General features: G+C 41.1%; 1 protein-coding gene across 1 annotated transcript; it reads right to left on the bottom strand.

The window, feature by feature from the left end:
- Window positions 1-33,590: 33,590 nt before the first annotated feature.
- LOC121593108 (cytochrome P450 307a1) lies at window positions 33,591-43,245 on the bottom strand. Its single transcript, XM_041915186.1, has 2 exons — window positions 41,974-43,245; window positions 33,591-36,016 (listed from the first exon to the last, which is right to left on the bottom strand). The coding sequence occupies exons 1-2, from the start codon at window positions 42,419-42,421 to the stop codon at window positions 34,758-34,760; spliced, it is 1,707 nt and encodes a 568-aa protein (XP_041771120.1). The 5' UTR covers window positions 42,422-43,245; the 3' UTR covers window positions 33,591-34,757.
- Between the last annotated feature and the right edge of the window lie 28,844 nt (window positions 43,246-72,089).

Below are 72,089 nucleotides of genomic sequence, written 5' to 3'. Positions count from 1 at the left end.
TGAAACTGAACCAAGCGCTCCAATGCTTGCAAATGGATTTGCAAGCCTACATCGAGCTGCACCGGCTGGGAATGTACTGTCCGCACGGATAGTATTTTCAAAAATTCGAGGCTGTCTCTATCCCAGTTGATGGAGATAACCTTCGAGTGGTCTCGGAATACGACGCGGACGGTGGCGGAAGCTGAATGTGCAGCCGGTAATTTATTTTAGTTTTTTTTTCTATTATTCGGTTAGATTAATTTTTTATTTGTTTTATTTTTATCTCATTGTAGGTAAGACAGCCATTCTAAAATGGTTCAAAATGCTCCGTGAAATAAGCGCTGAATATGTGGAAACCCACCGACAACAGATCGGAGGCGAAGGGCTCACAGTGGAGATCGACGAGTCCGTCATTACCAAACGGAAGTACCACAGAGGACGGATCGCGGACAACAACCTGGTTTGGCTGGTCGGTGGTATTTGTCGAGAGACAAAGGAGATTTTTCTGGAGCTGGTTCGGAAACGCAACGCTGGCAACTTGCAGGGCATCATTATGAACAATGTGGCCCCCGGAACGACAATTGTGACGGATGGTTGGCGTGCCTACATCGGATAAGACGGCAAAGGATACGAGCACGAGATGATCAACTATTCCGAATTTTGTCGACCCAAGCGATCCATTAATACACACACAGACCATCGAGAATTTATGGCGCTGGGTCAAGCCCTTTTTAAGATCTAAAGGCACAAACCGGGGAGCATTAATAGAATATATACGCGAGTATCAGCTTAAGCGAGCTCAGCCCAACAATTTCCTTACCATCTTGCGTGCCATCCAATCAGTTCAGGAGTTTGAGTAAGTATTAACATATTGTTCTTCGTATTTTTAAACACTTTAAATTCATCGAGCTCTTTCCAGCTGGCTAGCTAATGCCAGGAAGCGGATGTATTATTATGCAACCGCTATCTTGGAACTCCGAATCCTACCTCATCGTGGTGCTAGCTGGAATGCGACGTCAATTGCTGACGATCGTATACTAACAGAATCGGGGGACTATGTTTTATTTTTATTTGTTTATTTGTTATATTTTTTCTCTCTATATATTTAGCCTTAACCTTTTATTATCATTGACAAACATACGTATTTTACACGAACGTATTTTAAACAATAATTACCTGACACAATGAACAAACTCTTAAAACTATCATCAGGACATGCTAGTACTAACCACTCCCCTTCGATCAGTCCTTTCCTATTCAGTTGGGCTCTTGTTCGTAAAACACTGACCTTCCGCAACAGTGCTTAATGCCCGCTGTGGCCTGCAAGCTTTAAAATCTGCAATCGGTTTCTGATTGCTTTGGCTTCTTTCATATCGGATGCATGGACGTTTACTACAATGTCTTCATCATTACTTTGCATTTACACAAACATATAAATCCTTTATTCCCTAATTATAAATTACTAGCACGGGCCCGTTAGTCCTATTTGCCTTAGCTCAGCCGCACGAATGAGAATACTCACTACATGTGCGCTGTAGGGTAGATCTCCCTATCTTTTGCATTTTGCATTCCCTATCTCTCTCTCAATCGTCTGGTTAGCGACCTGTAGGAGAACTGGGGGTAGTTTCGACACCTTAAGTGCGAAGTGTGCGTAAAGTGCGGAGTGCGCACGCACAGTGCGAAGTGTGCGTAAAGTGTGGAGTGTGCTCGCATTGTGCGAAAAGTGCGAGGTGCGCGCATTGTGAGAAGTGTGCTCGCACACTACAAAGTGTGCTGTGCAGTGCGCATAATGAGGTGTGCTGTGCGCACAGTGCGCTCTCGCGCACAATGCCAAACACTAATTGTAAGCAAGGTGGTATCGTTCGTGCGTTCCGTTTTTTTTTTAAACTAGGTTTGTCCGGCTGTTGCTTGATGCATGCAAGATAACTATTCTTTCTTTCTCGCACACAGTATGTGTTGCCTGAGCACTCTCACATGCGCACAGGAATATTCATCACACTGCATTTTGTAACATCTGTTATACTTTTTGATATAATTGAGCTTATTTTAGCTAAACAAATACCTATTATAAAATTTAAATCTGTACTCATATTGTAGAACGGGTTGGAAGTGGTGTATTATAATATGCGAGTATGAACAACGAAAAATAAAATGTATTTATTTTTTATGCCACGATATCCAGTTGATCTTGGCACTCGGCATGATTCCAATATTTGATCCTTCGATTCGAAGTATTCTGTTCCATTCGACAACCGTTTGAGTGCCGTGATAATGTAAACAATTTGTTTGAAAAAACTATTTGATTTAGATAGTAAGTGAAATTCACATAATTTGTCAGTCTCACATTAGTCAGTCAGTCTGGGCATTAAAGTTACTGATAGTCAAGCCTATTAGTGGTAAAGGAAGGCTTTGACCGAAAATGGTCGTCGCATCAAAAAAGTTTAAAAAAAGGCTAGATAATAAATGCATGCTTGATATTAGCACAGCTGGTACAGCTTACTGGGCATAGGTTGAACCCATCTATATTTGGTGTCAGATATGATTTCAGATTGAAGAAACGCCTTTTCATATCCTATAACAAGTAACAAAATCACCCCCCCCCCCGCCTTTCCTCCCTTAGATTGTAGTTTGACTTCTAAGCTCTGGGTCGGTTCTTTTGCACCCCAGGTTCACGTTCCGTTCTTTTTCCAAAATGAGCTAGTTCCGTTCCGCTCCTTTTTTTAACAGAATTCCCAACACTAGTTTACACCACAAGCCTATCCTTTTCTAGTTTTTTGGGTTTTTTTTCATTCGTACCGTTTTATCCTGTTTTTGGGTATATTGGGTGTGATATCCAAGGTATGGATCCAAAGCCTTTAGAAAATAAACATAAGCTCTCCATCCATACTGTAAAACGCCTATCGAAGTGCTTTATTTTAAAAAAAAAGGGAATAATTGACGGCCGGAGGGTCCGAGAAAGATTCAGTAGATCGGAAAGAGTCGTACGATATTATGTAACAGGCTCAACACCCAACACCGATTGACTTCTAATAATTGATATTAAACAATTTTAGTACCATTATGGCCAATGTTGGCAAGTGAAGTGGTCATTTTTTAATTTCATACATTTTCTTACCCTTATCAGTGGTTTTCATGAATTTTTAAAATATCGATATGATTGTTTGGTGGAACTTAGCATCGAAGAGTGAATTTTTTCTTCCATACGAATTCAAATACAATGTGAGATACAAAAGCGTTTCTTAAAGCAACTTTATTTTATTGTAGCTAAAAATGACTACAGTGCAAGAATGGCTTAATATCGTAACCCGCCATGATTGAGAATATTTATGCTATCGTAACTGCTCGATCCGATCTTTATCTGCAGATAGCCACACGAATTCACTTCGATAGTGCGCTCTTTCGGGATTGAACGAAAATGCCACTGTGCCATCGAATTGACCGTTAATATTTATTTTACTATTTAACAAATTCTTTGGTATTTTTTTTCACTAAACGGTCTAAAAATCTGTCCAGGGTGTCGCAAAGAGATTGGTGAAAAATTGGTGAAAATATGAGGCCGCGGGGCCACGGGGCTTTCTCAAGCTGAGAAAACATTCTCAAGCACTCATTTAAGTTTCACAAGCATTCAAAACTTGCTCTGAGACGCGAGCTCGTGGCCGTCGTCATTTTTTCTCACCTTGAGAAGCTGATAAAGTGACTCAAGCTTTATTTGGAGCTTTAAATAGAAAATAAGTTTTTGATCGCATGTTTTTTTTAACTTTTTCAATTATAAACATTGACTACATTTTCCAAAGTGATTACCGATAAACGAATAGCACAATTCCTCATAGTTCGGTTAGCCGATCGCTGCATCGTCAACATTCTCAAAGATTCTCAAACCGTTTTTTTTTGCCTATTCGACAAACGTTGAGAACGTAGGTTTCTCAAAAGCACTCATGAGTGCTTAAGAAAATAAGTGTTGAGAAACCCCATGGCTCCGCGGCCTAAGGCGACCGCCCCTGTATGATCCAGTATGCTTAACCGGCAAGAATCCCGATAGCGGCAAAAATACAACCCGGATTGCTTCCTGATCTTATTTTTCAAAATGCCCAATTACGATTCACTTTGCTTCCGCTTCAGTCATTTTCTCAATTTCCATATGCAATCCACTCAGGGCGTGGAACCATGGCGGACATGCTAATCGGCTCGCCTTAACCTTCCATTCTTATATTCAAACTTCTAGTAATCACAATACATAATCTTCACATTATCGCGTCAATTCACATTAAGGTACTGAAAAACTAATTCGCGATTTCCATTGTAACGTCCGGACCAAGGTGGAATGTATAATGAGGTGTAGTTATAGCGCTTTTGGCGATCCCCCCCCTGGGCTCCGATTTTGACAGAGCCCAACTTTGTTTTCCACTTGTACATGTATTGATGGATTGTTTACGTTTTGCATGGTCAATATTTGGTGGAGATCAATTTGCGTGAATATTTTAGTTTATTAGAACACAGCACGTGATTTAAAATGGAAATTTTCCTTCGAGAACTTGAAGCGTTCGCCAAACGCGGAAAACTAACTGTCAGTTTTCTTCGTCGATTCTTCTTCCACCTAGCTGTCAAAACGGGCTTATAACTTGACCTGATATCTTTACGGTCCTTGGTCCGGACTAATATTGCCCACTTGTGCACTCATCCCGAACCCCGAGCACAGCAGTATAAACGCCTTATACTCTAACCGATGGAGCACCCGTTATGCAAGATGAACTGTCATAGAATAAAGCTCTCTTCTTGGCGCGACATTGAACTGAACAGACGTAAGCCACTGACTTCTGTGTTATAATTATTTGTCTGCTCTTTCGAATTGCTCTAAATGTTATTAAAACGGCCAATTAACCTTCCGCCACCCGTAAAACGCTTGGTCGTTACATCTAAGAAGTGGGATTACCAACACAAATCGCCTACAAAGCCGCCTAACCAGCCTGTATCCGTGTGTATCTGTGTACGTGTGTGTATGACACAACGCCATTTTCCATCATGCCGAGCAAAAAGATCTTCGTCGGGCGCTTATCGAGGCCGGCGTCGACGTGCCGGATACCGCTACCGCCACACAACTCCGACAGCTTTATGCCCCTCGAGCCGGTCGCTCATTCTCCCCGTGCGGTGCCGACCACCACCTCTGCGAGGACACCGGCTCTCGCTTGTACAAACCACTAAGAGGCCGCCATTTTGTGCCTTATACATGATAATGGCGACGACGATATTGCCCATCATGAAAATATTGCCAATGCTACCGCTTCGATGAACAATACCACTGATGCCGTTTCCACCCTTCCTTCTGCCCACGGTGTGGCCGCCGCCCTTCCCCGCGGCCCTGACGACATCGGGACCCAATTTGAGAAGCTGCGACAGCAGCAGCAGCTTGCTGAATTACATCAAAAGGTGCACCAACTTGAAACGCAGCAGCCAGCCGCCCTTTGCGTAAAGGACTTTGAAGTTTTCATCGAGTCACTCGACGCCGATAAGAACCCCAATATCATCCGATGGTTCCGCGACTTGGAGCGTCACTTCGCACTTTACCGAGTGCGCGATGCAGATAAATTTTTCTTCACCCTTGGGCTCCTCACCGCTAACGTCGCAAAAGAACTTGTTGTCACCACTTAAGATGAGTTGAAGAAAGAGTTGATCGACAATCTTCACGTCGTTGCTACGCCCGAGTCCGTTTATCGCCAACTCCGTAACCGTGGATTGCGGCCCCAGGAATCCGCCCTGCACTACTTGTTTGACATGCAGCGCATCGCAGGCCAAGCCAGTATCGCCGATTCAGAACTGATCCCGATCGTCATCGACGGCTTGGGAAGCCCGTCAATTACGTCGAGTCTGCATTTCATGCCCCTTACGTTGAACGACTTCCGGAAGATATTGAAACTTTTCGAATCTTACCGTCACTTTTGCACCACCAGGCCCCCTTTCGCTGATGCCCGGGCCACAACGAACAGCCGTAGGGAACGGCCCCGTCCATCGCAGGAACCTATCCGCTGCTTCAACTGCTCCCGATTCGGACACCTTCAGAACGCGTGCCCACGGCGGAAGCGCCCACCCGGCGGATGTTTTCGTTGTTTCCAGACTGGACACGTCTACCGTAACTGCCCTGAACGTCGGGCCAACGCCACTGTCGAGGGCAATACTAGTTTGGACGAAGCTCTCGCCACAAATCAAGAGGTGAGTTTGACATTTTTTCACCCTTCTGCTAAGCGTATCACCCTTCCCTGCGTTCTATCCCTTGTCGACACAGGAAGTCCTGTGAGCTTCATTAGCGACACGATAGTTCCAGTTAGGATTCTAGGACCTCTTTCCGTTACCGAATACTGCACTATGATTAAGGGACCACTTCACTCTCGAGGAAAAATAGATTGTACTATCCGATTCAAGAGTCATTCCGTTCGTCACTCTTTTATTATCGCGATACCGCGATTTACTGAACTCACTTCATATTTTACTTACGTATTCATCTCTTACCACTTAATGTATTACTAAACCTCTATCGACGGAACTTAAAGAAGTAGACACGATTCTTCCAGAAAAATTAGACGATGCTATTAGGAGTATTTGTGCGCTCGATGTGGCTGAAGCTGATAATGAACTGGATTTAGGAAAAACACTGTCTTTAGAACAACGTTCAATAGTCAATTCTATTGTTGAAAATTCATACCTAGACTATACTTCAGGTGTTATACCGTTCAAACACCCTATGAAAATCAATCTTACTCATGATACACCAATATTTACTAAGCTGCGAAGACTCTCTTATGGTGAAAGACAGCAGGTTAAGCAAATTGTTGATAAACTGTTAGCAGAAAACATCATCTGGCCCAGTAATTCTCCTTATGCTTCTGCGCTTGTTCTCGTTAGGAAAAAGAGTGGCGAGGTTCTTATGTGTGTGGATTACCGGCCCCTCAACAAAATTACAGTTCGAGACAATTTCCCCGTACCCCTTATCGAAACTTGTTTGGAGCATCTGTGTGGAAAAAAAATCTTCAGTTTGCTGGATTTGAAAAGCGAATTCCATCAAGTCCCAATGAGTGCCGAATCTATCCTTTACACTTCTTTTGTGACCCCAGATGGTGAATTTGAATTCCTGCAAAAGACGAACCAACCCTTCCTCATCCGCGGTTAGCTTCTTCAGGTCACTAGAATTTTTTACTGCTGCAAATATATCCATGGTTAATGGTTTGTCCTGAAAATAAAACTTTCAAAAAGAGAGAATCTTTAATCTGTACACCACTTTGTTGATCAAAACATTCAACTACATACGGAGCAATATTTTCCCACGGGATCAACACTTCCACACATAACCGATTTTATCCATCAGTTAGTACAATACATATTAGCTCTCGAACTAGTCGCGTAGTGATATATTAATCACTTCCTCATAGGAATAAAAAATGCTTAAAACGCTGAGTTTCGCTTTGGGTGGAAACTTTATTGTATCGCGGTTTTTGTATACCTTTAAAAAGTTTTTCAACTATACTCGCTCGCTGTCGTGATGCTACTGTAGCAATCGCGATGGCGAGGAACCCGATTTCTGATCCTGAGGTCATTCGCCTTCCCTGTACCCGAACCCGTTACAGTGCCCTCTGTACGTGAGAGTGTGGAATCTCTCGCGATCGCAAGTGCTGAATGTTTTGCTGTCAGCCGCGGTGACAGTTCTCTATTTGTTTACGACTCGCAGCAACAATACATTTAAACTCACTCAACCGATATCGACGATTGATTGTGTGGTTTGTAAAGTAGTGATGTCCTGCTCGACCCGCACCAACCGGATTGGAGACATCCGGAAGCAATTCGGAGTCGTTCGAAATGACCCGTATGATGCAAGCAGGTTCAGTAGGTGCACCGATTCCGGAAATCCGGCAGATGCAAGAAAGCATTCTCGATTGGTCTAGTCGTTCGTCTTTTGCAGGAAGCGGAACCGCCAACGCAACAATGCAGCAAGTGCAAGAGACAAATGAAACTGAACCAAGCGCTCCAATGCTTGCAAATGGATTTGCAAGCCTACATCGAGCTGCACCGGCTGGGAATGTACTGTCCGCACGGATAGTATTTTCAAAAATTCGAGGCTGTCTCTATCCCAGTTGATGGAGATAACCTTCGAGTGGTCTCGGAATACGACGCGGACGGTGGCGGAAGCTGAATGTGCAGCCGGTAATTTATTTTAGTTTTTTTTTCTATTATTCGGTTAGATTAATTTTTTATTTGTTTTATTTTTATCTCATTGTAGGTAAGACAGCCATTCTAAAATGGTTCAAAATGCTCCGTGAAATAAGCGCTGAATATGTGGAAACCCACCGACAACAGATCGGAGGCGAAGGGCTCACAGTGGAGATCGACGAGTCCGTCATTACCAAACGGAAGTACCACAGAGGACGGATCGCGGACAACAACCTGGTTTGGCTGGTCGGTGGTATTTGTCGAGAGACAAAGGAGATTTTTCTGGAGCTGGTTCGGAAACGCAACGCTGGCAACTTGCAGGGCATCATTATGAACAATGTGGCCCCCGGAACGACAATTGTGACGGATGGTTGGCGTGCCTACATCGGATAAGACGGCAAAGGATACGAGCACGAGATGATCAACTATTCCGAATTTTGTCGACCAAAGCGATCCATTAATACACACACAGACCATCGAGAATTTATGGCGCTGGGTCAAGCCCTTTTTAAGATCTAAAGGCACAAACCGGGGAGCATTAATAGAATATATACGCGAGTATCAGCTTAAGCGAGCTCAGCCCAACAATTTCCTTACCATCTTGCGTGCCATCCAATCAGTTCAGGAGTTTGAGTAAGTATTAACATATTGTTCTTCGTATTTTTAAACACTTTAAATTCATCGAGCTCTTTCCAGCTGGCTAGCTAATGCCAGGAAGCGGATGTATTATTATGCAACCGCTATCTTGGAACTCCGAATCCTACCTCATCGTGGTGCTAGCTGGAATGCGACGTCAATTGCTGACGATCGTATACTAACAGAATCGGGGGACTATGTTTTATTTTTATTTGTTTATTTGTTATATTTTTTCTCTCTATATATTTAGCCTTAACCTTTTATTATCATTGACAAACATACGTATTTTACACGAACGTATTTTAAACAATAATTACCTGACACAATGAACAAACTCTTAAAACTATCATCAGGACATGCTAGTACTAACCACTCCCCTTCGATCAGTCCTTTCCTATTCAGTTGGGCTCTTGTTCGTAAAACACTGACCTTCCGCAACAGTGCTTAATGCCCGCTGTGGCCTGCAAGCTTTAAAATCTGCAATCGGTTTCTGATTGCTTTGGCTTCTTTCATATCGGATGCATGGACGTTTACTACAATGTCTTCATCATTACTTTGCATTTACACAAACATATAAATCCTTTATTCCCTAATTATAAATTACTAGCACGGGCCCGTTAGTCCTATTTGCCTTAGCTCAGCCGCACGAATGAGAATACTCACTACATGTGCGCTGTAGGGTAGATCTCCCTATCTTTTGCATTTTGCATTCCCTATCTCTCTCTCAATCGTCTGGTTAGCGACCTGTAGGAGAACTGGGGGTAGTTTCGACACCTTAAGGTTTTCCTCTGATTGCAATATTTTTGCCAATGTAAACTTACTAGTAAACATCGAAAAAGCTTTTTTGGTGTATTATGTACCATTTTACGAGAAACTACGGTTCCTGGATTGATTTTAGTAACATTTTGATAAAAATAAAAAAGTATGTTTTTGTTGCGTCACGACTGCAGTGCGGGTAAGTTCGACACCATGATGGGGTAAAATCGACACTTTGGGGGTGATTTCGACACATTGGTTTTAGCTTTTAAAATAACAAACTCTGATGGCCTGTAGTTTTCCTTGAAGTTCAACAAAGTATTTCGTACCAATTTTATGAAAAATTAACACAAAACATTATTGAAATATACGAAAAAAATGAAGTTACAAGCAAGAACAAAAATTTCATTACAAATAGCATCGGACCAGACTCCATATAGTAGAAGCTGCGGCGATAGCATCTGGTTTACGGAATGATTGGTTAAGATTCCTTTAAAAATTAACCTGGCAGCTATCTTCCAGTAATTTTTTTCTTTATTTATAAAATCGAAAAGTGTTCAATTTTATTTTTTTTGTCAACTCGAAAGCCAAAAGTCGAACATCGGTCAATGTGATTCCAAACCAGCGACTATTTTTTTCTTCAGTTAAGCCTACCCGGCCTAAAGTCAGCCTAAAATACGGTCAAAGCCATAACAATATTAATTTTCATAAGCCTAAACCATATACAAAGTACATATTTTGAGTCCGAGTTTGGCAAACGTTCTATGAGAGAATAATAGCTAAATTCCATAATTATAACTTCCTAATAATAATAATAAATTATAAATACAAATAAGCATTACACTACTACCAAGCGGGGTGTCGAATTTACCCCCATTGGCCCCACGAATTGGCACAAGTTTTAGTGACATTTTATATTATATAGTTTAATATAAAAATTACGCCCTGTGATACAAAACTAATCAATAGTATTTATAAAACAATACTATTAACACGGAAACTATAATTTTGTTGAAATAAGGCCACAATTCCTTAAGTCCCAGAAGTAAAAACTTACATCGGCTGTCAATCAGAACCACCATGTGTTTATTTTATTGTTTTTTGACAATTGACAGGTTTCTGATCAGTGAAATGTGACTCAAATATTCGAAACAGTTGACATAAATAATATGCATAAATTTTTTTTGTTTTCAAAAAGTTCTATAAATACAAAAACGGCAAGGTGTCGAACTTACCCGCAGTGTCGAACCAACCCCGACTTCCCCTAACTCACGCACATCCTTCCACGCACACATCATACGAAAGCCGTCGACTGTTATCGCTGAGTGGGACACCCAGATGGACAGAATGGCTAAGTTCGATCGGACCACAACAGCTTCTCTGTTCTTCAATGAAGGAACATAAGTTGATTGTTATGCACTAAACTAGTTTTCCAAACTACATGCTCGTCATGGGCTCAAGTCCCGTATGGACCGCCCCCCTCATACATAGGATTATCCTGATGTGGGTAATCAATAGCTTAATTACATTGATAAATCAATTAGTGGTACAGGCATACCATTAGTGACAACAGTTATGTCCAAAACGGAAAAAGAGAAGTAAAACACCTAACTATTTTGATTTTTTTTTCATGAAGCAGACTGACCAAACTTTTTTGCAAGCTAGTTTCATTTCTCACACAACAATTTTGGTAGATGATAGAACACCTTCTGTTAAGACGGGAGCACTCTTATCGTATCCATCCCGATAATGCAGCACTTTCTTTCTATTGGGCTTAACGACCTACGCCACCATGTCGACCTATACAGGCTTTCGAAACTGATTTAGTACCACGCAGCCGGATAGTTGATCCTTGCTATGGGGGGACGGTCCGTATGAGGTTTGAACCCATGACAGGCATGTTATTAGGTCGTACGAATTGATGACTGTATCACGGGATCGCACAGCGTTGCACTTTCTTTCTATTTATATCGTAACAAATAAATAATTGGTATGCTTTATTTCCGCTATAGCCGACATGCGTGGTTATGCTAACGTTATGTATAAATGTTTACAAGACTTATTCGTATCACCAAACCGGATAGTCAATCACTGGTTGGTGTGTGCTGCACGAGGGAATAGAACTACGTCTAACCTATATAGATATCAACTTTCTGCCATTAGGGCATACGGAATGATTAATATTTTTTCCTATTCCAAATTGCACCGTCATGTAGCTAGTTGAATATGTCATCTAAATAAATAGCCGAACAAATTATCCTACAATAACATATCATCAAAAGCAAAACATTAACTCTATCTTATCGTTACACCGAAGTGTGCATGGCAGCGCCGAAATAAATATAGCCATACCCTTCTACGCTCTCCTTTATACAGAACTGAGGCACCAAAGGTACCACGAGAGGCTGGTCACGGTCTTGATCATCATAATGCAAAACCCATCAATTGCACTCATTCAATACAAAGACGATCTATAGCTTAAAAATTATTTTGCCATATTTTATTGTTAATAATTGAAATAATAACAGATGTTGAACATGAAGAAAGTATAATAACATTTGAGTGAACACACAAATAACAATTATCATTACTTATCATTACACTTGCCTTTTTCATATTCAATTCAAATACCATACTTCTTATAAGAGATAGGGTTTAAAAAACTAAAAGGTACAGGTATCTTATAAACATACTTAGTGAGAACATAACGATAAATGGTACATGGTAGCAGCAGTTCCTATTTACTTTTTGTGCACGTGCAGCACAATCCAGGGATGGACGCAACATGTTTCAGCGGCATACGGCTGGCCAGATCTTTAAGAACAGTGGCGAGATCAGATGGGCCGCCGCATTCGTCATATCTGGCGGCATCTTAAACTGCAGCTTCGTGATATTATAGTACGATTCCTCATACGTGGTCGCCAAAAACGGGACCTTAACGCACAGCAGCTTGTACGCCAGCACGCCCAAATTCTATAGATCGACAGTTTTTATGTGCGGCTGACCATGCACCATCTCGGGCGATAAATAGTCGAGCGAAACGCACAGCGTCGTATCGGAACAAGATCGGCTCGTACACGGACCAACCGAAATCGGCAATCTTCAGATCACCACCGTGCCCCAGCTGCAAGTTTTCCGGATGATGTCACGATGTATCACGTTGCGCTCGTGCTGCGATGAATAGGTGTGTTACTTTATAGCATGCAAAGGACAGCGGCGAAACACGACGGCCGACGCATCCTCCGGATCATCTTAAGCGGTGCATTCGAGCATGAGGTGTGGATGCGAATGATCAACCACGAACTTACTGAAGCCGTATGGCGCGTCGGACATAGCTGTTAGCGATGGCTGGGACATGTTGTAAAGATGCCAGACTCGTGCCCCAACAGCAAGGTGTTCGAAAGCGGCACTCAGTTTGGTACTAGAAGCTAGGAAGCACAGCAAGTTCGATTGCTAGATCAGGTGAAGTAAAACCTCGAAGATCGAGTGCCTACATCGATGGGAAGCTGCAGCTAGCGACCAGGCATTCCTATCAAGAGAGAGATGGAAGGGAGAAAACCAAAATGAAACAATGTGTAGCGACCTCGGCCGCTACGATAAGAAAATATCGATCAGATAAGCTTCGTTTAGATGTAGATATCGACAAGATACGTGTAGACGCGTCTTAAGGTGGCCTTATCAAAATCGACGGCTACTGTGCGGGGTTCGTGGATCGGAGGTTCGGCGGAGCGATGGCGGTTGAGGAAGACGCGAACATTTTTCGTGGACTCATTCTCATTCTGGTGGTGGATTTAAGTGGATGTTAAATAAAGTGTTGCAGTAGGAATATTTAATTTATTTAATAATAGAAGTAGTGCTGTGCGTTTCCGAAAAAGTAGTTTAGTCGTTTCATCTGGCCATAAATGTAATGCTTAAAGTGTTCAACTGCCCAAACAATTGCTAGCAATTCCTTTTCTATTGGATGATACCGTTTTTCAGCCCCTATAAGGGATCTACTTGCACAGGCAATTGGACATTCTATCGTTTTTTCATTAGATAGCACCGCCCCAAGGGCGTAATCACTTGCGTCAGTAGTAATGACGAAAATATCTGTAAAATTTGGTCTCAATAACAAAGGTTCAGAAATGAGATATTGTTTAAGTGTCTTACAGGCTTCATCACACTTTTCATCCCATATAAAATTAATATTTTCTTTAAGAGTTCGTGCAACGGTTTACGAATATCAGAAACATTTGGAATGAATTTCTCATAAAAATTGATAGTTCCCAAAAATGAACGTAACTGTTTAAGTGTTTTGGGTGTTGGCATTTCTAATATTGCCTTGATATTTGCTCGGGTGGGTTTAATTCCGGATTCATTTACAGTGTGACCCAGATATGTTATTTCCTTATGCAGGAGTTTGCATTTTGAAGGTTCTATTTTGAGGTTATGTTGTTTCAATCCATCCAAAACTTTAATCAGGTTTTTAATATGTTCCTCTCTTGATTCACCAAACACCACTATGTCATCTAAATATACGAACGCTTTAACCGGTTGAATAGTATAAAGTACCGTATTCATGAGCTTTTGGAACGTGGAGGGACTGTTTTTGAGGCCCATCGGCATTCTTAAAAATTCGTAATGCCCCTTTGACGTAGAAAAAGCTGTTTTTGGCGCATCTTTAGGAGCAATTGGTATTTGAAAAAAATCCGGATTTTAAATCAATTGTTGAAAAGTATTTACTACCCAAATAGCCAGCTCGTACTTTATAGCTGATTTAGAGCTGTTTAACGAAAAATCGTTCCGATGTCGTACTTTGTGGCTGATTAAGAGATAGACGGTACTTTGCGGAACTAAGGAGCTTTTTAACAGGCACATCGTACTTTTTGGAACTTTGCGGCTGATTAGCACTATGTGTAGGGTTCATGGTGGAACTTGAAGGCTTGAAAGCGTACCGAACTTGGTGGAACTTTATAGCTTTTTAATGCATGACATCGGTACGAGATGGCTCTTGTCAAAGTGTCAAAGACGGACGCCGGCAATAATCTCATTGCTGCTGCACAAGTTAGATTCGGTTATTGAAGAATGAATATTGAGTGAAGTGATTGTGAATTATCAGTAAATTGTGTAAAATTTTGTGTAATTCATCAATACAAAAGATTAAAAAATATACATATGTGTTTAAACGAAACAAATCTTGTTGTTTATTTCATCGATGACGCTTGCTTGAAAATAAAACACAAAGAAAAATAATCCCTGGCATCGTGGCATAAGGAAGCTGCTTAGGCGCTGTTTGAAAGACCCACATAGAACTTTGATGCTGTTTATCTACTGCAAAAGGCGAATTAGAGCAGCGATCTTTAGCGTGCCAAAATGAGCTGCTTAAGCAATTCTGGCTATTTGGGTATTACCAATATCCATTATTATCCAGTTATCCATTATTTCCTCTATACGAGGTATTGGATATATAAAGGGTTTTGTTATCAGATTTAGTGCGCGAAAATCAACAACAATGCGATTTTTTTTCCCCATCAATATCCGATTTCTTCGGTATGCACATCACGGGCGCATTCCAAGGGCTTTTGCTTAGTCCTATGATATTTTGCTTTAACATTTCTTCAATATGTTCATACATAATATTATTTACTGCTACTGGAAATCGGTATTGCTTTTTATAAATCGGAATATTACAACTTGTTTCTATTTCGTGCATTGCTGCTTGGGTATAGGTTAAATGATCCCCAGGCAAGTAGAAAATATCGTTGTATTTACCAATTATTTGTTTAATACTGTTCTCCATTGAGATATTTAAATGATTTAAATTTATCCTTTTCATTAATTCTGCCAGTCGTTCTGATCCGACTAATTTCCCTCGTTTGATCGTATCGAATAAATCGCAATCCGCCTGTTGTTTTTCGACACATGGGAGCAATTCAAAATTTCCCTCTTGAATGTTACTGTCATTCTCCTTTTGATGACTAAGGCTGCGCTCTGGCACCAATCGAACACGACATCCGACTCGAACAAACCCATATAATCATATGGAGGTGCACTGTCAGACACAAACAAACAAACAAGACAAACATGTCAAATCCCATACATTTTTCATGTTCGATGTCGTGTTCGATTGGTGCTAGAGCGCCGGGTAACAGTATCTTGCAATATAATTTTTTTTCCATCCAATTCCTCCTTCTCTCCTTTTGTATATACTTGCTTCTTCAGAGTAATTGTCTGGAAGCCTTTCCCAATGATAATTGTGTACATTTTTAAAAATTCTGCCCCTTTTATACCAGGGACGCTAAGTGTTTCAATTATGTAAAATTTTGCGCGGTATAACGATTTTACAATTAATAAATCAACAAACATCGAACCCATAGTGTCGGATAAAGTTCCATTAAAGCTAAATAATTTTACCTTATCACTGTAATCTATCTGACCAAGCTGTTTTGCTGAATTAAAACTCAAAGCATTAAAACACGCTCCCGACTCAATTAGATATTCAATTGTTGTTGTATGCGAATGACGCGATAAAATTTTGACCATTAGTTTACCATCTTTTGTAGCCTCTATATCAAGAGTCTCGTGTTCTCCCTTGATGCTACTATTTGATGTTTGTTCTGTATGTTCCACAATTTTACAAGTTTGATCAAAGAAAAAAAATTATTTTGATCGTTGGGAACACTGGTATTTTTATTTTGATTAACCCGTGTTCCTTGCTCTAGTTTTTTGGACGCGTGTTTGCATTAAATGGTTGGTGGTTATATGTGTTAGCATGCAAGTTGTGTTGATCAGACCCGTGTGGAAAATTATGTGAATGTGTTGAATACTGTGTGTTATTGTGTCTATATGGTGTGAAATATCTTCTAGGACGTGAATTATTATGATTAAAGTTAGAAGAATTTGAATTGTATGTGGTGCTATTGTGTTGCGGTTGCTCAAAATTATTTACTCCTGAATGATTAATACTACTGTTAATAGTGTCACAGCGTAACCTACTATTATTGTTGAATTCTACATGGTTTCCAAATCCATTTTGCGTGGTTTGGCTATTTAAATTTGTATCATTATCGGTATTTGGGCATATATTTGTTAGTAAGGTATTGTTGGCATTTGTTTCAAAAATGTGCAAGCGGTTCAATCTTTGCTCAATCTTTCGGATATGTTCGAGTTGTATTACTTCCTCCTGGAGATATTTTAAAAGCTCATCAAAACCAAGATGTTTATTAGTTCTAACAAGCGTTTGTAATTCTGGATTTCTCAATGCTGCCAAAAAGTGTATTTTTAGATTTTTTTGAGCATAAGAATCTTCCGTATTTGCTGCATCATTGCTGATAATACACTCTTTTAGCTTGATTGCCCTTTCCTTGTAGTCCGAGAAAGGTTCATTGACCTCTTGCCGCAGCGTCTCGACTTGTTGGAAAATGGCTTCCAAGCTAAACTTTTCACTGAACACTTTTATCAGATTCGCTTTTATGTTGGCCCAATTGTCATCTTTAATACGGTTAAAGTAACTAGCCGCATTTCCTTCAACTTGAACATCACCGTTCGTATCAAATCTTCTTCCGATTCTCCTTCCGGAATGTGATTCGCAAAATACTCAGTTTGGTATAAGAAACCGTCCAGATCTTTTGCCGCTCCGTTATATTCCGGAATACATAGCATTGCCCTTTTGATCGGAAATTCATAAGCCATATTTGAATTCGTAGCGTTTAAAGCTCTTTCAATTTCGACACTTTGGTTTAATAACTCTGCTTTGAGGATCTGGAGGCGTTCCTTGTAGCTGTATTGGCGATTTATGCAAGATTCACTAACTGCTGTTGAGTTTAAGTTTTGTGTTGGTTCGAATACACAAATTTCCGACCTATTATCCGTATTAATTTGAACCGCTCTATTTCTTAGTGCCAACACCTTATTGTTCATCACCTTAAGTAATATATATGTATATAATGCTAAGATATAACGTATTGAAACAATATAATTTTACTATAATAATAAAACCAACTGTGTATATGTATATATATTATTGAACTTTTTTTCAAATAAACCACGAAAAGGGGTTTGAAAAGAACTTATGTGTATTATTAATTAATCACTAAATAGCACCATCACCACTTACCGAAACCATCACCACTTACCAAAAGAAAATTTCACTAACTAACCCAATTTTAATTCACCAGCCAGATTAGACGTTATGTGCGCAAAAATATTTGTGCTTTTCCGCTGTCACCAGATGAAACGACTAAACTACTTTTTCGGAAACGCACAGCACTACTTCTATTATTAAATAAATTAAATATTCCTACTGCAACACTTTATTTGACATCCACTTAAATCCACCACCAGAATGAGAATGAGTCCACGAAAAATGTTCGCGTCTTCCTCAACCGCCATCGCTCCGCCGAACCTCCGATCCACGAACCCCGCACAGTAGCCGTCGATTTTGATAAGGCCGCCTTAAGACGCGTCTACACGTATCTTGTCGATATCTACATCTAAACGAAGCTTATCTGATCGATATTTTCTTATCGTAGCGGCCGAGGTCGCTACAAATGTATAGGCAGTATTTTTACAACCAAATGAAAATGACCGGCCCATGAGAAGGAATTGAACATATCAATGCATTAAGGCGTTTTTTATACTTACGTTCGTCAAAAGTTTAAGACTGAAATGATTGACCATTGCTTGCAGAGGTTTGAGAAACCGATATAAACGGACTAACCGATTTAACAGGTTGGCTGATAAGTCCCCGGTCTAACAAAGAAAAACACATTTTTTTGTCAAAATTCGTTTTTATTATTCAACATAGTTCCCTTCAAGAGCGATACAACGATTATAACGACCTTCCAATTTTTTGATACCATTTTGGTAGTACTCCTTCTTTTATGTTGTTATTGTTGACTTATACTTTATTTTAACAAAACACATATATGTATATAAACGATCAAATGATAAAAGGAAAGGAATACGGTGCCGCGCGCTAGCCACGTCTATTGCTGGTGCAGATAAAATCCCGAATGTTCGTTACATCGCAGGATCCCCGATCGTAATGGATTATGCACGAGAGAGAGAGAGAGAGAGAGAAAGGGACGGCTATCTTCGCTACACATCGAATACTGTCAGTTCCCGGAAAGCATCGAGTGTGCGAAGAGGCCGCAGTCTCGGCCGACTGCAACATCTCCCCCGGCTAAAGGCTGCTTTTGATAGCATCGATCACAACATCCTTTTAGCCAAGATGAATAAGTTGGGACTTGGGCGAAATTTAATATGCTGGTTAGAATCGTACCCAAGTGCCACAAATCCACTAAACGACCACTAAACGGCTTCTAAACGCCTCAAATTCTCTACCTAAACGGAATATAGAAAGACTTCGTTTAGCAGACGGCAAACGACTCATGCATTCTAAAAATAGCAAAAAAGCTGGTGGCGCCATCTGTTTGTGGGATACCCAACCTGTGGAGCTTCCTCGCTTGGAGGAGAGCTTTCTCATTTCCTCTGTACTGTTGTATGGTTTCGCATTGAAGTTATGCATCGCTAGAACTAGAACGGCGATACGATTGTTTAAATACTAAACTCCAACGGAAACCACCAGTACTGAAGCAAGTGAGATTTGAGTAATGGTCGTTGGTGTTGATACCCACGTCCCAAATAGCCAGAATTGCTTAAGCAGCTCATTTTGGCACGCTAAAGATCGCTGCTCTAATTCGCCTTTTGCAGTAGATAAACAGCATCAAAGTTCTATGTGGGTCTTTAAAACAGCGCCTAAGCAGCTTCCTTATGCCACGATTCCAGGGATTATTTTTCTGTGTGTTTTATTTTCAAGCAAGCGTCATCGATGAAATAAACAACAAGATTTGTTTCGTTTAAACACATATGTATATTTTTTAATCTTTTGTATTGATGAATTACACAAAATTTTACACAATTTACTGATAATTCACAATCACTTCACTCAATATTCATTCTTCAATTAACGAATCTAACTTGTGCAGCAGCAATGAGATGATTGACGGCGTCTCTCTTTGACACTTTGACAAGATCCACCTTGTACCGATGCCATGCATTAAAAAGCTATAAAGTTCCACCAAGTTCGATACACACTCTTAACAAGCCTTAAAGTTATATCATGAACCCTACACATAGTGCTAATCAGCCGCAAAGTTCCAAAGAGTACCATGTGCCTGTTAAAAAGCTCCATAGTTCCGCAAAGTACCGTCTATCTCTTAATCAGCCACAAAGTACGACATCGGAACGATTTTTCGTTAAACAGCCCTAAATCAGCTATAAAGTACGAGCTGGCTATTTGGGGTATCTGACCACACGACCATTTGTATAGATTTTTGCTCAGAAAGTTAGAAGGCTATATAGGTCATTATAAGATGAAACTTGTCGAAACACATTGCAAGAAAAGGATAGCAATATAATGATGAGTTGTAATACGCCATCTATTGATCAAACCAATGAAGCTGTGAAGCTTTCATTTTTTTCCTATGGATATTCAATTTTCCAGTCGTTTAAGCTTAATCTGTGGCGCTTGGGTACCTTGTCAATCGATCGTATGCTGTATCTTTCCAACGGTGCCATTCAAGGTCTTTCATTGCATCATCTGGTGTGCCACAAGGTAGCAACCTGGGTCCACTACTGTTCGTACTGTTCATCAACGACCTATCGTATGTAGTACCAGCAGCGAATCATTTAATGTATGCAGATGACATTAAAATCCACATGACGATAAAAAATGACACAGACCACTCCGAGCTACAACAATACCTTCTCGATTTTCACCAATGGTGCAATCGAAACCGCCTGAGCCTCTGCATTGAAAAATGCCGAGTCATTTCATTCACACGAGCACGAGAAATTAGGAACACCAGCTACACAGTTAACGGTTTACCAATAGAACGCACTAATGCTATGAAGGATCTCGGAGTCATACTTGATTCAAAGCTGTCATTTGACCAGCAAACAGAGGAGGTGATTATCCGAGGTAATCAATTGCTTGGCATGTTGTTTCGGATAGCAAGAGATTTAAAAGACCCAGTCTGCATCAAAGCGTTATACTGTGGTATTATCCGCCCGGTACTCGAATACGCCTGTGTCGTCTGGCTGTATTTGTGGCTGGTTTACTGCAAAGTAACATCGACTGTCCATCCCTGCTCCAGCAGTTAAACTTTTACGCGCTTGCTGTTCAGCTTCGCTCTCTTCCGTTACTTGCCCTGAACCGTAGTTGAACTGGATATGGATCTAGAGACCCCCTCAACTCCATGATTAGGGTGTTCAACGAAGTTCGTCATTTGTTTGATCTTGGAACCTCAGTGCAATCCTTTAAAAATGCCTTAGAAGCGAATTATTCAGATGATCCTACTACTTATCATAAACTAATATTAGACTTAAGAACATTCACACGGATCCATTGTTATCCATTGAACGAGAGATAAACAATTAAACAATAAACAATAAATGAGCTGATAGGCTTCGAGCCGACGCGGAAGTCTTCTTACTCGAGAAGACCTGCGTGGCAAATCTATCAGGTGCTGGTCGGTCCTACCTCCGTGACGGTTGTCGAGGTCGGCAGGAGGTAGCGAGCTGGATGTCGTCAAAGGAACATCCATCGGGGTCGTCGCTGCTAGTGATGAATAAGCGGGCGATGACGGTGGAAGCACTGTTGGCTCGCTAACGATTGGTTCCAGCTCCGGCTGGGTTGGCTCTGGTCGAGAAGAAGAAGAAGACCATTCCTCTAACAGTACATCAAGCGACAGCTGATGTCCCTCAGGTGCACGGGCTACCGCACGACGCCTGATTTGGTTTAAGTGGCGCCGAAGTAAACGTCCATCACTCGCAATGACGTCATACATAACGCGTCCACAGCTACGAACGATCTTTCCCGGTATCCTCTTCCATGAGTTTCTATAGAAAGATTTTGTAGAAACGAGTTCGCCAGGTTGAAAACATCGTACTGAAATAAATGAGGAAGGAGATAGTGAGTGTGATGATGGGGGCCGCAACAGCTCCAGTGCTGTCCTGATGGGGCGGCCGAACATTTCCTCAGCTGGAGATTTCTGCTGGCTCAACTGCGCGTTTGGTGTCGATCGGTACGTCATGAGAAACAATTCCAGGGCCTCATCAAAAGACGTCTCGTGGCTCTGGATTTTCCGCAGTGCTCGTTTCAGCGTATCGACGAACCGCTCCGCCTGTCCATTTGATTGCGGATGGCACGGTGCTGTGGTGATGTGCTCGATCACGCTGCTGTTGCAAAACTCCGCAAACAAGGCGCTGGTAAATTGCGGACCGTTGTCGCTAACTAACGTTTCAGGCATACCGAAGCGAGCAAAAATGTTCCGTAACATGGAGATGGTGGCAATGTTGTTGTACTCGTAGTTTTGTAGATTTCAGGCCACTTGGAGAAAGCGTCAACCACCACTAAAAAGTAATACCCTTCCAGTGGCCCAGCATAGTCCACGTGTACTCTAAGCCAGGCGCCCGATGGTGTTGGTCATGTCGCTGGTGTTTCTCGAGGGGATGCTTTAGCGGCTGCCAAACAGGATCCACAAGATGCCACGTAGCTCACAATATCGTCGCCGATCATTGGCCAATACAGGTAGCTTCTCGCAACCGCCTTCATTTTCTGCATCCCCGGATGACCCTTGTGCAGCTGCAGCAAACAACGGGAACGCAGTTTCTCCGGGATGACCACTCTCTCCCCATAAAGTATACACCCCTCAACGGTTGAGAGCGATTCTTTCCTATTGTGGTACCGTGCCAAATCTGCTCCGAAGGAAACTACATACTCGATGTCCATGTCATACAGCTGAAGAGTAAGTGCAAACCTCTGCAGTCGGTTTGCTGTGTATGTCGGTATTCCTTTCTTACTGCCAAATATGCGTACCAATGGTCGGTGGTCGGTCTGCAGTGTGAAATGACGACCGTATATCATGCGATGAAATTTGGTTACAGCGAAAATTATTGCCAGTCCTTCTCTGTCGATTTGGCTATAACCAATCTCCACCTTGTTGAGTGCCGTAGATGCGTGTTGTATCACTTTTAGGGATCCGTCTGGGTACTTGTGGCATAGCGTTGCTCCTAAGCCAATTGATGATGCATCGGTGGACACAACTATGTCGCGCGTTGAATCGTAGTGTGTGAGCAAGAGCTACGTGGACAAGAGTGCTTTAAATTGGTCGAAAGCTTTCTGACATTCGGGTGTCCACTGGAACACACTTCCGGCTAGCAGCAACTTATCCAGTGGGTAGCGCAAGTTACGCATGTTGGGGATAAACTTGGCATAAAAATTTATCGCACCGATGAATGATCGAACGCCTGTGACATCTTTTGGAGCTGGCAAAATATTTGATGACGTCGATCTTTGCCGGGTCGGGTCGTAGGCCTCGGCTGTCGATGATATGCCCCAAGTAGCGTATTTCCGACTTGTTGAATGCGCACTTTTCACTCCGGATGGTAAACCCATAGTCCCTTATGCGCTTCAGCGTTTCTTCAAGAGCTGCATCATGCTCTTCCTGTGTTTTCCCTCCAACTATTACGTCATCCATGTAATCAGATACTCCATTTACCCCGGCTAGCATTTTATCCATTATCTACTGAAAGGCACCAGGGGCCACTTTTATGCCTGGAGGAAGCCTGTTGTAATGGTATAGACCACAATGCATATTGATTGTCAGCAGGGGTCGGCTCTTTGCTTCTATTTCTACCTGCAAAAATGCATCGGATAAATCAATTTGTGAAAATATTACGCAACGGGCTAGCTTAGAAAAAATGTCCTGGGGTAAAGGAAGCGGATATTCGTGCGGGTGTAATGCTGCATTGAGTACGGTGCTATAGTCTCCGCAAAGCCGTATTTTGCCGTTCGCTTTTCGAACCACTACGACCGGTGCTGCCCAATCCGAATAGTCGCAGGAACTGATGATGCCTAGATTCTCAAGCCGATCCAACTCTTTATTTACAGCATCTTCCATCGCGAATGCAACCGGACGTTTCGGCCGAAAAACTGGTCTGCTCCCTTGTTGCAGCTGTAGGTGAATTTGTGCCTTGGTGCACAGGCCCGTTCCACTAAAAAGCGAAGGAAATTCTTTCTCCCAGGATCGTGGTTCAGCTGTGCCTATGTGATTGCAATAGCTATCCATCGGGACGGTACCCAAGCCGAAAAGATGAATTAAATCCGCCCCGAACAATGACACATCCGCTTTTGACACGCGAATTGTCGCTTACTTGGTGGTATTATTAATCCTCACGTTCGCTTCAAACTCACCTTGAAGGCCGAAAACTTCACCAGTAGCTGCTTTCGATCTTACCTTGGGTGGGTTTAGATGAGGCTTACCCAACTGCTTCCATAGTTGCTGGTTAATGACAGTGATGTCCGATCTGGTGTCTAGTTGTAGTCGAGCTGGCTTCTCTCCGATGAGTATGCTGACAAATTTCCGCTTCTGCTGCACGCTGCATACGTTGACACGTACTACTCGCGATGACACTGCACGGCGATGATCGAATCGCGGTCGTCCTCTGCGCCGTTGTGACGAGTTGCAGAAACCCTCTCGATGTCCTGTACGTCCACAATCTCGGCTCTTGTTGGTTCTGTAGGTGCAGTCACGCAGTGGCGGATTTAACGGTAGGCGGACTAGGCGGTCGCCTGGAACCCCGCCAATTTAGGGGCCCCGTAGTATGCCTATAGTATGGAAAGAGAACTAGCAACAAGGGCCCCCGGAAGGATGGCCGTTGGGGCCCCAAGGCTGGCGAATCATTTTCACCCCCCCCCCCCCCCCCCGTCAGCAAAAATTTTAGAGCCTGTGACTGATGATCGAAGGGCCCCCCGACGACATTTCAAGTTTACTATTCAATCTTCCAACGGCACAACAACATTTACCATTTACAGGGGGCTCAACTTGCCTGTTCGCCTAGGGCCCCCGATACCCTTAATCCGCCACTGCAGTCACGGGTCCATTGCAGGGCACCACAAAGCCAGCACGGGGTGCGGGGTTTGGAGGCTTCGTTTCGGGGTGCTGATTTGGGGTAGCGCTCGTTGTTGGTGTTTCGTTGGCACTGGCGGTTGTTTCTGGCTTGCACTGCCTGTACTCGCTCACTAGTGTCCGTAGCGATCATAGCGCTATCAGCTTTTACACGCACTAAACGTTGACAATCTGCTGCTAGCTGCTCTAGGGTGGCGTTTTTCCTGTCTTCAATGGCGGCTAACAATTTCATTCGTATGTCCTGTACGCTTTCGTCCTTTGATCCGCATACGAGGATGAGGCACTTAAAATCTTCCTCCGTCATCGAAGAAAATTCTGCATCGACGCACGCTTTATTCACTCGACAGGTAAATGCTAGCAGATCCTCGGTGCGCGTTTTGGTAATATTAAGACACTTGAAGCGTTTGCTTAACACCGACTCCATTTTGCTCGGCATTACCGCGATCGAGATGGCGACCGGAACTGCGCCGTACCACAACTACCCGCAAACTGGTCACCGAATACTTGTAAAAAGAATTGTCCAAGCGTCCAACGGCGAGCGAGCTTTGTATGTTTTGTAACTATAGAAAAAAAACCAGTGGTTAAAAAAAAATAAACGCGAGGTGTTTTTGAGACCGTGCGGATTACGTTCATTACTTACTAACGTTCATTACAACTTACCTTGTTTTCCATGATCGAACATCGTTTAGTTGGATTGCCGGCATTCTTTCTTCCCTCTTTCGAACGTTCGCCGGCTCAACACGGTTGCACAACAGCTGCATAGAAAATACCGCTTTAATTGATTTAATATTACAATTATTGCCTAAGCTTTACTTACCCTAAACGGCTTTCAGGCGTGTGACGTCGATTCTACCACCATTTATAATTTTTCGGCTGTTTATTTTAGACATTACACACAAGCCGGTCTCGTAGTACAGTCGCCAACTCGTACGACTTAACAACATGCCCGTCATGGGTTCAAGCCCCAAATAGACCGTGCCGCCATACGTAGGACTGACTATCCTGCTATGGGGGGATCAATAAGTCACTGAAAGCCAAACCCACAAGTAGTGTGGTACAGGTAGGCCTTGACCGGCAACGGTTGTTGAGCCAAAAAAGAAGAAGAAGAAGACACACAACTTTCATCACCGATGTGATCTTTTTTAATCATTCGCCGTTGTGCATCGTGCGAGCTATCGTTCGGTTCAAAATGTTAACAAACTTTATTTTTTGAATATTTGATAGATTGCATGACCGATCAACCGCACACTATCTCGTTTTTCTTCTCAGGGCTGCTTTGATTGCCATAGGGGGGGCCTTAAAAAATCTTTTACTGAAACAAAATCCATATCAGCGTCACGTACTCAATTGTGATAATCAGAGGTGATACTCAGAACGATTGGTGTGACTAATACATGCTCGTGACATGTTTGCGACAATCGCTTGTTCAGTCACTATATCACGACTTTTTTTGCTGTGATCAATTTTGCAAAACGTCACTGACATAGTCATGACAAATTCTGGCTGAAATAAAATCATCTCAGCGTCACGAGCTCTACTGCGAAGATCAGAGGCGACCCTCAAACAGTTGGTGCGACCATCGCATGCTTGGTGACATTGTGTGCAACCAACTCGTGTTCAATCACTTGGTCGCGACATTTTCAGTCGGTGATCATCGCGATGGTCACGGGAGATATGCTTTGCGTGCGAGTGGTTCCAAGAAACAAAATGAGCATGTTTTCTCGCTCTGTTTGACCCGACAGATAATCAAAACAGACAGAGGGAGAAAGCATGCTCATTGACCAAGTGAGTGATTAAAAGTTGGGTGCTAAACTAAATGTCACCAAGCATGTGATTGATCCACCAACTGTTTGAGTATAGTCACTGGTCATCTCAGTTGTGTACGTGATCTGATTTGAGCTTCGTTTCAGTCATGAGTGTTGATGATTGAAACAGTGGCATTTGGCAGCACTGTTCACAGCCAGAAAAAATCATGATAATGCGTGCACCGGCATTAAGCTAAGCTTGTCAGTCAGAGTATCGCGTTGGACTCAAGAATTCACATGTCGTGTTCAGCATGTCATGACGCACTTTTATTGACTATCAGCAATGAGCATCATGCTACCACGGATATGTTCATTGTTTTCGTTGGTGAAAATCTCGTGATACTCATGACATTTTGCAGCACTGCCCGTGTTTATTGTATTACCAAAGATAGTTTAAAATACACATATTCTGTTTGTGCCGTACATCGTCTTACGTTGTCATTTGTGTGGACACAACACATACAAAATTCTCCTTTCCCTTTTCTTGGAAACCGAGTGGCTGCTTCATGTACAGTTATTCCGATAGGTCTCCGTACAAATAAGCGGTCTTCACATCTAACTGACGAAGATTCAGATTCCGTTTTGAAGCCACTTTCAAGAAAGTGCGTAGTGTTGCTTGAGTAGTGACTGGAGCAAATATTTCATTGTAGTCCTCGCCATATAGTTGTGTCTAACCCTGAGCAACGAGTCGTGCTTTATGTTTCACCACATTTCCACTGGCGTCTCGCTTAACTTTGAAAATCTATTTGCTCCCGATTGCTTTCTTCCCTGCAGGTAGCTTTACCATGTCCCATGTACTATTTTCAGCGTAGGATTTTAGCTCTACCAACATCACTTGAGACCATTGTTATTTCCAGGAACAAGACAATGGCGCCTATCGCCAACCAGTCGATAAAAATTAACCATCGGTTTGGCTATATCGACCAATAAATTTATCTACTCGCTTCCTTCAAGGTTCCTTCAAGGTTCGATGCTTCCTTCAAGGTTCGAGGTTCTTCGGTGTCAGCTTGTGCCAAATTTACCTCTTCCACCAACCTCTTTGGCGGTATGCCTTTTGTCTTACAATGCCGAAGCATTGTCATACTCTACAGAAGTATACAAATATTCTCCTTCTTCTTCAGACAAGGTTTGAACTTCAATTGGATCAATATCTGTTTCAGGAGATTCTTGGTGTTGCTTGAATGAGACAATCACTTCTTTCGGGACAGGTCGGCATCAGATCTTCCTTCCGATTCTGTTCCAGTAATCAACTCAAGAAAGCGAGCGTCTCTGCCAATTGTCAACCAAAACGTAACGAGATCCAGGAATCTGTATGCTTTTGTACCTTCTGCATAGCCAACAAAAATAAGTTGCTTTGCTTTAAAATCAAGCTTTCGCCGTTTTTCACGTACACGGAAGTGTACGTAGGGTTTTGATCCGAAAACACGAAGGAATTAATAGTCCGGTTTCTTGTCCCACAAGTTATTGTAAAGTGTACCGCTAACTCCTGTTGTGGGAAGAATAATCTGGAGAAAAATAGCCGTGAATGCTGCTTCACCCCAGAACTCTTTTGGTAGTCCCGATTCAGACAATAGACATCGTATCATTTCGCCCAACGTTCTATTCTTTCTCTCAGCAATGCCGTTTTTTTGTGGGTTATATGATGCTGTTTGTTGCAAAAATATGCCACTCTTCTTCAACAATGTCTTTAGTCGACCACAAGAGTATTCTCCTCCACCATCTGCCCGAATGACCTCGGGTGATTTACCAAACTGGTTTTGCATCATTTGGACATACTCTACTATCCTTTCGGTAGCTCCCGATTTATGCGTCACCAAATACAAGACACAATAGCGACTGAAGTCATCCACCTTGGTCATAAAATAATTCATAAGTCATAAGTCATAATAACGATTCAACCAATCGTATCGACTTCCAATGGGCCACACAAGTCAGTATGAATAAGATCGCCTACAGTATTGGATCTCGATTCTGAAGCCTTTGGGAATGATGATCGGGTCATTTTCCCTTCATAGCAAACACCACATACCGATGATACAGTGTACTCGCGAATGTGTAATCCACCTCCCAATTCATTCTGCATAATGCTCTCCCTGTCTGATGGTCTCTGTGACCCAGGCGACGATGCCACACGTGAATGCAGTTATCATTATGTGCATTTGTCGTCAGTAGTGCTCGCTGCACTCCTGGATTTAGATGGTAAAGGTTGCCATTTCGTTGCCCCATAATCACAACTTTGTCTTCTTTCTGAACTTCGCAACCGTTCTTGTGAAATGTTGCAGTACATCTTTTTTTTTCTTTTCGCACAACAACCGCTGCCGGTCAAGGCCTGCCTGTACCCACTAGTGAGAAGTGGGCTTGGCTTTCAGTGACTTATTGTTATCATAGCAGGATAGTCAGTCCTACGTATGGGGGCACGGTCTATTCGGGGCTTGAACCCATGACGGGCATGTTGTTAAGTCGTTCGAGTTGACGACTGTACCACCAGACCGACAGTACATCCTACTTACGGATAAAATATTATCCATAAATGATGGCACATGGTAAACTTGCTTCAACTTTACGGTGATGTCTTTTTCATTCCCATTTCTAGAACAAAACTTAGCACATCCAAATCCAGTTGCACATATTTTTCTTCTATCAGCCAGGCTGTAATTTGTGGTATTTTCGCTAATCCGCTCAAATATAGATGCATTACTGGTCGTGTGAGATGTAGCCTCAGAGTCAAAATACCACAAATCAAAGCTACCTTCACATTCAGATCCAGCTTTGAAACACACATCTTGTTTGTTTGTCTCAACCTCCAAATTAGCCCTCTGATTGTTTGACGTTCTAGTAGCCTTGTTTTGGTCCTGTGTTCTTTTGGATAGTCGATCTTGCTCAAACTTGCGACAATCGCGTCGGAAATGCCCTTCCTTACCACAATAGTGACAAACCTTTGCTTCTTTTCTGGTTGTATTGGTTTCACTGAACCTTGAAAGCTTGTTCTCTATATTCACTACAATTTCCTCTGTCTACTCGCTTCTGCCACTCACCAAGAAGCTTTCCCTTTACAAACGATACATTCAGATCAGTTTCGGGTCAGCTTTCTAGTGCGGTTATCAACGGATCATACGATTCGAGCAAGCTCGACAAAATAATAGCAACCAGCCAATAATCTTGCAATGGATCACCCATGCTAGCAAGACGGTTCGAATGTCTTGTAATTTCGGTAAGCTTACCATTTTCAGACAATTGCAGCCGAATTAGCTTCCTTAAGATAGGTATCTTTATCGAAAGTGTTGACCGGGCGTGGTGTTTATGCAACGCATCCCATATTTCTCTTGTTGTTGCAGAACTAATAACGTAGCATGTTTGGCTACCTTCAAGCGACAAACCGATGAGTGCACGAGCCTTACCATCTTTAACGATCCAGGCAGCGTTAGGCTGTTCCGTCTTCTCATCCTTCACAACATACATCAATCCTTCCTTGGTCAGCAGCTGCTCAAGACGAAATCGCCTAATTTCGTAGTTGAAACCGTTCAACTTTTGCAACGAAAAATTCGGGTCCGCCATTTTTTATTCCTTCTTTTGTTGCACAAAAACACCCAGCTCTTCTAAAAGAAAATCCACACAACTTGTTATTGTTCTTCAGAGTATTTCATCACTTTCGATCCTGGGCCCATAACCTCTTAGGGTATTTGATGATATTCTACTCGAACAAAACACGGACAATGGGGGCCTTCACGATTCTAGTTAGTTTTTTTTGTATGGAGTTTGACAGTTGGAGGCTGAAATCATGTAAACACTCCATACAAAACCACACAAAAAACTAGCCTGCAATTTTCAGTCTAGATTATTCCAGCCACAAAGCTAGAATTAGATCCGAGTACCTGCTCGAAAACACAGTGTTGTTTACATTTATCCCAAGGTGTATTAACACTTTGACTGCCGGCCTGACGTTACAGTTTTTGAGTGAGCACGTAGCGCATGGCAAGAGAGCGATGAGAGCGACAATTTCTCGTGCGATTGTTATCACTCTTTTGTTTCATTGCGATAAGCGGCGTAGCACGTGTCGTTCTCGTTCTCTCTTTCCTACCTTATTCGTTCTCAAGATAATCACTGAGCGTCACATCCAATGCTGAATGGTGAGCAAAACCGTCATGCAAATTTATATGACACGGCGCTTAAAGTGTTAAACAGATCAGGTGGTCGAATCTGTAATCAAAGTGTATGTAGTCCAGGTGGTCTCATAGCATGTTTTTTATAACCAATTTTGAACATCACTTTTTGACAGAACGAGTGAAAACTTTTGCTCCAACGAGCTTTCTGGTGTTAGGATTGACAATATCCTACACTTCGATCCTTTAACCCGACTCCATAAACCTGCAACCAACCGGACTTCAAACTGACAGAAGTGTGTGTCCGCGCTTTTCGTAGCGGCACGTTCTGTCTCTTTCTACAACTTCTTTTTTTGTATTCTGTTTTTTTTTTTCGATTCATGAACCTATACGTGAAGTGTGAAATAAAAAGCTTGAACTAATATTCTAAATCTTTTCCATCAATCTTATTATCTGGAGGCTTGATAAACACTCAAAACACTCTTAAAATCTTCATTCAGAAGCAGAAGCGATAAAAATCAGCCTTCTAAATTCATACACCTTGGGATAAGCCCACCTGTGTATTATACTCACATAGATAGCTGCTCGAAAACTGCTTCACAATCCAAATACGGACGTCACACGAAGCGTAAACTTTGGCGTAAACTGAATTTCAGCCATACAACCCTATAATCTTTTGACAGTAAGTTTACGCTCTCCTATACAAATCAAGCGTAAACTTTTTGAGTTTACGCCTCGTGTGACGTCTGTAAAACAGCTGACAGGCTGGAATTTCAGCCTACGAGCTTCAAACGGAAAGGGTCCCAATGATAGATTTTGGTTTAAGAAAGTATGTATTCAACAAATTCAGAAGAGTTACGATAATGTGTGTCGAAAGAAGAAAAAATTCGAGAGTTCACAGAACGATCATTTCATAACAGACACCAAAGCTGTCAGGTTGGGTCAGAGACGACGTAAACAAGGTATTTACATAGCGGTTGCATGATGACAGTCCAATATCAGTAGAGTCGATTAGCGGGAATAACATTATACGGACATCACACGAAGCGTAAACTCAAAAGGTTTACGCTTGATTTGCATGGGAGAGCGTAAACTTCCTGTCAAAAGATTATAGGGTTGTATCCAAGGATCGTATCGAGGTCAAGTATTAGCCAAAATCGGTTTGGCCATCTTGGATACCATTTGACAGCAGAAAGCCCTGGAGAGCTTATGAAACCCTTAACCTTTAAGTTGGCTACCGGATACCCGGGTATTTTTTCCAACTTCGAACTGCAATAACTTTTGATTCATTGCTTTTCTTGACCTGAAATTTTCCGTAGTCTCCCAACTTTTAATTTATGATTTTTTGGTCCATAAATTGTAATTTTAAACAGCTTGTAAGTATTTTATTTTGATTTGTTTTTAAACTTTACCACGTAAGTTGGCAACCAGCGTACCCGGGTATTCCATACATTTTGTGTGGAGAATGAAGTTTCTCTTCTTGCTCTTTTCGTATTGTGCTTATTTTCGAGTCAAATTCAAGCGATTCCAAATTTCAATTTGACCATTATTTTTATAATAAAATGAAAAAAAAACTTAATGAATTAATGAAATAGAAGAGAATATGTGGTCGGCATTACTTGCTTATAGCATTAAAATATAGAAAGCATTGTTTACCTATGAAAATCGTTGTGTGGAATACCCGGGTATGCCGGTTGCCAACTTACGTGTGTAAATCTGGTTGCCAACTCTACGGTTAAACTATTACAGGCGGTCCCCGAGATAAACGGCCGCAAAATATCGCGTATCTCGAATTTCCGCGTAAGTCGAATCTCGTGATTCCGAGCAAAAATGTCACTAATTTTTGTCTAATTTTGCAAGTAAGGGGCGGTTTTCATCACTTCATGAATTATTTGATATGATTCTGACTGAATATAACAGTTTCAAACCTTTTGAAATAGTTTTTAACATTCGATCAAAACGGAAATTATTTGGCAATTTACAATTGATGTGTAGAATCAGTACAATTTGCTCAAAGAATTGTCAAATTTAAAAAACCGCGTATCTCCGAATCTGCATATAAGAGGTACCGTGTATCTCGGGGACCGCCGGTATTATTAATGGCTGAAATCCAGTTTACGCCAAATATTACAAAGAACGTTCCGAAAAGCTCGTATTGCTTAAAATTAGAGAATACAATTAAAAAAGTATCATTCTATCGCTTTTATATTTATTCAATTGTGGTTATATGAACTAGATGGTCCAAATAACGTTAGTTAGTTATTGTAGGAGCTACATACATGGTAAAAATAATTCAAAATTCGCCAAATTTATTTTTCACCGCCATAAACACCCTATACTGACCGACTGACATATTTTTTGAAGACATAGCAAAAAAAACGAAAATTAGGGATGCGGTTATAAAAATAAGCCGCGGTGTACAGACAAACGCAGCAGAATTATGTGTTACAACATCATCGTTCAGTGTCTCGCGTCGTGACAGCATGAACAGTTGTCGGACGTTCTGCTGCTGCTGCTGTTACTGTTACTACTACTACTAACAACTACTAGTACGATTATTGCTAACTGCTACTACTGGGCTAGTCTAGGCAGCCACTGTCTTATGGTAGAAAAAAATCCTTGGGTGATTCCCACTCGAGTAAGGTGGAAAATTCTAAAAGCTTTTCACGATGGTAAAGTTCAGTTTGATGTTGATGTGATTGGTTACTATTGTCCCCCTAATGGTTAAACACAGTCCTTATTCTACACCTAAGCTTAATCCTAATCAAACGAAAAAAAAAACGAGTTAGAGAACGAAAGGAGGTGGTGGTTTTGCTCTGGTTCTAGCAAGGTTGCATTCTATTGATACTCCCGAGAAATGAAATCCCTAGCTGCGCCGAACGATTCCAGACGGTTCCGGACGATTTCAGATGATTCTGTACAATTACGGACGGTTCTGGCGTTAGTGATTTAACCAACCCTTCCGAAATTTGAGGTTTTAATTGGTAAAAAATTGCTAAAAAGAATATTATCATATCGCTAGTAAGGGCAAATGAAGTAGACCTTAAAATCGCTTAATGAGTAACAGTAACCAAAGATAAAAAAATATTTAAAGCAGAATCGGATATCAGCTTTGTAAAATGATTCCATTTCTTTCCTATTTAACTAAAGGTGACTAAAATAGTGGGTTTATCGTTATGCAATATGTTTTATTTTCTCTATAATACAATACTTAGGAGCCAGTGTACCGTATTATCGGGTTACGTTCGATCGTCTGCGAAATAACAAAGTCAATGCGATCTATTTTATCGTTTTTCGTTTCATAAATAATCACGGCTCACAGTAAATCCCTGAAGAAAAAATCCATCTAACATAGCTATGCTTTGCTCCTTTTCACACGGGTGGGCAGGACAGAAAGAAAATATGACGAAATAGGGAGGGGAAGGGCAAACTATATATATGCGTTTGCTTAACATAAGGGGAACAGTACAGGGGGTGGATGGCTTGTACGCCGAGTTGAGAGTCAAAGGTATTATTTTTTATAAAAATTAAAGATTTCTTAGAGCGAAGGAGATCCGTCCATTGAACAGGTATGATAAACCCATTACACTTTGCTCCACTGTGTTTTTGTTTTGCATTCGTTAGGATTTTGATATAATTCGTCTAGATCTGTCTCACAGGGTAAAGATGAAAAAAATCAGTCTTAGCTCTTATTTAATTTATATCAGTTGTATCAAATACGTTCATTGTACTTGCATACGCAATACAATAAGTCGCCATGTTTAAGCGCCGCTCATCGACAGATACACGCACAGCTGCAGTTGCGAATCAGAAGGTTACAAAATTCTGGTGCTATTTGGAGGGGATATACGAGCAACCAAAAGGGGAACATTTCCGCCTAGGACATGTGTCCTCCTTCCAAAGGACGAAACGATGTGTTTTGTCGGGCAAGTAGTATACCAACTGACTGAAGGATGGGCGCCGAGCGATGTGTAGGTGAAAGAGAAGCTTAATAAAACTCTTCTGGTGCACCTGGTGCTGCAAACAAGTGGAGATGGGGCCCAATCCTTTTGCTTTAGGGTTGTTTCGTGTAACGTGTAGCGAGAAGGAAGCGGGGTGCCTTTTTCGCGCAGTATCTGCATCCTGGTGAAATAAGTTAGCTTAGCTGTTTACGGGTGCGCGGAATTGAAGCGTGTTCCACTAGTCCCGGTAGTTGGCATTGAAACTATGTACAGTGTCTCGCGTCGTGACAGCATGAACAGTTGTCGGACGTTCTGCTGCTGCTGCTGTTGCTGTTACTACTACTACTAACAACTACTAGTACGATTATTACTAACTGCTACTACTGGGCTAGTCTAGGCAGCCACCGTCGAGCGCTGTGTGAAGGCAAGCGGGTAGGTGTCGGGCGGCACGGCAACACAAGCCGGGTACATCTTGATCAGGCTGAGGTCGTTCGAGTGCACGTCGTATTTCTGCAAGATGTTGGCGATGATGATGAAGCTGAAACCGCGCACCAGATTTTGCCCGATGCAGGTCCGTTTACCGATACTAAACGGCAGAAAATGTGGGATGTTCTTGCGCACTCTTTCGATCTGAAGCGTGCGTTCATTCTCGCTACTCACACCGTTTGTTTTGATGATGTTGGTCAGGTCCTGCTTGGCGGTCGGCGAATCGCGTAGATCCGTCCGAATCTGAGCGAGTGTCGCCGTCTCGATGAACCGGCTGGGGTTGAAGCGCTTCGGCTCGCTCCAGTACCGCTCGCTTGTGTTCAGCTCGTAGTTATTGATGAACACGACCGTCCCTTTGGTTACACCGTATCCGGCTATGCACGTGTCCTCTGTCGCGACGTGCGGCACGATTGGCGAGGAAGAGTAGCGTAGCACCTCGAAAATGGTCGCGACCGTGTACGGCATACTCTCGGTATCATACAGCGTAACGTTTCGCTTGCCCCGCTCGGTGATGCGATCGATCTCACGCTGGATCCGGTGACCCACTTCCGGATGCTTTGCGATGTACCCGAGCGCAAGCATTACCAGATTGCCGATCGCTGAATGCCCACCCAGGAAGTCCTCCAGCATGTACATGATGGTGTCTCGCGTTACCGACGGATCGAGCCGTAAGCTTTTCAGCAGCGCATCAGCAAAGTCTCGCTCGGTGTCGTCATCCCCTAGCGTCTGCTCCCGCTCGTTCACAATCCGTTCAAGTATGAAGTCCCGGATCTCGGCCGACCAGCGTGTCAGCTTGCTCATGTGTTTGTGATAGAACGGAGCGAGCCAGGGCAAAAAATCCACCGCGTATCCCTGGTTGATCTCCCAGAAGATCTCGTCAAAATTTCGCACGATGGTCATAAATCCATGGTCGTTGTAGTCGAACCTGACAGAGCACATGTACTCACTAAACATATTCGCACACGCCTGCATAATCAGCGGTTTAACCTTGAAGTCCTTGCCCGGGCACACCACTTCGTCCAGCTGATCCATGAAGCGGTGCATCTCCATCACGCCCACGTCGCTCATCTTCTGGTAGTAGCTGGAGGCGTCACTTGGCGAACAGTGCTTCCGGGCCAGGTTGCGTCGCTTCTGCTGCAGGGTCGACCAGTCACACAGTGCGAGCGCTGCAAATGTATAAACGAGAGAAATAATCAAAGATAACAAAGATAATGAACAAATGTTTTACTGTAGCGCAACAAACGTCCTACAATTCCAACTTCTTAAGAATACGATTTCTAACAGCAGCTCTGCAATTTTAATATATTTCCGCATAAAAAACACCAAATAGTTTCCTTGTGTAACTTTTGGACCAAAGGTCACCGAAATCTCTTGAAAGGGGTTAGCCCGGATTCCCTTTCTCAAGAACGATCAATAAAATACCACACCAAAACAACCCGGTTTGCATCCTTGGCCTTCGGGGCCAACCGAGTTATCTTGCAGATCGCGTACGTATACGTATACGTGATACGTATAGTGGACGAAGAGCGAAAGAAATAAGAATAATATGAAAAGCCTAACCAAAACCTTATCGAGCAACTCAGTGTCTGCAAAACTTAGTCCTTGAGTCCGGTGGTGGTATAATATATAAAAAATACATCGATTTGACCGTCAACAGCCGCGGCGCGGCACGTACTCGACGTCCGTAATCGAGATATAATATAGCCGGCATATCGTATCCACATGTGTTGTGAATGAATCGAATTGGGTGTTACGTCACACTTGTGCTGACAGCTCCGTTCTGTGGACTTCGTCGACGATCTCTTCCGGATGTTGGATAACGTCCACTAGCCGATGCGGTAAGAGGGCGGGCTGTCCTTGCGTGAGGTCAACAGTTCTGACCGCTGAGTGCACTACCCCGGATTGCGCAAAATCGTCTGACGCTCACGTGATATCAACATGCAAATGATCCCTCGCTTTGGGCGACCATTAGCACATATGGCAGTAATGTCAGACAGTAGTTGGATGAGAAGCTGGGAGATTTTCACGCGCACAATACCAGAACCAAATCTACTAGTGCACGCGACAAAACGATTGCCGAGACTGATTTGCAGGTATGTACTTTATAACGGTTGCAGGTGACACCGTACGCAAACCGGAGACGCGAAAATTATTTTTATACTTTCCAAAAAATTCAATGATAATGGCACAAAAAAAACAACTAAAACATATATACACGGAAGTAGCTGGTTGTTTAGCTACTGGGCAGATTAAAAAAAATACACAGATTTTCTATGTGCTTAGTCGGGCTCACTTGCTGCGCGTGATTTAGGTCTGAGCAGTTGAAAGAGGAAGAAGAGAAACACGTTTACGCTTTAGTTTGTTATCGAAAATGAAACTGAGCAGCTTCTTAAAGAGCTTCACTTGTTATAAAGAGGCAATTAAAGTTCCCGCTAGTCTACAAGTACCTGCTCTCTGCTGGATACGCTCAGATCCCAGGGTCGCTCCATAAGCGTGTAGGAGTAGCAAATTGCATTCCATCTTATTGTTCCTTTGTGCGTGCCTCCCGGAAGTCCTCTACTCCGTTACTGAAGTCTCTGATCGACCTAGTCTGCCATTTGCTGAACAACTAGCTACACCTAAGTACACTCTGCAGAAGCAAAGAGATGCGCAAAGCGTAAGCGTTTACTTCCGGTGCGCTATCTTCTTACCACAGGGCTCGATTACCCCTGTCCCCTTCTCCCCTTTACCCTCGGTTCCCACTCATTTATGCGAGGCGCAAATATCTTAGGGTCAGCAGAAAGCGATACCGATGGCCAGCAACTGATTTGCTGCGCTTTTGCACCTGCATCAATGAAACCTCCGACGAAACGGAAGTCTAGGCGGGTAGAACTACTGCTGCAGCAACCGTGGGTAGCACCGGCTGCAAGATCTCGAGCGTTACTGTTCAACTGACCTGGTGCACGGCGAAAGGGAAAGGGAACATTTATAACGTACCCACCCAAACACACATACACACATACTCCGATCCTATCAAGTGCATGCTAAATTATTCATGATTTCTTCCCTTTTTCCCGAGCAGTTTTCACGTCTCCCGTTTCCGCAGTATTCACGTCGAACCCATTGCCGGCATTGCCCATTCAAAGATCTAGAAAGATAAATGATGCTCTCGATTATCTGAGAACAGCGCTCGGAAGGAGGAAGAGAGATAGTGTGGGCAAAATATGATCTTCTGGTAGATTAAGTACGTGTGAACATTAGACGTCCAATCATCTAGGGAACAAACTAATGATTATCGGATCCCCAATTTTGCCTCTTTTTGTTGCTTTGCTAACAGTACACACGTACTCACACATACACACACTAATGATTATGGCACACCCACCAACTTTTTTTAGTCTACCTTTTTTGATCTATTTATACTTCTGCGCTGTATTTATCTCTGTGATTGTACTATGTTACCTTTTACATCCCATTTCTGGCTGGTGGTGGTGTAGCTAATCTAATTTCACAAGTTTGAGCACCTATAGAAAGAAACAAATAAGCAATCTTTCCTTTGTATCATAGCCAAGAACTTTTAATACAAGTGGAGCATGTGATCAAAGCAAATGCGGTAGATAAAGAAAAGATAAAAAAGAGAAAGATAGGAGGAAATAAAGAGTGTCTGGATATATTTGGCCAGAGAATGAACTTCGTTCACCAAAAGCCATTCGGCGTTCTCTTCAAAATGAGTTTTGCCATGGCTTTTTTCTTGTTGGCTGGTTAATTTCAATTGCACGTGTTGTGTATCTATTGAATTTAACTGTGGATTAAATAAAAAAAACTAAAATAACTAAAATAACTTGCATTTATATATTGTTTCATGTACTCTTCATAAAGTGTCATTTTCGTATTAAAACAACATGAAAATTACAAAAACTAACTTCTACAAGAATACAGCACAAGAATCCGCGCTTCAAACACTCGCGGAATTCGATCGATACAAACGGGAATGAACGTATTTCATAGTGAGTACCGACCCCCAAAGCGGCTTTGACCCAAAGCGGCTGTGAAATGAAGGTAAATGAGTGGAATATGAGTACTATGGTAAACGAATTTCGGCGGACATATTCCATGCTCTGTTCGATTAATTTCAGAACGAAGTGGTAGAATCCTTAGGGTACAACAGTAGTGTGTTTGTCTATTTAAAAGGTTTGCTGTCGGGACGAGAGTGATGAGATTTATGTGTGTCAGCGCTCACTATTATTAAGATAAAGCAATGGCGCTTTACGTTACATAGTCCATTTTGATAAGAATGTTTCTGAACCTGAGCTTAGGTCTGAAACAAAGGTGGCAGCCATTGTTACCTGATCTCATTGTTTGTCATGTGATCCCAGCCAAACGATGGAGGCATGAATAATTGGGTCTCCTAATGCTTAGTGGAAATCAGCTGTTCATGAAAGATTGTTGGTGAAGGAGGAGGTGTTCAATTCACGGCAGGCACAACCTGACCAGAGGTATCTGTCATACGGTAGCGCTTCTACTTGTTGGCCTGCTTTCCTGGCACAACAGGCTGCGTAACTGCACACCGGATCCCAAAGAAATGAGCGTTGTTGCAGTTGTGCCGTACTCGTGTATGTTTATTTTCTCCAGTTGCACAGCAAAGCTAAATCGGGGGTAAGCGTGTGCAGCGTCGGGTTCGGGTCGCGCAAGCTGCAGTGTGCTGATACGGGGAATTTTTTGTTTTGGCCCCTCCTCTTTTTACTAGTTTTTGCTTGCTTCTTTTGCTTTTCCTGCTAGACTGTCTGTCCTGGTGGTTAAGGTCTTTACATGCGCCATTCAGATGATGTGGAATGACTTGATTATACCGTTCATATTTGTATTTTTCCACTATAAGCACCACCGTGACCGGATATTGATGGTCAATGGACTTGATTGACGTTGGTGCACGAGGGAGCGGCTTGAGTTGATCGGATAAAAAAGGTTCACAGGAGTGCTTTTTGGTTTTTGAAGATTTCAAGAAATGTAACAGAGATTTGCAGCTAGGAGCAATCTTTGAATACGATATTTACTTCAGTTTCGCTAGAGACAATGGAAGCAATCAATTCTCCCTTAACAAATGCTTATGCAAACTGCACAAGCAAGCCACACAAATAATTAACTTCCCTCACTGTGTATTCTAGTCCAGTTGGGTATCCATTTTTCCACCGAAATGCCCCGTAAGAGTGTCCCAGAATTGTTCTAGCTACGTAAGCGATGACAGACGAGCCGCACCACCTAAAGCGTACAACTATGAATTAATTAAACAGAAATCAGAAGGAAGAAAAAAACTAACTTCAATGCTTAATATGGAACAAACCCCGGCTGGTTGCGAAACGTGGCCAACAATATCAGGAAGTGCTGATTGACGTAATACAACCTCCCGGTGCGTCCAGGCATCGTATTTTGATGTGCGTTTTTCAGGGGGCTTGTCGTCGGAATCCGGTTTGAAGGACCATGGTGCGCATGGCGCTATGGATTCGCCTGTGGTTTGGATTCGCACTTTGTATTCGGCGTCCACAATAACTTGGGCTTGTCCCAGAGTAAGGGCATTCCAAAACTTCCCTCTACGACCACCCCTCTCTCCAATATTTTCCTGAGGGAACAGAGGATTTTGACAGCCGCGTCAACTGATTGTCCCATATGGTCCCATCAATATTGTGCGTCTTAGAAACTTCTCCCTGTAATCACTTCATGACGTTTTTCTATTTTATAAGAAATTTCCCCTTTGTTCGCAAACCCCAACCAGCATTTCCCCCATTTGTTTGGGGGATTGTTTTGGGATTGTAAAAGATGCATATACACACACGCACATATATATATATATATACACACACACACACACACACACACATATATATATATATATATGTATATATATATATATATATATATATATATATATATAATATATATATATATATATATATATATATATATATATATATATATATATATATATATGTATATATATATATATCTATATATATATACATATACTATATATATATTCATATACAAGAATATACAAGAATATATTATATATAACAAATATGCCCATAAATGCATATATATATATATATATATATATATATATATATATATATATATATATATATATATATAATATATATATATATATATATATATATATATATATTATATGTTGTGTGTGTGTGTGTGTGTGTACCACTCTCCCCGTAGGCGGCGGCATCTCTTTTTTACCCAGCAGGTACTTTCCCCTTGCGTTGATTATTTCCTATTTCCTCTCTAAAACATCCTCACCAACATTATTATCAACCCGCCGTTTTCACTTCCACCCAACTCGTCTTATTTCACGAAGGTGCCATTTGAGGAACGTGCCCGGGAAAGAGGTGAATTTCTTGAACAATTCATCGTATGCCTTTCCACCCTCTGCATCCGTTCCAATTACTGCAGTTTAAAACCCCACAATCTCTCTCTATCTCTCTCTGCCTCTCTCTCTCTCTCTCTTTTTCTCTCTCTCCATCTCTCTCTATCTAGCTATCAATATATCCATTCCTCTCTTTACCTCTCTTTCTCTCTCTCTCTCTCTCTCTCTCTCTCTCTCTCTCTCTCTCTCTCTCTCTCTCCCTCTCTATGGCCACCTCTCTCTGTTTCTCTACGATCACTGCACTGTTTAAACCAAAACCACTCCGTACAACAAAACGGCACCAACGCGTGTGTGAGGAGGACAATTTGCACAGCCACCTGACGCGTGTGCACCGTTCACTCTTTCACAGATGGTGAGCTCCCAGCAACTCCAGGACCGTTCAATCGGCCCCATCGGACATCAACCAGCTCGAGCCCGTCCGGTTAGAGCTACAAAAGGTGTAAGAGGCCGTGAGCGTGGAGACGTGTGAGGGGTTTCACTTTCTCTGGCCCAGATTGGAAAACCAGTGCCGGTAGCTTGGCGCCACCCTGATTCGAAGGCTCGCTGAGGCATACAGCGTAGAACAGGGTTCCATGCTGTTTGTACACGTTGTTTTTGAGATGTTTTGATTTTTCTTCCTTGGTTGGACATCACAACAATTGTGAGGAATCGAAACTTAATCATTACCTGCGCAAAATTCCCACACCACGTTTTTTGTTGCCTATCGGTACTTACAGTTATTCCGATCGCCGCCAAACAGCTTGTGGAAGCGCAGAAAGTCTGGTCGGCCGCCGAAGTAGCGTCCGTTCTGGTTGAGCACCTCCCGGATCAGGTCGAGGTTGTTGACCACCAGGCAGCGGGTAGACCCGAGCGTGATACTGTACAGGTCTCCGTACTTCTTCGCCAGGGCAGTAAAGCCCTCGAACGGCACGTCGTACTGGCCGAGAAATGCAAGGCTGCCGAGGATGGGCCACGGCACTGGGCCTGGAGCCTGCGGGAACGTCATTAGCTCGGTGGTTGATTGCTGTGGGAGGGTGGTGGTGGCCGTGGCCAGCTTCTGCAGTCGGGACGGCCGTACGGTCTGAATGCGCACTTTCCGGTGCCATTCGTACAGTATCTTAAAGTAGCACACGACCGACAGTATGATGGTCAGCACGGCCAGAATCAGCCCGGTGTAAGCCATCCCGTGTTTCGGTTTAGTCTGTCCGTTTCTGCGATTTCTTAGCAGGGGGTTTTTTTAGGCGGTCCTTTCCAAAGCACGTAACACTCACGCAATGCAGCGTGCAAGTGTGTTTCCGGCCGTCAGTGCAGGCGCGTTTTAAATTCTCGTCAAGCAAGAATTATTTCTCACACTAACAACAAAAGAACTGACCGCAGCAATGGGAAGCACATGAGCGCGCGGCGTCGCGAACGTGGATAACTAAATCGGTCCGACCAATCGTAACGAACCAAAACAAAACTATACCTTTTGCTACTCCGTTTTGCTAGGCAACAAACATCCCCGAACGTTCAACCGGTGCGCTAATTCAACAAACAGCTTTGATGTTAACTTCAAAAATTCAACAAAATAGTGTAACAAAACCACGAGCAACAAATAACAAAAAACCTAGATGCACCAACACACCCACGCACGCATATGCGAACACTCAGTCACTTTGTGGAACTAAAACGATTGCGGCTTGTTGTTGTGTTGTACAAATACGCTAGCGAACGAATGGCATGCACCTCCGGATACTCCTTATCACACACACGTGACCCCCTGGTAAGCGGAGAGGGAAACCTGGTCCTCCTAAACTCCGTTCTACTAATCGTTTACCAAAGGTTTGAACTTTGATCGCGCAGCTTCGCGGGTAGTAAGAATGCACCGGGCGCGCAGGCTTTTGAAGGATGTGGTCAGGATATTTGACCAGTGGTTTGATTGGTACGGGATGTGTTCGCAGCAGCAGAAAGGACTCTCGTTCACAGCAACACTCACACACGCACACAGGATCGTCTATAGTTGGCGAAGTGTAGGGAGGGGGGGGGGGTGCTCGACGGTACGCTTCCTGGTTCGGTGATGCTACGATCAACGATTAGCTACGAAAAAAGTTAGACTGATCGAGTGCGGATTATGTGCCAACGTTTATATAGAGTTCGAAAACGGCATGCTAGGGGCCATCGAATTCCCTCGTACCTTGCCTTGCCACGATATTGCGCGCAAAGGCGAACGGCGCGCGAGTGCGCGCGTAAGAGCTTGCGGGTGTGCGCACGCGTTCAAGCTCGCCTGATCTGGCGAACCACAGACAGGGAGGGAGCAATCACACACATACTCACACAAACATATAAGCTTTAGAGGTCCCATCAGCCAGAATGTGGTATTTTCATGGTAAGGGAAGGAGTTAAACTAGCTCCGTATGAGAAAGAGAGAAAGAGAGAGAGAGAGAGAGAGAGAGAGAAAGAGAGATAAAGAGGGAGAGAGAGAGAGCACGAGGAGCAGGATGAGATGAAGACAATACAGCGCGTAGCCTACGATTGCTGTGCGAGTGAGATATCGCGAAAAACGGGAGAATCGAACAGCGGGGTTCCTCTTGGACAGTGTATGGTGCTCAGGAAGGCATGTAGAAGCAGGATAGTGAATGCTTCTTTTCACCAAAGCAAAAACGAGAGAGCTACGTACGCGAGAGTGAGAGAGAGTGAGAGAAAGAGAGAAAGAGAGAGAAAAAGAGAGAAAGAGAGAGAGAGAGAGAGAGAGAGAGAGAGAGAGAGTGATGGATCAACGAGCGCGGGATGGAATTGGGCGAAAGCGAACGAGAGTGGTATTCCGAGGACGAGCAAGAGGTCCCCTTTCGTTAGAGAACGAGCGGGTGTCAGACACTTGCAAGCTTGTGAATGCTTACCCCTTTTTCTAAGTGTGCGATGTGCCGAGGCTGTGGATAGAACGAGGGAGGGAGAAAGAAATAGAGTAATATATATACAGAGAGAGAAAGATTAAACAAACCGAGCGAGCGATTGGAAAGGATGTGTGATAAAGGGAGGCTACGGTCGAAGAAGAGGATTATTTCTTTTTGCACACTTAAGCATCACATTCGCCTCCCAACTATTTCAACCAGTAGGTGGAGAATTTTTTCGAGGGGTCTCTCCAAAACATCCTTTAAAGCATTGCAAAACATTTTCTCACAATCATCATAAAATTTAATAATTAAATAGGCATGCCTAGAGCAATAGCTAAACAAATTTGATCAAGATGCTTGGAAAACAAGTCTACAAAAAATATATCGGAATAAAAATACAATAAATATATGTGGGTTGCAGAAAGTATATATGTAATAAAAATTGTTACATATATGTTATATATGTTTTATATATATAATGTATATACGGGGATATATATATATATATATATATATATATATATATATATATATATATATATATATATATATATATATATATATATATATATATATATATATATATATATATATATATATATATATATATATATATATATATATATATATATATATATATATATCTTTGGAGTTGGAGAGCACTGCTCAAAAGATATGGCTCACACAGAATCAACACATTAGAACAATAACTTTTTTTTGTACAATTTTGTTTTCTTTAAATTATTTGAATCTTTGCTCATAATGTTTTTACATACTCAACAACTTTAACTACCTAAACATACTTTCACAGCATTTTTACTCAATCCCTCACAACAATCCCTTTAAACCGATCTCGATTGGCCTCTAAATCCTAACGTTAATAGAGCAAGACCTCCCGGCGAAAGGATAGCACCAATTCCGTCAGCGGCTAGTTAGCGGCAATTGGTTCTATCTTCGGGGTTTTATCGCCTTCACCCACTTGCCCGCTCGCTTTGGGCGCATTCATAATTCAGAACAGTCATAAATCGGAACATGAGAGGGAAAGGGGATCTCGGGGAAGGGCAGCCCGGCGAGCGAAACGAAAAGTGAACGAGCGCATGGCATCGAGACAGAACGGATTGCGACCCATTTTCTTTCCGGTGGCGTGATCACTCTGCCCACTGACAGCGTGGGTCAAGTTCTGATGTCTTTTGGATGTTACAGCTAAAGAAGTGGGCAAGATGGGGAAGAAACTATGTGCAAAGGTTCATGGGTAACAGGAAAGCACCGAATCCAGACAGGCATGGCCCCTACAGTGAAAGAGCGGAACGGGCGGCAGTAATGAAAGTAAGACAAAGCGAAAAAAAACCCCAAAGTTAATGAGCGGATCGCGGAGTCCTCTCCCGCTTGAGAGAAAGCAGATAACCGAAAAGCAAAAAGCAAAATCTCTAAAGTAAGCTTGCTTCGGCTTTGTGGTTTGTTTCCGACAGCTCTGGAAAAGAAAAAGGGAGGTATAAAAGGTTCTAGGTGCTGGTAGTGCTTTTGGTGTTACTTGAATACCGGCGTCCATGAGCGAACATTTCTCTATTCTCTAACGGGGGTACATAAATTATGCAATATCAACCCAATATCTCGTCGCGCGTTGAGTAGCGCTTGGACTTTTGGACACTTAAACGTGCACTGACTGGGGGTGGTACAATCCAGTGGAGCGATTTTCCTCTATGGTTCTTCAAAAATTCTCTGTCTGGAAAGCTCTGTTCAGACTGTTTCGGGTAAATCTATTCGTATAATTTTACGCAAAAAAATTCACAAACGCACACCTGTCTCCTGGTGAATATGGCTGAACCTTGACAATGGACCTGTTGATTTATTTCCAAATTTTAATTTTTTAGGCCGAATGATCTCATTTTTCCGTATGAGCGGGCGGATAGCGAAAGTGCATGCTGTCTTAACTATCGCCCGCCATCTCTGATGTCATACTGCGTGCGAGTTAAACCTACGCGATGGCATGTTTTGAATTCACGGGTTATACCGCCGCTCCTGGGTGTGCAAAACTCGTCCTGCAGGTTTTAACGACGACAAACGATGACAAAGAGAAGAGCCGGATTCAAGAGCATCACCTGGGTGCATGTAACCTGTGCTAGCCAACAAATAGCTGCGTCCCGTGGACACGCCACACTGGACATTTCTCGTGGCTTTGCGCAAAAGTAGAGTCTTACGCCAGAGGCGCAGCGGATCGCACAGACTTTGCAGCGAACGAATTGGATGGTGCATCAGTTGCGTTCGACACTCAATAACAGATCAATTAAGGTTGTGTTGACTGTGCACAGCCACAGTGCAACGCGATTTAATCAAATGGCGGTGCTGCTTGGAACTATCACGCCCCGTCCTGTTACTACGGTCATCCTCCGTACATATACTGAACTACAGGTTAAAGAATTTTGCGTGCTTAGTCAGCCTCAGCACCTTCTCAAATGGGCAAGACCAAAAAGAAACTACGCGCTACAAGAACACTTCTAATCAACAGTGCACGAAGCAAGATAATTCTCGGTGATCTGTGCTGATATCATAGGTCATAGACACACGCTCGCTTGGAGGATTTCGATTGAGACGTGCTAGTTGTGCAGATTATAGCCAGAGGTTAATGGCCACGTTCGCTTAGAGTGAGTTGTTTAATATGAAGAAGAGGAGAACAAGAAATACGAACAGAACGTCGAACTTAAGACGGTCGCTCGCACTGCGAATGGGGACTTTCTCTGGCACTGACTTGAACCGTTGGTAATATGCGAAAATCTTGCCCCAGCGAACAGCGGGAGTCCCAGGGTGAACAAAAGGAATGAGATTCGAAGCCGAGAGAGATGGAACTGAAAAGAAGAACATGAAAAAAAAGCCACATTATGCTCGATCGAATCTTAGTCGACGCTTAGCGCACACCAGTCTCCTTTAATATGTATTTAGATGCTGAAGATTTTGCCAATGAGCAGCATAAGTATGAACGGAGGAAGAATTGCAAGCGATTTGCCAGCCTTTTAAGAAAGGAGTAGGGAGGGGTTTCAAGAACATGTTTACGATTTATACCACTACTTAAAGTCATCGCCAAATTCAAATTCCAGAGGCACTCTAGCGGTTTGCTTCACTGCTCTGGACTCGATCTGGGAAGATAAAATCCGAGAAGAAAGCGAACGTTCTCTTCCTGTCTCTCTCCCACACTCTTCGAAACACTGCAGAGACAGAGCAAGGACATCTAGAACCCGCGCGGAAGGAAACTGGTTTTCCATTCTCAATAGAACAAAATAAGTGGCTCGTGGGGGCATCCCCGCATAAGCTCGGAGAGCTGTCGCTGGACGTCAAACTGGCTTCAACAATAGACTTGATAAGTTCTTCGCGTACCAGCAGAAGCTATGACTTAATATTTTTCGGCATTCAACTGGCCCTAGTGCTGGCAGACAAACGTGCTGGTAAAAATTTCGCTGGTGATTTTTCACTCTTTCCCGATGGATAAACCCACAGCTGGAAGAGATGGAGAGGGACTCTTTCAAAATCTGTAGCTAGAAGGGAGATCTTCGAAGATGAGTACACTACACGAAAACCATTTTACCTTTCGTCATGCCGTATACCTTGGTTTGGATCCTTTTCTTTCAACGTCAGTGAAGGCGGCAAAAAAAGCGATAAGCGTGCACCATAGTTGTTGCAAAATCCGGTTTCTACCGTCTGCCACTAATCTGGCTGGGGATAGAGAACCGGTAGGAGTCTGGGGTCTGTACTATTTCGCTCATGTTCTAGGGCAGCTGTGTCAAACTCATTTCATCAGAGGGCCGCTAGTACAGATTTTTAGTGATTCGCGGGCCGCAAATGTGAGAATAAAAACTATACCTCAATATTTATATAAAATACTGTTTAAAATCATTATTGTTAAACAAATTGACTTTTCGTACTCCTCGCTTCAAATCTGGAATAGTTTCCTATTTACAAATTTGCTGTGTTATTTTTCATTGTGCACTTTTTTATTTCGAAAATTAGTTTAATGTACTTTTAAAGTCACATGCATTTTTTATCCTTATTATTAAAATACGACATTTTTCATTAGTCGCGTTCTAACACGGTAGTTCTGTTAGAAAATATCGCCCAACCACACTTTTTCACTAAGGTATCTTTTTCGCGAGGCGAATCTTTTTCAAGCCATCCAAGCTATGCATCGCTGGATGAATAACAAATATATTTGACTGCAATTTTTTGACAGATCAAGACGTGTTTAAACATAATTTTTGCTAATTTCCAAGTTCCAAGAACCCGTATTTTACAAATAATTTTTTTAAATTACGATAATTTTATCTGACAAAGATTTGTTTTTTGACATTTGAAGGGAGATGATTCGCGAATTGAGGTAATGGACTGTGTGAGCTAATCTATGTAAATAAGCTATACATCGCAGGACTTCGGCATTTCGATTATTTTAATCTTTAATCTAAATACTCATGGCTTAAGCGTAATCATATCATTTTGGTTTTGATTTTTGGGGAGGTTGGAAAGTACATTAATTCGTTTTGTAGAATGTGGGGTACACATAATTCCAACATGGCTACAATCATTTTTATTAACATTTATCGTGGCATGATTATGAATACAACAGAAGTGGCTTCAATCGAACATCAAAAATGTAACATTCTAAGGTCGGAGCCGTGCAAATTCGTTCGAAAAAGAATTTCGGAGCCCAATGAATCCTTTACTCGGCACTCGGGGGCATAATTGGTCAAATTCGGTTAATTGGGGCATGGTCAAATTCGGTAGGACCGACCGGATCCATTTCTCACTGCAGATTAGCCGCTCCGTGCGACAACCGATGACTCCAATGGTTCCGAATGGCATTAAACGGCTCTATAAGCTTCGGTCGGCACCGAACGGAACTGTTGGTTTGATTTGGACGGATCAGGAGTCAGAATAGCTAAGATCAAAAATGGCGATTCTGACAATCCATCACTAGTTGTTGCGAAGATTCCAAGTGTGTGTATGAAAGTATTTCATTCCTTTTTCGTTTGTAGAAGGTTGACGCAAATCTATTTTTCCATATTTTTTCATGCAATGTGCAATCGGGCGTACACAACATTGTGCTAATATTCAGAATTTCATCGAAACATAATGAGTTTGCATTCAAATCAATTTTTCTTAAGGGTTTCAATTGTTCTGTACGATTGTGCAGCATAAGTTTATGAGATGTTATGGTTACATTCATGTTAGATTCGAAAAATATACCATCAAAATGATTGTTCTTCTCTGGAAAATTTTATACAATTAGACAAATAGTAATAACAGTTTTTTGGTTTGCAGTGCATTTAGCAATTCTCAAAATATTCTCGCGGGCCGCATTCAGCATTGACGAGGGCCGCATGCGGCCCGCGGGCCGCCAGTTTGACATACCTGTTCTAGGGGATAGCTGCTAAGGAACGGCTTGTACGAAAAAACATTGCACGCATTGATATCTCTCTCTAAATATATTGCATAAAGTTAAATAATATATGCTTGTAGTAAACCTATATGAACAGTTGTTTTTCGCGATTTAGAAATAACATTTAGAAAACAGAAATAGAAGAAATAGATAAAAACAGTGAATGTATGAGTTGTGCAGAATACTATTTAACATATATTTATTTATTTTTTCAAATTTTTTACACGACTTATGTTTTTACACGACTTATGGCGAAAAAACAAATTTATGGTCGTACCATAACTATAAACACACTTCTAAAAACAGGTTTTTTGTGCTAACTAACACATTTAAAAATCGTTCAAAAATATAAATAACATATTGTTGGAAGGTTATAAAGAAACATATTTTTAGACGATTTTTAAAAAGTGTTTTTATAACTTATTTTCAGGTTTTATAAGTTTTATAAGAGAAATTATAAAAATATTTTTTTTAATATAAAAAAAATTATAAAAAATTTTTTTTAGCGTCCAAAAAAGTATTTCTTTAAAATCTTCACGTTTGTGTTCCTAGCGTTTGGGGTTCCATTCTGTTTACGTTGTATATAAATGATGTAAAGAAAAATCTACTAAATTGTGATACTAATTTGTTTGCAAATGCCACTGTGATTTTTGCATCTAGTAAAACTTTAGAAATCATTTATGATAATGGCTTTGGTTTAAGAAACCAAAACTCAATAAAAACAAAAACGAAATGTACAGTGGTCGGCAAAAAAGTGCCCATGACATACAATTTTCCTTTTGTCTCATTTTTCGTGAAAATGAAATTACATACTGCTTTATTGTTTGAAATATTATTCGTTACATGCTTATGAATGTACATTACCAAACCATGAACAAATGGGAAATTTGCTTTAAGAAAATATGTATTTTCCAAAATTGATCAAAATAAATCAGACAGAAAAGTGCCCGCTCTTGACATGTTTTTTTACCGCATTTCAGACATGTTTTTTTTTATGTGCACATATTTGGGATATTTATTAAACAGTGTTGACCATAGCACCCAGTAAAATCATTACCAATCCAAACATGACTGAACGGTGATAATATTAACTTATCCAATGAGATTAAACACTTTGGGGTAATGAAAAACATGCTGAAATTTACAACACATATCTACAACACAATTTAAAAAAATATCCAAGAAATATGATATATAATATGTCATCAAGATAGCGATTTTACCCTTGTTAAAATAAGTACTGAGCAAAATGTCAAATAGCCACGCTCAGTTAATTGCATAATTGATGGGACTAATCCTTAAAATTTTTCAAAAGCTACCGTTTCAGGGCAAGACGAGGAGGATCACAAATCAGGGTGGTCTGTTTGAATTTGTTTTAATGAAGAATCGAGGCCACAATGGCGGATCTAACGGTAGGCGGACTAGGCGGTTGCCTGGGGCCCCGATTTAGGAGCCCCGTAGATCGCCATTCTATCGTATGCCGTATGGAGAGAGTACTAGCGACAAGGGCCCCCGGAAGGATGGCCGTTGGGGCCCCGAGACTGGCAAATTTATTGCACCCCTCTGGACCATTATTCTTGACAACAGACTCTCAAATGCGTCGTCTCTAAAAACTACAACATGGAACACACATCAAGAACTATGTTGACCATACTAGAATGGATGTCTGTAAAACAGATAATTGTTTATATCACCTTGATATTTATTTACAAATTATTAAACGGATTGGTCCCGTAATACCTTACACACAGAGTTGTACGAGGCTTTGATTTCCATAATTGCAGTAAAAGAAGTGTCGGAATAGTCAAACTCCCGAATATGAGAACAAACTCGTGTAGGAAATCACTGTCTTAAAGGAGTACAACTATTTAACAGACTAAAAAGACAGTTTTTCAGGCACGCTATTGCACCAGAGACTTATCATATATTCTTCATCATTCGTTCCGTTGAAAGTTATCAAATGACCTAGAAGAGAGCAGACATAAGAGAAAATGAAAGGAAGTCAAAAGTAAAAAAAACTAACCTCAGTCGTACCAAAGAATTCCATGTAGAGATAAAGTTTTATTCAACCTTTTTTTCAAGCGTTTAAGGTATTCGATGTTTTGTTGTTATTGTATAGAAGGAAAATTTGAAATAAACACAACACACGTAGCTCGTTTAGCTGCGAAATTGTAAGGACAGAGAGAATACTAGTTAATTTGGTCTGGGTGCAGAGCTACGTGATAAAGTTTTAGTGTTTTAATTGCTTAATGGTGCAAACAAAGGTTTTTTTTAACAAAGTAATCCCCCGTTGCACCTTAAATTCAACACATTAAGCGAAATTGGTTCAGATGTCGTACGTGGAACAAAAACCTTACCGGTGCAGAAACTGATTCCAAACCCATAAAGGACTTAGAATTGACCGTGAACCTACACTGGTTGTAAAACTGATCCGATTCTGAGACTAATCCTAATCCCATATCGGTCATCTAATCCCATTCCGATCCGGAATTGATTCCGTACCTATGGCTGTCCTGGAGCTGTTTCCAACCCTGTGCCGGTCTTGGATTCAATTTCGAATCTATAACAGAATTTTCACTGCACTCATACCTGTCCTGAAACTGACTCCGAACCCATACAGCTCCTCGAACTGATTCTGATTGCATTTCGGTTGCGGAACTAATTTCGAACCCGAATCTTATCCCCAGCCTGAAAACACAACTTTGATATAATTCCTATCTTGCAATTGCCTTTGAGTTGATCCCTTTTTTTATTCATGAGTTAAAAACGCCGTATTGCTGACTAAACTCTTCTCTTCTTTGGCTCAACCAACGTTGTTTGACGAGGTCTGCCTGTACCACTTGTGGGGTTGGCTTTCAGCGACTTATGCATTATTCCCAAAAAAAAAAAAAAGTAAAAAGTACTCACCAAAAATTTTATTTTTCTGTAAATTTTTTGTATTTAATGGTAAAAATGGTTGTGATTGCAAATATATAACATATTTCAATTGCTATGTTTTAATTGAGACATAAAATATTCACGAATTTACCTTCCCGATACTTCAACACACTTCTAGGGTAAACGTACCTACAGTGGTGCTAGTACCAATAGTGGTGGTATTGTACTATAATGCGTCTCATACGATAAATTAACAGTAGTTAAGTTATCTACGATAGTGTGAAATATTCTCTAGCCTGTTACGAAATTTACAAAAAAATACATATTTTTGTGACTGAATCGTTGTACCTATAATGGTGATATGGTTCCTTTAGTCATCGTATTATGTTCCTATAGTGGTGGTAAACAAAGATGTCCAAAACAGTGTATATGTAATGTAACTTAGTTTTGAAGCTGTTTTCGTGTGAATAGCAAGGATTACTGTCATAATTTCGATTTCTTACATAATTTGATCGTAAAAAAAATATGAATTTGGTTGATGAAAATATTGACATAAGTACAGCATCACATCTGCAGTAGTGATGGGTAATCCGGAGCGGAGTCATGGATCAACTCCGACTCCGGTGCGCAAAATATGACTCCGACTCTGGATCACAACCAAATTCAACTCCGGATCAGTCCGGATCAGTCCGGATCACTCCGGATCACTCCGGATCAGGCTGGATTACTCCGGACTAGTCCGGATTACTCCGGACCAGTCCGGATCACTCCAAATCACTCCGGATCACTCCGGATCACTCCGGACCACTCCGGATCACTTCGGATCACTCCGGATCAGTCCGGATCAGTCCGGATCAGTCCGGATTACTCCGGACCAGTCCGGATCACTCCAAATCACTCCGGATCACTCCGGATCACTCCGGACCACTCCGGATCACTTCGGATCACTCCGGATCAGTCCGGATCAGTCCGGATCAGTCCGGATTACTCGGGACCAGTCCGGATCACTCCAGATCACTCCGGATCAATCTGGATTAATCCGGATCAGTTGAAATGAGTCCGGATCAGTTCGGATCAGTTTGGATCAGTCCGAATGAGTCCCGGTCACTCTGGATCACTTCGGATCAGTTCGGATCAGTCCGAATGAGTCTGAATGTCTGCGAACAGACGGCGTCCACGGGCCTGCCCACGCCGGAATGCACAGCCGATGGCATACGATTCTATCTTCACGATTAACATGAGAGGGACAGAGCTTATACCCCGAACGTACCCGAAAGGTATGCATGCTTCACTCATCAGGATCTAAAGGCAAGGACAAGGCAAAAGATACAAAGAAAATTTACACGGCTACACATGTCCTCTAGACTGATCCGGTGTGATACGGACTGATCCGGAGTGATCCGGAGTGATCCGGACTGACCCGGAGTAATCCGGAGTGATCCGGAGTAATCCGGAGTGATCCGGACTGATCCGGAGTGATCCGGAGTGACTGATCCGGACTCGGAGTCGATGAGTCCGGAGGTTTGCTCGTGCGCACCCCCTCCCCCCCTCCCCCCGGTAAAACAGTCCGGAGTAACTCCGAGTCCGACTCCGAGGGGTACCGGAGTCGGATCTATCCGACTCCGGTAAAAAATCGTATTTACCCATCACTAATCTGCAGTGCTGCAAAATGTCACTATCAATGTCATAAAAAAATCTGACTGAAATGACTGTGTGTGACTAATACATGCTCGTGACATGTTTGCGACCATCGCTTGGTCAGTCACTATATCACGACTTTTTTTTTTTGCTGTGATCAATTTTTCAAAATGTCACTGACATAGTCATGACAAATTCTGGCTGAAACAAAATCATCTCAGCGTCACGAGCTCTATTGCGAAGATCAGAGGCGAGCCTAAAACAGTTGGTGCGACCATCGCATGCTTGGTGACATTGTGTGCAACCAACTCGTGTTCAATCACTTGGTTGCGACATTTTCAGTCGGTGATCATCGCGATGGTCACGGGAGATATGCTTTGCGTGCGAGTGGTTCCAAGAAACAAAATGAGCATGTTTTCTCGCTCTGTTTGACCCGACAGATAATCAGAACAGATAGAGGGAGAAAACATGCTCATTTTGTTGCTAGAGCCCACGCGCCAAGTATATTCGAAGAATGTCGCGATTATCGCCGACAACAATGTCGTGACCAAGTGAGTGACCAAAAGTTGGGTGCTAAACTAAACGTCACCAAGCATGTGATTGGTTCTTCAACTGTTTGAGTACAGTAAAAAGACATATGACTCTAGACAGTCGAAGTCTAAAAGAGAGAGTAAGCCTCTGAATATGTTGTTTAAAACAAACGTTTGTACAACATAGGAGGATACATCCCCTCTCGCCAAATAGAAGAAGAAGAAGAGTATAGTCACTGATCATCTCAGTTGTGTACGTGATCTGATTTGAGCTTCGTTTCAGTCATGAGTGTTGATGACTGAAACAGTGGCATTTGGCAGCACTGTTCACAGCCAGAAAAAAAAGCCTGTTAAGCCTGTCAGTCTGAGTATCGCGTTGGACTCAAGTATTCACATGTCGTGTTCTGCATATCATGACGCACTTTTATTGACTATCAGCAATGAGCATCAAGCTACCATGGATATGTTCATTGTTTTCGTTGGTGAAAATCTCGTGATACTCATGACATTTTGCAGCACTGCACACCTGTCGTCAACCCACACCCGGAAGAGTGTGCTTGATTTGAAGTCAATTTTTCATTCTCAAATACATATAACTAAGACCACTATAGGAACATGCCTATTTTGCGTACCTATAATGGCACTAACGTAAAAAACACTTAACAATACGTAAATATGGTAAAAACGAAATACATTTGAATAAAACAATATCATTTGATAACAATTATGTTAAAAAAAATAAATGCGTTTTTATGTGGTCATTTAGAACGTTAACAAAGATATGAGTTTCGTTATGAAATCCAAAGGATTTTGGAAAAATGTTGACACATTTCACAAAATAATGGATTTTTGGTCACTGTTTAACGGAATGGCCCCATTTAACTTTTAAACCCTCCTTAAAAGGCTAAAGAACGTTTCAAACTGACATATATAACTTAATTACTTTTAATTTATCGTATGCAACACATTTTAGTGCAACACCACCACTATAGGTACGTTTACCCTATACCTCTACAAATTGCACCACTTTTGGTTTATTAACCCTATCTGTCTCAGTAATGGAGCTAACAAGTCCAATAGTTTTCCTACTATTTGTGTATTCCTTGCAGTATCTTTCAAGGACGATTTTACAATCAAGACTTTGTTTATGGAACAACAGATGGACTGTTAAAAACAAAAGATAAATATTTGACTGGCAATAGCCTTTTAAGTAGCCGCAACATTTTCAAAGATCCGTATCCACAGTGGCAACCATCTAAAGTACATATTTCACATCTATTATCTGACATTGAGGCTTCCTGGATAGTTCCTTGGACCACTTAGCATAAAACCTTCCTCCAAAGTAGATGACAATTTTGGCTATGCTTCAGCTTAAAAAGCCCGATATATGAAAACATTTCTAAAAACCGCGTATAAATGTATATAATAATTTTTTAAACACTTCCTTACTTTTTAAAACACTTCAAGACATAGTCGCTTCCCATAGCAAGCACGATCGATAATGTATGGATTAAATTAAGCAAAAAGCATCCAAGCAACCGCTGGTAAGTAACGCTGATCAGCCTATACTAGAATTGTATTATAGAGAAGGTGTATAAGATTCTCAATGCAACTAAACCGTTCGACTTCTAATTTGCGACTGACTTTATTTTAACCAAATTTACATGTGTGTGTTTGCCGATCAATCCGATAACCGGACACGATGTTTGCAGGGCCCGGGAATGATCGTGCTTCCCCGATCGTATTGGTCGAAGTAAATAGTTCAATACTTTACAGAAGGTAAACATAAACAACATGGATATTTCAAAATATCAGATCTTGATAAGCAATGGCGTTAAGTTGCTAGAAATTTCATACAGCAGAAAACAAAGATGGATAGCATATCCGTTAGCGCGTTGCTATAGGATCATCTCGCTTACCAGGAAATGTTGCAATGTGACCCGCCAATAATGTCCGGCCCCAATCAGTGATTCCTTGCTCTCACACCAGCCGTAACCCTCTTGACCTGTTAGGCGTGAATATTTTCAAGGCTCGGACGTCGTATTCCGCACCGAACCGGACCGCATCGGAAACGCTTCCGTATTCTCGCCGCTCCAAGGATTCAATCAAACCCTTGTTCCAACATTCTCTCACCAATGTCTTCACGCGCCCCTTCCTGTAAACCTGACTCAATCGAGCCTTGAGGTCGTTTGCGCTAACAGTGATGACAAACAGATGTTGGGTGCGGTTCGTACCGTGTGGATATATATATATATATATATATATATATATATATATATATATATATATATATATATTTATTTATATATATATATATTATATATATATATATATATATATATATATATATACATATATATATATATATATATATATATATATATATATATATATATATATATATATATATATATATATATGTGTGTGTATGTGTGTGTGTGTTTGGCAAAATGCCGGGCAAGTGTTCCACACCTACATCAAGTACAGAAACGCTACTACAGAGGATCATGGGAGAGGACAAAGCGCTTTGGAAGAAATTATGCTGTCCTGATTGCATTTCTATCTTCCGCATCGTTTTCTTCAAGGCTTCATTACCAAAACCTCATGATTCGCCTCCGCGTTTCGAGTTTTCCAAGGATGCTTTATTGCTCTGGCGATGACTGCAAGATTTTTAATCTAGTCTACACACTCTACCTGGAAACCGCACTGAAACGTAACCGGCGGGCACGTGTTGTTGGAATATTCGTTCTTACCAGCCAATGCCAACCAATCAAAGGGACGCCCATTCCAAGACGAGGAAAGAGAATTAAGAAGTACAAAGGGCAGAAATAAAAGAATATTGAGCCGTTCAGTCCTGTGGGTGTTTCCTTCTGAAGCTATTCACTTCCTTTATCTAACCCGATCGCTTCGACGGATGTTGCCGCTACGATACAAAGTCCGCTATAATATAAAAACACACACTCAGACGTTTAGATATACACAGATACGTAAACCATTTGAATTAGAGTATGTAATTGAAGACCCTACTGGAACGGACCACGCGCGAAGGTGAGAAAAAGGAACCGAAGTCCGAACCACGGAAAAGGTGCTGAGGATTGAAGGAGTACCGAGGGTTAGCGTCGAACCGGAACCACCACCTTTGAAAGCAGACGGAATCCACACTGTTGCTGTCCCACGTTAGCCCATCGAGGATCCCGGTCGTTATGGTGGTGTCCGATCAGTGCCGCGTCGTAGGTCCTGCCGAGCGCAAGGCATTGGAAAGGTTCCGTTTACCGTCCGTTGTGCTGTGTGTGGTGTGTGCAGCGAATCTGACACTCCGATTGGGAGATAGCGAGCAGCAGGGGGTAAATTGGGATTCACGCACGTAAACTCTCGAGACAAATTCGTCGTATACCAATTTGCCCGTTATAAAGCTTTTTCCGGTTCCAGTTTTCCAGTTTTTCCTTCAATCGATAGAAAATTAGAATCATCAGGTAAGTTTAGTGAAGGAAGGGGGAACTCAAGACACTCCCTTGCACCGTTCCAGCTGTTGAATGAATTTTCGATTTTGTCCAGCGTACAACTCTCGATCCAAAATCCCATACCTGAACGGCTTGCTGTGCGGACTTATGGAACATAGATGCGTTAGCAAATACTTCGTTGAAACCGAACACCAACCGCCGTCACCCCAGAGAAAAATACAGAGGGGAAAGGGAGTATAGCTGCTGGTGTGTGCGCATTTTTTACAGCCAACTACAGCAGAGTTACTCGATTGCTTGTCTAGTTGTTTTTTAGGAATTTAATAAGAGTCTGAATTAGCACGGGCATCGTGGGCCCTGAAAGACGGCTGCAACAACACGCAAAAAAGGTTACAGTTTTCGGCTGACACATGGAAGACGCACCTGTTGCGGGTTTGCTTGCGTCCGATCGTTTTACTTGGGGTTGACTTATCCACCCACCAGAACGTACAGGCAGCGAGAAGCAAAAGTCCCAAGCAATACAGAGCAAGAGGGCCAATACCGGAAAGGGATGGTAATGAGTAGACGGTTTGCGAACAAATAAGAGCGACATGGCCCTGAATTTTGCAAAAATGTGAACCACCCGCCGACGTGTTCCGGGCTGACGCGTAAAGTGGAACGAGCAAACACACGCTTAATGAAAGGAATGGATGATGATTGTGGGGAGAGGCCGATTGAGAAGGTCTTGATTTCAATTTTCCTTGATCATGACCTTTCTGCAATGGTCAATCAATTACGATTGGCACCGATCCTAGGGGGCGAGTTGTCAGTACTGTTCAGAAACTGGGACATGAGCATAGGGACTCTGAGAACTGTGCGCCCCTTGGAAGTAAAGGGTGCTACCGTGAGCTAGGCGCCTGGGCTTAGGCCACCCTGTCCTGCTCGTGAGAGCTGCATTCTTGAGGAGCTACGTCCTTCGCGACTCATTTTCGACGTTGACTGCTGACACACCGCGAGTGTTGGCTTACGAGCGCCGGCCCGATTACGCGATCCGCGTTTTGATTCCGCGTGATACGTCAGCAGGAAAATTACTGACATGCCTGGCCGGATAAGATGTCCCCCGGGATTGAAGCTTTGTTCATCAAATTTAGGCACCGACCAGCACATTAAAGTACATGATACGCGTTAGGTTTCGGGTTGCGAGTTGCTTAACCGGACACAGCGAAGACCGCACGAGAACGAAGCGTTTGTTTCGGTAAGCCTGAACTGCAGGGCCTAGCAACAGAAAAAATCGCTCACGCTGGCTAAAAACGGTGAACAACGAAATTGAAGCTCTCGCGGGTATGTCTTCCGGGATTCAGGAGCCCAGAACTGTTTCTGACGTAGTGGATCGAATTGCCCGCTTCCTGTACCGATTGCGATACGCTCGTACGTGGAAAGGGGGTTTGAGTCATTTCCTCTGCTGATGCATGACGTACCTGGTGGTAGCGGTAATTTTATTAATTATATTCATTTTCAACTATAAAAAAAAACTTGCTGGAGTCTCCATGCAACCATGGCGTTCCTAGATCGGCGTCACAGGAGGCTGAGATTAGGGGTAGAACGTCACGGGCACATGATCACACTTTCGCCGGTCGACATTAATGAACAACGATTTTCAGTTTTTTAGGCGGATTACTAGCGATGCACGTCAAACCGAGGGCTAGGGATCGTTATAAGTTTCTCTTTCGTTGATTCCATGACACCAGAGCACTCAATCGTGTCGCTGACTGGATTAGCAATGAAACATACTGGAAAACAACTTTCAACTTAATGATTTTAATTTTGGGGCTAGGCTAGTTGCTGCATACCTCTTATTGCCCAGATCTGGTACTCTGGTCGTAATGTAATGTATGTAATGTAATGTACTGTACAGAGAAAAGAAGTATTCTCTGAAATTACTTTGTGATTCTTGACAATAGACTGGTATACTATCAAGTTGACAATCTACATCAGGTAATTTGATACTCCATGTTACAGTCTAGAAGCATTTTCTGCTTGGTTATCCTGGCTGCCTGATATTTGAATCTACCTGCTTCCAGCCATCTCCATTTGGACCATTTCGGTAAATATCACCCATTCGTAGATCTTCGTGTCCATGATTTCATGCCTAGGAAGAGACTTGAAACCTGCTCCACAGACAGTTGCTACGGATACTCTTGCTGCCATACTCGCCGACCTCTCGTATATATTCGATAACCTTCGGTTTCACCAGCCGGGCTGCGGAAGAAGTCGGGCTGGTATTAGCAACACCAACTCTAGTAATCTGGCAGAGCACCAAATAAGAGGTTTATGGAGAGGGGTACCTCAACGTCATACGCTCTCTCAGGAAGTTCGTACGGATGTATGTGATGGTGGGGTCTGCATCATGATTCAATGGTGCAGACTCTACAGAATCGCACGGTAGCGGTGGGCAACGGTTATGTGGTTTCGTTCAGAGAGCTCGGTGTGCGTCTGCCAGAAAAAAAATCAATAAGACACTAGGAGTTTGAGCGTTACAAGAAGAAACAAAAAAAAAACAAGCACACACCGACACACCTCCTCAACCTATTCACATATCAAAACCACAATCAACCGGGCGGGCGGATAGAACGACACCTGAAAGCATCCGTAGCCCGGGTATAACCTTCCAACGCCGCTTTCCGGGGGCGCGTGCGCTCGTGCGTGAACATGCGTCGGTGCGTCGATGTGTCTGCCCCATGAGTTTCGACAGCTGACCAAGCAAGGATCGCTGAAGTTGCAACCCGGCGCACCTCACATACCCAAACCCGATTATAAAGCAGAGTAGGGGGAACCGGTTTGAACGCAAAATTTATTCTAATTCATCCGAGCATTTTCCTGTGAAAACCAATCAATCAAATCGCTTGCGCTTACGGGCGAGTTGTGTTATATAACCGGTGTGCACGGGGCGTTTCGAGACACTTTAGGGTACCCTTGACAATGACTGTCAAAACCGGTGAGTTTGTGAGGGGCAGATGTGGATCTTGGAATGAGGAAAGGGTGGCATGGTTGCTTTCGATAGAAGGTTGTATAGTGTCCCGGCGGAGTTGTGGTCAGACAGGCCTTGATGAAGCGGTTGAATGTGCTCTACAAGTCTAGGCGTACGTCAAACGCGCGCGCACAAAATCTCTCTTTCACACACTCACACACACATACACCAAATCTCTCACTTTTAATGCTTCTGTATGAAAAACCAGCGCATCACGCCATTTCCAACAGGTTCTAAATGTTACTCTCTGTCCATATTATCTTCGAAGAGATATAAAATTCGTCATAAATTGAACCAGATGAGTACTGCGATACGCTTCAGGGATCATTAACATGGGCGAGAGCTACTCAATTAACTGGTGTAACGCTCCCAGTTCAATCGTTTTGCAACACTAAAATCTTAACGTCCGTCTGGTAACTTTATGATCCAGAGCCAGCCACTGAGTCTCAACCAGAACCTGTAAATACTTTCATATACCAGATCGACAACGGCTGTGAAAGTTGATCTACCTTTAGCCAACGTTCTCTAAGCGCACTCTTTCCCTTGGTGAAGCGCCATCGTACTACCAATGAAACTTTTAAAGCTTTCTTCTTTTGCAAACACGAAATCTCTGGACTTTGGTTATGATGCGCTAAAACTAAGAGTACGCCAAGCAAAAAAAGTTGGTGGCAGGTTCTCGCTGCTTTCCCCCCTATGTCAGAGACCTGGCACCATTCCTATGTGTTTTGCACACAACAACCTATTAGTATGTGTACGTGTACGTGTTTTTTTTTGCTAGAATACTGTTACCTCATCTGGCAAATATTTTACGATGGAATCCAGACCTGGCCTTTCCCTTCGAGAACGTTCCCTATAAATCAGATTACTTCAGCCCATCATCGTTTACGTCCACCCGGGCACAATTTAGCGAGAGGTCTCGTTAACGGTAAACCAGGGAAGAGGAATATGTTCGGATCCGAGCTGTGTCCAAGCCCGCCTCAAAAAATCGAGCCGTTTTTCAGTCATTTTTTGCATTCTTCTGTTACTGTTTGTTTCGATCGCAAATTAGAACATATACTCGATACTCATTATATTACATTATATTATATTATATTAAATTATATTATATTATATTATATTATATTATATTATATTATATTATATTATATTACATTAAATTAAATTATATTATATTATATTATATTATATTATATTATATTATATTATATTATATTATATTATATTATATTATATTATATTATATTATATTATATTATATTATATATTATATTATATTATATTATATTATATATATATATTATTATATTATATTATATTATTTATCATATTATATTATATTATATTACATTATATTATTTATATATTATATTATATATATATTATTATATTATATTATATTATATTATATTATATTATATTATATTATATATTATATTATATTATATTATATTATATTATATTATATATATTATATTATATTATATTATATTATATTATATTATATATATTATATTATATATATTATATTATATTATATTATATTATATTATATTATATTATATTATATATATTATATTATATTATATTATATTATATTATATTATATTATATTATATTATATTATATTATATTATATTATATTATATTATATTATATATATTATATTATATATTATATTATATTATATTATATTATATTATATTATTTATATTATATTATATTATATTATATTATATTATATTATATATTTATATTATATTATATTATATTATATTATATTATATTATATTATATTATATTATATTATATTATATTTTATTATATAAAAATATATTTATGTTAGAGATACCTAAACAATTCAAGAAATGTACAACGATTTAGAACACATTGGTTGTAATCTGTGCATTTTATTAATACACTACCTATTTCGGCCCAGTTACAGGGTTATGTAAGATAGTTTCGAGATTATTTGATAACTTTAGGGTGCGTGCTAAGGATTTTTGAAAAGGCAACGCAAATTGAAATTGACAAAGGTGACATTTAGTTCCAAAGGATGCATTAAAAATACTGATTCAAAATTCATACCGATCCTGGGACTAATCCAGAACCCATGTCCATCCTGAAATTTTACAGAAATTGTTCTGGTCCTGGAACTGATTCCAATCCCATATACCGTCTGAACTCACTGGTTAAACTTCGATTCCCTGCCAATTGTTGATATAAGTGCTTTTTAGTTGGCACATTTTTCGTTACAAAAAATACTGATTTTTCTCTTGGCAGGCCATGAGATTTTTATAATTTTCAAAAGCCGAATTTTCCATACAAACGCATGCTTTGTAATTGAACTGTCAGCCAACTATCGAGCGGTCAATTAAAAAGAATGCCAACAAAAAAACATTCAATTATTGAATTCTGAATGTATATGTTAAAATTTGTCATAAACCTGGCACAGGAACTAATCATAACCCATAACCGATCTTTCAACTGATCCTAACACCATACCGGTCGTGGAATTGATCCCGATCCCATACCGCAGTGGTCTCCAACCTTTTTAGGATCACAGTTCAATTGGATTTGAAAACACATTTGCCGCGGCCCACATTTGCAAGGATTACATTTTGTGAACTTAGTTCAAAACTTTTTGATCAAAAATATGTTGAAATCTTTTTCTAGACATTTCTGTTCAAATGTTTATCTCGATTAAGGCGAAAAAATGCACAATGCATAGTGTAATATGCTTTTCTATTAAAAAAATTCTTTCGGGACCATTTCTTTTCACGACTCGAACCACAGCTTGGATAACTGCTACAAAAACCATACCGATCCTGACATTGATCCCGAACTCATACCAGAACACTAAACCCGTAACGATGCTGGAACCGATCCCAACCCCATGCAGATCCTTTTACATAAACCTACGGGTGCTGGAACTGATCTCAACCCATACTGCTCGCTTTTATAATTCTTTTTTTTTACATCAGAGGGTCCCGTAGTGCTATTGTCAACCCAGACAATTTAAAAACATCCCCATCTTGGGTTCATGCCTCGGATGGACTGTCGCCCTAAGCAAAGATTGACTATCTGGCTGCGTGGTACTTAATAAGTATCAAAAGCCCTTAATTGCCGGTATGGGCTGTTACCCCTAAGAGAATGTTATTTTTTTGTACAAATGTTTCCGTGAAATTTTCATATACAGTTCATGCTCGGTAATCCGTATTTGAATCGAGTGCAGATTATCGAATGAAGTTTTGATGTGTTTTTTAATTTTTAATATATTTTTGTCACGGTTCTTCAGTTGATTATTACATTACTTACATTTTCATGTTGTACAAAGAATGTTTATAATTTAAAAAAAAGAAAGAAATTTATCTCTTTAATCATATTTCACTTCTTATGGCCAAACATTGTTTCATCTCATGAATTTGATTGTCAAAAGTGCGGATTACTGAGCGTATACAGTAATTGGACCTAGAGAAGCGGCTACCTAAAGTAGGACACCAATATTCTGATTTTGAGACATCCTCGACAGTTCCACTTATTGGAAAACTATCTTAACACATCGTTGATGGCATTGTTTAGCTCTGCTTTAGCTAAAAATTAGGCCATTACGTGAAAAAAAAATCCCGAAAAATCACGCAAATACGTGCAACTATAGAATTCTCATAGAATTAAGCCGGTCTCATGGTACAGTCGTCAACTCGTACGACTTAACAACATGCCCGTCATGGGTTCAAGCCCCAAATAGACCGTGCCGCCATACGTAGGACTGACTATCCTGCTATGGGGGGAAATCAATAAGTCACTGAAAGCCAACCCCACAAGTGGGTTGGCAGGCCTTGACCGGCATCGGTTGTTGAGCCAAACAAGAAGAAGATAGAATTCTGACGGTAACTTGTATCGTTCTTTCCTTACTTCTCGAAACACTCAGGTCGGCGTTGCGTTTTCTATAGTCGATGTGGTTGTCATTGTATGGTTGAAACTAAGCAAAAAACATCCAAGCTACAGATGAAAAGTAACGCTGATCAGCCTTTACTAGAATTTTATAATAGAGATGTTATACAACATTTGATAACATAGAGACACTTTTAAAATAAAACAATAATTAAGAAGCACCAAACAACACGTATTGACTAAAAACCAAAAAATAACAGTTATTCATCGTATTGCAAATTATATTTGAGGAATGGATGAAAAAAAATCACATTAATTATGAAACGCCATGTAACTACTCCACGGCGACTATTTTATTACTTTGTTAATTACATATAAGCGAGAATATTTGATAACATCTTAGAAAAATCATGCCAATACTGTGGAACTCTTCATAACGAGTACCACTTATTACGAGTTTTTCACATGTAGAGCATATTTAAATACTCAACAAATACCTCTCTTAACGAGTAAAATCTCGCATAACGATCCATATTATTCGTATTTAGGATTTTTTTTTTTCAACTTTATAGTGGATCCTCGGGCCAGTCTGGTGGTACAGTCGTCAACTCGAACGACTTAACAACATGCCCGTCATGGGTTCAAGTCCCGAATAGACCGAGCCCCCATATGTAGGACTGACTATCCTGCTATGGTAACAATAAGTCACTGAAAGCCAAGCTCACTTCACTTGTGGGAACAGGCAGGCCTTGACCGACAGCGGTTGTTGTGCCAAAGAAGAAGAAGAAGTGGATCCTCACGAGTTACGAACGGAATGACGAGTTTAATCCGTTCCAGTGACTAACTCGTTTAGCGAAAAATACTTTTTCTCTATTTAATCATAATTAAAGATATGCTCAATGTTAACCGATAGTGATTTTTATGCCAGATAAGCTACCAAAATATGTATCCTGAGTACAAATGAAATTTCTAGTTGTGCAAGATTATTTACCCTTACCTGAGATGTGTACCCCTTACATCTGAGACCGCCTACCCGTGTAGGGCTATACATTTTGTACGGAAGTTTATAGTTTCCCGGATTCAAAAGCTAATATATTTTTATCTGCTCGTTGTGTTTGCATGAAATTTTTAACAAAGCTGCATCTTTTTGTTGGCTAACTTATCTTAGTTTTTGGAATTTAAAATTTGTTTATCTATTTAGTTTTTACTCATTAAAAATGTATTACTTTTTTCCAAAACCGCCTAAACCAGCGGTCGGCAAAGTTCGGCCCGCGGGCCAAATGCGGTCCGCCGCAACATTCAATCCGGCCCGCGAAAGGTTTTGACTGATTTTGAAAGATGGGAAGAAACTGTTCGTATACAAATTACTGAATATTTTTTAGAATAATATTTTATACCATCGTACTCTTTCAACTTAAATAAAGTACGATGGAATGACGGATCGATCGCCCGGCCAAGATAACCCAGTAATGTAGCCACTTGTTACTCTGTCTTCATTTTTAGCTTTTTTTGAAACCTCAAAAAATTAACCTGGGCTCTCTTGCGATGCTTTGATTGTTTCCTAATAGTACCAAGATGTTGGTGACCAAAACGCAGACACGTTCTTATGCGACGACAGACTTGTGTACGCAGTCCATTTAAGACGCTACAGGGCGTCATTCGTTGATCGCGCACGCTTCTACGTTGGTTGGTTCACTTTTTTGGTCATCATGGTAAGAGTTCGACTTTATAGATGTGTCAAGGTGAAGGTACTGATAGAGGTTGTCTGTTGTCTCATGGGATACTATTATTCAAAGCGCAATTAATGTTTTGTTAGAGCGGGTGAAGATAATCCCATGATTAACCTATAAATTTGTCAATTGTGTTAATGCAACCGTTATGTAATTTTAACATAGTTTCAACACAATAATAAGACTTTCGGAATGAAGGAAATCGCACACGAAATTTAATATTGATGAGATATACTAAAGCCTTGGGACCATAAATTTATTACATTAAAATTTATTATTATTATTATTTATTAAATTTATTAGAGCATTAGACTTTCACCAACGCAAAACATGCACTACACAATTTAAAATATAGTGAAACAGCTCCATACATTTTCACGCGGTAATTTTGTATTTTGTTTTATTCGTTTTTCTTAATTTGACACAAATCAGTTGGTTTCCCTTTAAACTATTTTAGCGATATTTTCGAACGTATTTGAAAGCAAATACAAATAATTAAAAATCCCTGTTTTTAACGAGAACGACGATTCCACACTGTTGCTGTTTACGAGTACAACAATTATCAAAGTGCTTTTTCATAAGAAATCAGTTATCAATTGATCTGACATGGCATTACTTATCCATAAAGCATTGTTAAAATTACTGAATTTATTTTTACTTCGATAATTTTTCAGCCGTTCAGACTTTTGTATCATCCCCGGAATATCTTAAATATTTTTTTCGGCATGGGAGGATGGGGTCTTCAGGAAGCTATTTTGATCCCTTTTTGTTATGTTTTGACTGATCACATTTGCCGATTTTCAAATGGTTAAAGATTAGAAATAGTTTTTAAAGTAGGTATCATTAATTTTGAACCATACTTGGATGATGTAATTACAGAAAAACAACAATAATATCTAAAATGTTTCTAAAAGATTAAAATGTAATAATTTAAGCGCAATAATAAAAAACCGCATTCACCTGGCCCGCGGCACTCGATCATTTACTAAAGTTGGCCCTTTGCCTCAAAAGTTTGCCGACCACTGGCCTAAACGAATAAGCTAAACAATTTATATGGGAATATAAAATATTGGGGATTGTTAACCTTATAAACTATTCATACAGTTGCATTTTGTTATCAGCTAACTAATATGGTGTAGTCAAAATATTTCAAATAATATGTTTCTTATTTAGTTCGTATTTTACTGTACAGTCTGTTCTCGAATTACACGGTTCTCGACTTGCGCAGATTCGGAGATACGCGGTTTTCTAAATTTGGGGCCCTTTCCGTTTGAAGTTCGCAGGCTGAAATTCCAGCCTGTCAGCTGGTTGCATTGTGTAGCAGTTTTCGAGCAGCTATCTATGTGAGTATAATATACAGGTGGGCTTAGCACAAGGTGTATGCATTTAGAAGGCTGATTTTTATCGCTTCTGCTTCTGAATGAAGATTGTAAGAGTGTTTTGAGTATTCGTCAAGCCTCCAGAAAGCTCGTTGGAGCAAAAGTTTTCACTCGTTCTGTCAAAAAGTGATGTTCAAAATTGGTTATAAAAAATGCTATGAGACCACCTGGACTACATACACTTTGATTCCAGATTCCACCACCTGATCTCTTTAATCCACCTTGGGATAAATGTAAACAACACTGTGTTTTCGAGCAGGTACTCGGATCAAATTCTAGCTTTGTGGCTAGAATAATCTAGAGTGAAAATTGCAGGCTAGTTTTGCGTGTGGTGTTGTATGGAGTGTTTATATGATTTTAGCCTACAACTGTCAAACTCGATACAAAAAACTGACTAGAATCGTTAAGGGCCCCAATATTAGAATTTTCTGCACGAATCATATCAAATAAATGATAAAGTGTATAAAAGTACTAAATAAAATTTAAAAAAAATCCGAGTAATCAATAGTATTTTAGTCAAAAAACGTGAAATTCGACTTACGCGGATATTCGAGTTACGCGGATTCGGGAACGCAAAAACCGCGTAACTCGGGAACAGACTGTACATTATATCGTTGATCTCTGTCATTTAAATAATTTTGTTGCTATTTTTGAGTTTGTAGTAGTTTAATATTATTTCAATGAATATTTAATTGACTTTTCCACCACCATTTCCACAACTTTTGATTAAAATGTATTTTTAAATTGAAATATTTTTTAATAAAAATTTTCGCCTAATGTATCGCGTAATGTATAATGTAAAAGAGGTTTTCGCCTAATGTATCCTCATTCTTGAACGTTATTATATTATTAACACCTAGCACTAAAATTATCACTTCATTCAATTCTTCTTCTTTTTCTTATATTTGGGGTAACGTTCTATTCTTTATTCAGTACCACGCATTCGGATAGTAAGTCCTTGCTACGAGAAGACGGTCCATTCTAAGTTTGAACTCATGTGTATGTTATTGAGTCATCAACTCACACGACTAAACAACATACCCGCCGTGGTTTCAAATTTAGTATGGAATGCCTCCCGTATCAAAGTTCTGATTATCCAGATGCGTGGTACATAAAAAGTCTTTAAAACCTGTATAGGCCGACATAAACACTCAAGTTGATCGGCATACCGAAGAAGAACGAGTTGATAAACCAAAAATACTATACCTTATTCGTAAGCTAATAACATAACGGAAATTAATGACAATTTTCATTTTAAAATGTTGTCTAGAATAAATATTATAAGCTAAAAAATATTGATTCCCTTACTTTAAAAAAACCATTGTTTTTCCAAAACCAAAAAAGAATTTTAATTCTCAATTCCAAAATCCAAGCTGTCAAAACGTCTGCAGTGATACAGCGTCGGGGTGCGATATTGTGCCTAAAAAAGTGTGTCACAGTCTTGTGATGCAAGTCCGCAGATTAACGTTTTCACTATCGTTCCGCAGTCTTGCGATTGACTCACGACGGTTAATCGAAGTGTCCCGTGGTCTTGAGTTTTATCAGAAAACCTTGTTACCGTGCAACCAGATATGTAGAGATAATATCATGCCGAGAATCGTGAAAAACTAACCAAAATCTGCTGAAACATTGCTCGTCTTAATGTATGTACCCAGGTGTCATCTTGTATGGTGCGTAATATTCGATGAAATACCAATATTTTCACGCGTGCAATACATGGCGTTAAAATATTTACCGTGAAAATGATTGTTTTTCTATGGATCTCTTATCGAATATCATCGATTGTCATCGATTTTGATTTCACGCTTCATGGCGCGACGCCCTTTGGCGGAATCTCTGGTTGCATGGTAACATCTATTGCACACAATCTTCCGTTCACTTTTTTCTGATGTTCTTTCGATTGCTGGTGCACACAGGTTTCCACTCTTCTCTTGATAGGGCAGCGTTGGTAAGATGGGAAAGGTTTGAGAATACCCAATACACCTTCGTATGCCACTCACTTTCTCTGCTGTACTCTCTTGCTTTCATCCGTGGTTCTGCTTCGGATATGTATGTTTGTATTCCCGTTTTCGTTCTGCTTCTGCTACGTTTTGGTTTCAAATTTAGCGTTTTTGACATGTTTTTCCTTGTGAATTCTTCCAACGGTATGTTTAGCCTGTTATTATATTGATTTTTATTAATTTTGATGTTTGTACATGTTTACTTATTCTTTTAAATAAACATTTATAATATTTGATAGCATCATTATCTCAGTTGGTCTCAGTTATTCCGGTGCATATATTTCATTCCAAATCCTTTTCCACGTTCGCTTTCATTCATTGTTGTTTAATTTGCTTTTCTTTCTCTATATGTTAGTATATTTTTCATTTATTCGTGGCTTCATTTTAAGATTTTTCTCTTTAACTGCTTAGTCGGCATTAGGGTGTACTACGTGCTTTCTCCCATGGCCATCTACTCACCGCGCTCAAGACTTACTTAGGATCTCGTCTTCGCCTTACAGTCTGCCCGTTCCTTATAGCTACCAATCGTACGATCATACGTCCTTTTCAATACGATAATACGCCCATACGTGGGCATGCACCGCTTTATTCGCCTTTCCCTCTTTGAGTTTTTTCGCACTTCGTGAAAGTGGTTTTCTGAAATACAATCGTTTGAAGCCCCCTTTCCATCACAGTTCTCCCCTGTTGTAGTTGGATGAACCAACCAACGCATAATAAAATACCGTTCATTCTTGTTCGCAACGCATCATTTCGCCCACTAATACTTCCTTTCCTTATTCCCCTTTCCCGATCTGCGTATCTTTACCAAAGGTCACCCAAACGATCTTTTCTTTCGGTAGGAAGAGGAATGAAAGAGGAATCTGTTTCATATTTGTTCGATGTCGCAATTACGACGCAAAAGAAAGCGAGAATAAATACGCACATAACATTATGACGCGCAAAAGGACTTCGATAGGGGACCATATCAGAACGACATAACAAGATCCACAAAAAATCGTAGAAGAAAAGAAAATTGGAAATATGTTTGAATTAATATACGCATAGATGGATTCACATAAGGATAGATTTAAAGTATAAATTGTGAAATGGCAAATAATTTCCCTTTTGATCGAATGTAAAAAAATATTTCAAAAGGATTAAAACTGTTATATTCAGACAGATTCATATGGAATGAATAATTGAGTTGCTAAAACCACCCCCTAATTCCTTAATTACACGAAAATTTGTAAAAAGAGAGAGAGAAGGGGGGGGGGGGGGCTGTAGACGAGAAGCATTCTGGTCACTTTATCAACAGCTTCAGTGGTACTTTATTTCGAACCATTTTTTGGCACAAAAAGGCGCATGCATAAAAAAACAAAAAAAAAGTGTCGTTTCAGTTTTTTGTCTGCCTCTCTAGCAAACTGTTTTTTAAAATTAAAAATTGATGGCCTTTATTTACCGATCTTGCAAAAATATAAACTAACGGTGGGATATTGCTACGATTGCTACGAGCCAATCAGAAACGATGCCGATCAGTAGGTGCAACTGGTTCGCTAGGTCGGAATCAAATCCGACCCATAGCAGTAGCGAGTACGGGTCGACCCGAACGATCAGTAGGTGCAAGCAAGCTTAAGAGATTTTTGCAGCGGGAGCGGTTCGCGTCGGGTCAACATAATTTATTTATATAATTCATATTTATATAATTTATAATTCTTTTCGGTTGTCGTTGTAAGTTTAGTTCAACCCGTGGGTGCAGCGAGTTCGGATCGATTCTTAAACCTACTTTCTTGCCCCTACTGATGCTACTTGCACCTTACGGGTAAACGACTCCTGGTCCCTTACGGGAGGATCCGATCCAGTAGGGTCGACTCGCACATCACCAATGCACACCCACTTTTGCTCTCTTTTACTTTCAAGCTCTCTCTCTCGTTTTTTCTTTGAGTGCTTCTACATTTGCACTGTAATTGTAACCCAAATGCATTGCAGAAACGCCATCATCTTCCTTGGCCACCCGTTGCGTAAGAACGGACGTCAATAAGTTTGTCTGTCGGGTTTGATTCAATGTGATCT

The sequence above is a fragment of the Anopheles merus genome, chromosome X (genome assembly GCF_017562075.2).
Source record: "Anopheles merus strain MAF chromosome X, AmerM5.1, whole genome shotgun sequence".
Classification (NCBI taxonomy): Eukaryota; Metazoa; Arthropoda; class Insecta; order Diptera; family Culicidae; genus Anopheles; species Anopheles merus.
The sequence above is the reverse complement of the archived record's forward strand: the minus strand, read 5'-3'. Positions and strand labels throughout refer to the sequence as shown.

What these genes read in the sequence shown, in the direction of transcription:
- LOC121593108 (XM_041915186.1), bottom strand. Translation starts at nt 42,421, where the DNA reads ATGGCTTACACCGGGCTGATTCTGGCCGTGCTGACCATCATACTGTCG. An exon ending in TGGCGGCGATCGGAATAACT is followed by an intron (nt 36,017 to 41,973) that starts GTAAGTACCGAT and finishes ATACATTTGCAG; the next exon opens with CGCTCGCACTGTGTGACTGG.